Source organism: Syngnathus scovelli, chromosome 7 (genome assembly GCF_024217435.2).
Source record: "Syngnathus scovelli strain Florida chromosome 7, RoL_Ssco_1.2, whole genome shotgun sequence".
NCBI lineage: Eukaryota > Metazoa > Chordata > Actinopteri > Syngnathiformes > Syngnathidae > Syngnathus > Syngnathus scovelli.
In genome coordinates, this window is record NC_090853.1 from 19,311,685 (window position 1) to 19,377,988 (window position 66,304).

General features: G+C 49.5%; 2 protein-coding genes and 1 long non-coding RNA gene across 3 annotated transcripts; all 3 read right to left on the reverse strand.

Annotated features, from left to right (window-relative positions):
- Positions 1 to 16,717: 16,717 nt before the first annotated feature.
- Positions 16,718 to 18,015, reverse strand: LOC137840480 (janus kinase and microtubule-interacting protein 3-like). Its single transcript, XM_068651475.1, has 4 exons — positions 17,820 to 18,015; positions 17,530 to 17,763; positions 17,325 to 17,450; positions 16,718 to 16,956 (listed from the first exon to the last, which is right to left on the reverse strand). Exons 1-3 carry the CDS (start codon positions 17,892 to 17,894, stop codon positions 17,334 to 17,336), a joined length of 426 nt encoding a protein of 141 aa, XP_068507576.1. The 5' UTR covers positions 17,895 to 18,015; the 3' UTR covers positions 16,718 to 16,956; positions 17,325 to 17,333.
- Positions 18,016 to 39,108: 21,093 nt separating this feature from the next.
- On the reverse strand, positions 39,109 to 40,272 carry LOC125971917 (janus kinase and microtubule-interacting protein 3-like). The gene is made up of 3 exons (XM_049725089.2): positions 39,909 to 40,272; positions 39,704 to 39,829; positions 39,109 to 39,334 (listed from the first exon to the last, which is right to left on the reverse strand). The coding sequence occupies exons 1-2, from the start codon at positions 40,119 to 40,121 to the stop codon at positions 39,713 to 39,715; spliced, it is 330 nt and encodes a 109-aa protein (XP_049581046.1). The 5' UTR covers positions 40,122 to 40,272; the 3' UTR covers positions 39,109 to 39,334; positions 39,704 to 39,712.
- Positions 40,273 to 54,599: 14,327 nt separating this feature from the next.
- Positions 54,600 to 56,589, reverse strand: LOC137840432 (uncharacterized). The gene is made up of 3 exons (XR_011087073.1): positions 56,446 to 56,589; positions 56,223 to 56,300; positions 54,600 to 54,691 (listed from the first exon to the last, which is right to left on the reverse strand). It is a non-coding gene; the product is annotated as an uncharacterized lncRNA (long non-coding RNA).
- Between the last annotated feature and the right edge of the window lie 9,715 nt (positions 56,590 to 66,304).

Genomic DNA, 66,304 nt, shown 5'->3' on the forward strand with positions numbered 1-66,304 from the left:
AGTGGAAAGGCGAAAATCCCGTGGCCGAGCTGGGAAGGGAATTGTGAGCATACTCTACCCAGGGAAGCTGTTGAACCCACCCGCGCTGGTCCCCGGCGGCCAGGCATCGGAGAGCCCTGGCCAGTTCCTGGTTCAGGCGCTCCGCTTGACCGTTGGACTGAGGGTGAAACCCCGAGGAGAGGCTGGCCGTGGCGCCGAGGAGTCGGCAGAACTCCATCCAGAAGGTGGACGCGAATTGAGGTCCTCGGTCTGACACGATGTCTTGTGGAAGACCGTGGTGACGAAACACCTCCCGCACCATGATGGACGCCGTCTGCTTCGCAGATGGGAGCTTAGGCAGAGGGATGAAATGCGTCATCTTGCTAAAACGGTCTACCACCGTGAGGACCACCGTGTTTCCCTCTGAGGGGGGGAGGCCTGTGACAAAGTCAATTGACAGGTGAGACCAGGGACGCTGGGGAACCGGCAAGGGTTGAAGCAGCCCGGCCGGAGGACGAGTAGACGTCTTGTAGCGGTTACAGATTGAGCAGGCTCTGACGTAATCGCTGGTGTCCACTTGCCAGGTGGGCCACCAGAAACGCTGTGCCACCACGTACCTCGTGCGTGCAGCGCCGGGATGACAGGCCAGGCGTGAGTCGTGCGCCCATTGCACCACGGCCGATCGCAGGCCTTCAGGGACGAACAGGCGACCCTCCGGGCAGTTGCTGGGGCCGGGTTGATCGCGTGATGCGGCTTCCACTTGGCGTTCGATCTCCCATGTGAGAGCCGCCACCCGAACCGAGCTCGGTAGGATAGTGGGAGGCGGACCCTGCCCCTCCTCCCCACCAGGAAACAAACGCGACAGGGCGTCCGCCTTCGCGTTACGGGAACCCGGTCTGTAGGAAAGAGAGAACTCAAACCGGTCAAAGAACAGAGCCCACCGTGCTTGTCTTGCGTTCAGTCTCTTGGCCGATCTCAGATACTCCAAGTTGCGGTGGTCGGTCCAGACAATGAACGGAGTGGTGGCGCCCTCCAGCCATTGTCGCCACTCCTCCAAAGCCAACTTGACGGCGAGGAGCTCCCGATTACCGATGTCATAGTTCCTTTCTGAGGCTGACAAACGGCGAGAAAAGAAGGCGCACGGATGGAGACGATCGTCTTGGCGGCTACGTTGAGACAACACCGCCCCGACACCCACGTCCGAGGCGTCCACTTCGACCACGAACTGTCTGTCGGGATCGGGAACTCTGAGGATGGGAGCGGATGTGAACCTCCTCTTAAGCTCCTGAAATGCCTGTTCCGCCCGTTCTGTTCATTTGTATGGGGAGGCGGGGCTGGTAAGGGCGGTGAGTGGCGCGGCCACCGTGCTGTATCCACGGATAAAACGTCGATAAAAGTTCGCGAAACCTAAGAATTGTTGCAGCCGCTTGCGTGTCTCGGGAACAGGCCATGACGTGACCGCCTCCACCTTCCCAGGGTCCATTTCGATGGATCCCTCACGCACCACGTAGCCGAGGAATTTGACAGAGGAGGCGTGGAACTCGCACTTCTCTGCCTTCACGTAGAGCGAATTCTCTAGGAGGCGTCGCAGCACCGCCCGAACATGCTTGATGTGCTCAGGAAGCGAGCGGGAGAAGATGAGGATGTCGTCCAAATAAACGAACACAAATTTGTCCAGCATGTCTCGTAACACGTCGTTTATCAGGGACTGGAAAACTGCTGGGGCGTTGGTGAGCCCAAACGGAACCACCAAGTACTCGTAGTGTCCGCTCGGGGTGTTGAAAGCCGTCTTCCACTCGTCTCCCTCCCGGATGCGGATCAGGTGGTAGGCGTTGCGAAGATCCAGCTTTGTGAAGATGGTGGCACCCTGAAGGCTCTCAAAGGCGGAAGAAAGAAGAGGCAGAGGGTATCGGTTCTTTACGGTGATCTCGTTTATTCCCCGGTAGTCGATACACGGGCGGAGCGTGCCCTCCTTCTTCTTCACGAAGAAAAACCCCGCTCCCGCAGGTGAAGAGGACGGCCGTATGATACCGGCTGCCAGGGACTCCCGGATGTATTCCTCCATAGCCCGGCGCGCAGGAGCGGACAGGGAGTAGACGCGTCCCTTGGGAGGGAAGGTGCCGGGCAACTGGTCGATGGCGCAATCGTAGGACCGGTGTGGAGGAAGAGAAGCGGCCCTGGCTTTACTAAAAACCTCCTTGAGTTCGTGATAAACTGCTGGGACATTGGAGATGTCGGGACTGTGTTGGGCGGGGCTCTGCCGAGTGGGCTGGTGGCCGCCTTCAGGCACACTCGATGGCAGCGTTCGCTCCACTGCCGTACCACCCCCACCTCCCAGTCCAGCACCGGGTTGTGCTGCCGCAACCAAGGGTGCCCCAGGATGAGCTGCTGTCCTGGGAGGGAAAGAAGAAAAAACTGGATGGTCTCGTGGTGATTGCCGGAGAGCATTACCTTAACCGGTTCCGTCACGAAAGCCACCTCGCCAATCAGACGGCCATCAATGGTACGCGCGGGAATGGACGGGCTCAGCGGGAGGAAGCCGACACCCCACTGACGTGCTAGGCTAATGTCCATGATGTTCCCCTCCGCGCCGGAATCCACCAAGGCCGCCACGTTCTGGTCGCCCGCCGCAAGCTGGACACGTGCCTGTAGCGTGAGCGTGCTGGCACCGGGAGAGCCGGTGCTGGTCGAGCTCAGGCGGATCCCCCCGACGCCGCGTGAGCTCCGGCCTTTTAACGGGCACCCCGCCACCCGATGGCCCCCCTCCCCACAGTAAAAACACAAGCCCAGCGAGAGGCGTCGACGGTGCTCCTCAGAGGGAACCCGAGCCCCTCCCAGATCCATGGGCTCGGCGGGTGGTGTGATTGACGGGTCCCCAGCAGACGGAGGAATGTGGCCACGCGGATTCCGCGGGGACCTCCTCTCCCAATCGCGCCGCCGCGTCTGGATCCGCCGGTCTACTCGGGCCGCCAAGTCCATCGCGCCCTTCAGGGTTCGCGGGCGATCGTAAGACACCAGTTCGTCTTTCATATACTCGGCGAGGCCGTTTAGGAATGTGCTAACAAGCGCTGGCGCGTTCCATCCGCTGCTGCCGGCCAACGTCTGGAACTTAAGGGCGTACTCCGCGACCGATCGGCTACCTTGACGCAGCGTCGCCAGTTCCTCGGCGGCATCTTCGGCGGCGGATCCCAGGTCGAACAGGCAGAGCAATTCCTCTGCGAAGGCGTCGAAGGAATCGCATGCCGGGGCCATGGATGATGTTACGGGCACGGGACATGCAGCGCTGAGATGAAATGTCATGAATGGAGGGAAGAGGAACCCCTATGATCCTCTCTGCTGTCCTCACCACTCTCCTCACGTTCTTCCAATCGGAGGCGGTGCAGCCTCCACACCACACAGAGAGACAGCTTGTCAGAATGCTCTCTATGGTGCTCCTGTAGAACGTCCTCATGATGGGTGGGGGCAGGTGGGCTCTCCTCATCCTCCGCAGGAAGTACAAGCGCTTCTGTGCCCTCTTGACCAGTGCCGTAGTGTTCATAGTCCAGGTGAGGTCTTCTGTGATGTGGACCCCCAGGAATTTGGTGCTGCTGACCACCTCCACAGCTGAGCTGTTGATGATCAGTGGAGCGTGGTGAGGCTGTTTTTTCCTGAAGTCGACGATGATCTCCTTCATCTTCTCCACATTCAGGATCAGGCTGTTGTCTCTGCACCAGCCCACCAGCTGCTCCACCTCCTCTCTGTATTCCAGGTCGTTGTTGTCTCTGATGAGCCCCACCACCGTTGTGTCGTCTGCGAACTTCACGATGTGATTGGTGGTGAACCTGGGGACGCAGTCGTGTGTCATCAGGGTGAACAGCAGGGGGCTCAGGACGCAGCCCTGAGGGGAGCCTGTGCTGAGGGTGATGACATCAGAGGTGTTCTGTCCGACCCGGACTGACTGAGGTCTGTTGGTGAGGAAGTCTAGCAGCCCAGTTGCGAAGGGGGGTGTTGAAGCCCAGGTGTTCCAATTTTCCTACCAGATGCTGTGGGATGATGGTGTTAAACGCTGAGCTGAAGTCCAGGAACAGCATCCGCACATGGGTGTTCTTCTCCTCCAGGTGAGCCAGGCTCAGGTGAAGAACGGAGGAGATGGCGTCCTGAGTGGAGCGGTTTTGCCGGTCGGCAAACTGGAACGGGTCAAATAATGGGGGGAGTCTGGAAACGATGTGACCTTTAAGCAGCCTTTCGAAGCACTTCATCATGACCGGAGTCAGTGCAACAGGTCGGTAATCATTAAATGAGGTGATTTGAGGTTTCTTCGGCACCGGAATGATGGAGGCAGTCTTAAAGCACGCTGGCACTGTGGCTTGGCCCAGCGAGGTGTTAAAAATGTCTGTGATGACCCCAGCCAGCTGACTTGCACATTCCCTGAACACACGCCCAGGAATGTTGTCGGGGCCAGGGGCCTTACGGGGGTTGACTCTCCTCAGGGTCTTACACATCAGCGGAGTCAAGGCAGAGTACTTCCTCTTCCTGATGGGGGACAGTTTTAACTGCTGGAGTGCCGTTTAATGCCTCGAACCTCCCAAAGAAGTTATTTAGACCATTTAGAAAGTCAGCATCAACTTCACCCACCGAGGGGGTTGGGGGGGAAGGGGTGATTTGTAGTCTGTAATCGCCCGTATGCCTTGCCACATACTCCTGTTGTTGTTGGCATCGTGGAAACGATCCTGAATTTTTCGACTGCGGTCTCGCTTCGCTACCCTGATGGCACGGTTCAAGTTGGCTCTCGCTGTCCTCAGTGTCTCCTTGTCGCCAGACTTGAAGGCAGAGTTCCGCGCTCGTAGCGTTTGACGTACCTCCTCAGTCATCCAGGGTCGTTGGTTGCCCCGGGTGATGATATTCTTAGTGGTGCTGACGTCCTCGGTGCATTTGTTGATGTAGGCTGACACAGTCATGGCGCTCGTAGCGTTTGACATACCTCCTCAGTCATCCAGGGTCGTTGGTTGCCCCGGGTGATGATATTCTTAGTGGTGCTGACGTCCTCGCTGCATTTGTTGATGTAGGCTGACACAGTCATGGCACACGCATGTCAAATCTACATCGGGAAAACTGGGAGGGAGGGAGGGAGGGAGGGAGGGAGGCAGGCAGGCAGGCAGGCAGGCAGGCAGGGAGGCAGGCAGGCAGGCAGGCAGGCAGGCAGGCAGGCAGGCAGGCAGGCAGGCAGGCAGGCAGGCAGGCAGGCAGGCAGGCAGGCAGGCAGGCAGGCAGGCAGGCAGGGAGGCAGGCAGTGTCTGTCTGTTGAGGTTTTCACCTTGTTCTTCTCCTGCTGAAGTTCTAACTGGACGTCCATCAGTTTGGCTCTCAGCTCGTCATTGGCGGCCTGAAGGGCGCCCGTTCACTCCGCCTTGGCCCGCCCTGCCGGAGCTCGTTTGGACATCTCTTACTCGAGTCTCGCCCGGTCGTCAGTCAGAGATCACAACATTTGTACCTGGAGAGCACAAACGCAGTGCTGTTTTCCACTGGCTTCGGACTCAACTTCAATCGGTACTGTAACTTACAACATCATAAACATAGATCTAGCTTGACTTATTCATTGAATAAATGCATTTAGTTCTTCAAAACTGCATCACGCAACATAGCGTGACCGAGACGGCCGTTATCCACCTGCGTGAAGTTATTTGGTGAAATGAATGAGATGTTTAAGACACCATCGTTCTGTCTCTATGTAGATGAAGGGAAATAATCAATTGCTGAAGGTCCAAAGGTGTTGTGATAAACAAATAAACATTTTAGTGATTAGTGACATATTTGTGATAAACATATTAGGCAGGATAATCACATATGTTAACTTGACTGCCCACACTGTATTTATTTATGGTTATTTGTTAAATCGAGTACTGTTAGACATGAAATAGGAAGTGTTTCACATAAATGGACGACGAAAGGGGTACTCACCATTGTAGCTCCTGCTGGTCAATGATATGAGCCTCTTCTTGCAGTGGAAAACATACAGCCAACAAACACCGTGGAACCTAAAGGAATGAAATTAAACATTAACATTTAGCCTCAACCAACATTCACAAACGTAAATCTTTTTAAACACAATGAGTTGTACTTACCGTGTACGCTCTAGACGGTCCACTTGCAAGCAGAAAATAAAGATATTTCTGTTGATAATCGTCGTGTTTGTATCCGTTGTCTCGCTCAAGGCCATTGCACCCACAGATTTGAATTTTGGCGAGAGTTCAGCCTATTGACGTCATTTCCGCGGTGTAATACCCGCATATCTGAAACGGCAAAGTTAAGAGTAGAGTTAAAGTTTTTAATCAACGCAATAATTTACAACCGTTGACCAGTCGAAATAATCGTCGAAATTTGTCGTCTGTGGCTGGAAGCAGACGCCGAGTTCGACGTTCCTCCCAAACGCCACACTCCCTCGCTTTTCAGGGCTACACAAAAAAAAAACATATTTTTCAAAACAACGAGTTGTAATTACCTTGTACGCTCTAGACGGTCAAGTTGCAAGCTGAAAACAAAAATATTTGTCTTGTTAGTCGTCGTGTTACTAACCGCTGTGTCTTGTTTGCCAGCATTGCCGCTTTCCTACTTCCTGTTGCAAGTCACGCCAACGGATTATAATTTTGCCGTGAGTTCCGCCTATTGACATCATGTCCGCGTCACATGACTGCGACATAATATTATCTAAAACTGTTTGTGCGGTATTGTGTTGTTTTGTGCGGTATTGTGTTATTCTGTGCGGCGTCGTGTTGTTCTGTGCGGCGTCGTGTTGTTCAGTGCGGCGTCGTGTTGTTCAGTACGGCATGGTGTAGTTCAGTGCGGCATGGTGTTGTTCAGTGCGGCATGGTGTTGTTCAGTGCGGCATGGTGTTGTTCAGTGCAGCATGGTGTTGTTAAGTGCGGCATGGTGTTGTTCAGTGCGGCATGGTGTAGTTCAGTGCGGCATGGTGTCGTTCAGTGCAGCATGGTGCGTTCAGTGCGGCATGGTGTTGTTCAGTGCGGCATGGTGTTGTTCATTGCGGGATGGTGTTGTTCAGTGCGGCATGGTGTTGTTCTGTGCGGCATGGTGTTGTTCAGTGCGGCATGGTGTTGTTCAGTGCGGCATGGTGTTGTTCAGTGCAGCATGGTGTTGTTCAGTGCGGCATGGTGTTGTTCAGTGCAGGATGGTGTTGTTCAGTGTGGCATGGTGTTGTTCAGTGCAGCATGGTGTTGTTCAGTGCGGCATGGTGTTGTTCAGTGCGGCATGGTGTTGTTCAGTGCGGCATGATGTTGTTCAGTGTGGCATAATGTTGTTCAGTGCGGCATGGTGTTCAGTGCAGGATGGTGTTGTTCAGTGCGGGATGGTGTTGTTCAGTGCAGGATGGTGTTCTTCAGTGCGGCATGGTGTTGTTCAAAGCGGCATGGTGTTGTTCAGTGCGGGATGGTGTTGTTCAGTGCGGCATAATGTTGCTCAGTGCGGCATAATGTTGTTCAGTGCGGCATGGTGTTGTTCAGTGCGGCATGGTGTTGTTCAGTGCGGCATAATAATGTTCAGTGCGGCATAATGTTGTTCAGTGCGGCATAATGTTGTTCAGTGCGGCATGGTGTTGTTCAGTGCGGCATGGTGTTGTTCAGTGGGGCATGGTGTTGTTCAATGCGTCATAGTGTTGTTCAGTGCGGCATAATGTTGTTCAGTGCGGCATGGTGTTGTTCAGTGCGGCATGGTGTTGTTCATTGCGGCAAGGTGTTGTTCAGTGCGGCATGGTGTTGTTCAGTGCGGCATGGTGTTGTTCAGTGCGGCATGGTGTTGTTCAGTGCGGCATGGTGTTGTTCAGTGGGGCATGGTGTTGTTCAATGCGTCATAGTGTTTTTTAGTGCGGGATGGTGTTGTTCAGTGCGGCATGATGTTTTTCAGTGCAGCATGGTGTTGTACAGTGCAGGATGGTGTTGTTCAGTGCGGCATGGTGTTGTTCAGTGCAGCATGGTGTTGTGCAGTGCGGCATGGTGTTGTTCAGTGTGGCATGGCGTTGTTCAGTGCGGCATGGTGTTGTTCAGTGCGGGATGGTGTTGTTCAGTGCGGCATGGTGCTGTTCAATGCGGCATGGTGTTGTTCAGTGCGGGATGGTGTCGTTTAGTGCGGCATGGTGTTTTTCAGTGCGGCATAATGTTGTTTAGTGCGGCATGGTGTTGTTCAGTGCGGCATGGTGTTGTTCAGTGCGGCATAATGTTGTTCAGTGCGGCATAATGTTGTTCAGTGCGGGATGATGTTGTTCAGTGCAGGATGGTGTTGTTCAGTGCAGCATGGTGTTGTTCAGTGCGGGATGGTGTCTTTCAGTGCGGCATGGTGTCGTTCAGTGCGGCATGGTGTCGTTCAGTGCGGCATGGTGTGGTTCAGTGCAGCATGGTGCGTTCAGTGCGGCATGGTGTTGTTCAGTGCGGCATGGTGTTGTTCATTGCGGGATGGTGTTGTTCAGTGCGGCATGGTGTTGTTCAGTGCGGCATGGTGTTGTTCAGTGCGGCATGGTGTTGTTCACTGCGGCATGGTGTTGTTCAGTGCGGCATGGTGTTGTTCAGTGCGGCATGATGTTGTTCAGTGCAGGATGGTGTTGTTCAGTGTGGCATGGTGTTGTTCAGTGCAGCATGGTGTTGTTCAGTGCGGCATGGTGTTGTTCAGTGCGGCATGGTGTTGTTCAGTGCGGCATGATGTTGTTCAGTGTGGCATAATGTTGTTCAGTGCGGCATGGTGTTCAGTGCAGGATGGTGTTGTTCAGTGCGGGATGGTGTTGTTCAGTGCAGGATGGTGTTGTTCAGTGCGGCATGGTGTTGTCCAAAGCGGCATGGTGTTGTTCAGTGCGGGATGGTGTTGTTCAGTGCGGCATAATGTTGCTCAGTGCGGCATAATGTTGTTCAGTGCGGCATGGTGTTGTTCAGTGCGGCATGGTGTTGTTCAGTGCGGCATAATAATGTTCAGTGCGGCATAATGTTGTTCAGTGCGGCATAATGTTTTTCAGTGCGGCATGGTGTTGTTCAGTGCGGCATGGTGTTGTTCAGTACGGGATGGCGTTGTGCAGTGCGGCATGGTGTTGTTCAGTGTGGCATGGCGTTGTTCAGTGCGGCATGGTGTTGTTCAGAGCGGGATGGTGTTGTTCAGTGCGGCATGGTGTTGTTCAGTGCGGCATGGTGTTGTTCAGTGCGGCATGGTGTTGTTCAGTGCGGCATGGTGTTGTTCAGTGCGGCATAATGTTGTTCAGTGCAGCATGGTGTTGTTCAGTGCGGCATGGTTTTGTTCAGTGCGGCATGGTGTTGTTCAGTGCGGCATGGTGTTGTTCAGTGTGGCATAATGTTGTTCAGTGCGGCATGGTGTTCAGTGCAGGATGGTGTTGTTCAATGCGGGATGGTGTTGTTCAGTGCAGGATGGTGTTGTTCAGTGCGGCATGGTGTTGTTCAAAGCGGCATGGTGTTGTTCAGTGCGGGATGGTGTTGTTCAGTGCGGCATAATGTTGCTCAGTGCGGCATAATGTTGTTCAGTGCGGCATGGTGTTGTTCAGTGCTGCATGGTGTTGTTCATTGCGGGATGGTGTTCAGTGCGGCATGGTGTTGTTCGTGCGGCATGGTGTTGTTCAGTGCGGCATGGTGTTGTTCATTGCGGCATGGTGTTGTTCAGTGCGGCATGGTGTTGTTCAGTGCGGCATGGTGTTGTTCAGTGCGGCATGGTGTTGTTCAGTGCGGCATGGTGTTGTTCAGTGGGGCATGGTGTTGTTCAGTGCGTCATAGTGTTGTTTAGTGCGGGATGGTGTTGTTCAGTGCGGCATGGTGTTTTTCAGTGCGGCATGGTGTTGTACAGTGCGGAATGGTGTTGTTCAGTGCGGCATAATGTTGTTCAGTGCTGCATAATGTTGTTCAGTGCGGCATGGTGTTGTTCAGTGCGGGATGGTTTTGTTCAGTGCAGGATGGTGTTGTTCAGTGCGGCATGGTGTTGTTCAATGCGGCATGGTGTTGTTCAGTGCGGGATGGTGTCGTTTAGTGCGGCATGGTGTTTTTCAGTGCGGCATAATGTTGTTCAGTGCGGCATGGTGTTGTTCAGTGCGGCATGGTGTTGTTCAGTGCGGCATAATGTTGTTCAGTGCGGCATAATGTTGTTCAGTGCGGGATGGTGTTGTTCAGTGCAGGATGGTGTTGTTCAGTGCGGCATGGTGTTGTTCAGTGCGGGATGGTGTCGTTCAGTGCGGCATGGTGTCGTTCAGTGCGGCATGGTGTCGTTCAGTGCGGCATGGTGTCGTTCAGTGCAGCATGGTGTCGTTCAGTGCGGCATGGTGTTGTTCAGTGCGGCATGGTGTTGTTCATTGCGGGATGGTGTTGTTCAGTGCGGCATGGTGTTGTTCAGTGCGGCATGGTGTTGTTCAGTGCGGTATCGTGTTGTTCAGTGCGGTATCATGTTGTTCAGTGCGGTATCGTGTTGTTCAGTGCTGTATCGTTGTGTTGTCCGTATTGTGTTGTGTTGTTAGTAATGTGTTGTGTTTTTCGTATTGTGTTGTTCGTATTGTGTTGTGTTGTTCATATTGTGTTGTTCGTATTGTGTTGAGTTGTTCGTATTGTGTTGTGTTGTTCCTATTGTGTTGCCTTTAACACTTAGCCTCTAACACTTAGCCTCTAACACTTAGCCTCTAGCACCTAGAAGGTAAATAAATAGGAAGGAAGGACTCACCGGTGACGTCTTTGCCCACGTCCAAGCGTACTTTGTATTTTCATCCTTCTGACAGTGGAAAACATATAGCCAACAAACACCGTGGAACCTAAACGAATGAAAGAAAACTATCATTTGGCCACAACCAACATTCACAGATACAACACAATGTGACGTGCGGTGGTAGAGGTTAAAGGTTGAGTGAAGGGCCCTCGTTTTAAACAACTTTTTTGAAAAGGATTGGGAATAAGTAAGACGTATTTAATTTATTTAATGGGAAGTAGTAAGAGCTATTGAATTTAATCTATGTATTATATTCTATTGTATTGTATTCTGTTGTATTCTTTTGGATTGTATTCACACTAACCCCACTAAAACTTCAGCCCACAAAAACTCGCCTCTGGCGCCTAGCCTCTGGCACTTAGCCTCTAACACTTAGCCTTTAACATTTAGCCTTTAACACTTAGCCTAGAAGGTGAATAAATAGGGTTAAAGGTTGAGTGAAGGGCCCTCGTTTTAAACTACTTTTTTGAAAAGGAGTGGGAACAAGTAAGACGTATTTAATTTATTTAATGGGAAGTAGTAAGACTTATTAAATTTATTTAATCTACTTTTCTTCCCAGGCAAAATTTGATGTGCTGCAATTCCAAATTTCCAAAGTGAATGAAGGAATGAAATCCTTTAAATTATGATTTTGTATAAATACTAGGCATAAACACAAAATCTACGGCACAAAATGGGCAGACTTTACTTGTTTGAAAATGACTGGTTACAAGACAGACTTCTTTAATTTATTCAATGGGAAGAAGACTTATTTAGTTTAATTGATCTATTTTTGTTCCCTGGCAAAATTCGATTTGCTGCAATTCCAAATTTCCAAAGTGAATGAAGGAATGAAGTCGTTTAAATTATGATTTTGTATAAATACTAGGCATAGACACAAAATCCACGGCACAAAATGGGCAGACTTTACTTGTTTGAAGAGGACTGGTTACAAGAAAGACTTTTTGTCACGTCTCGTCCCCAACTGCTCCATTATGTGTCTGTTGTCTTGGTTTCTGTCTGTGTGCCCGCCCCTCCCCTCCTGTGTGCCCATGATCAGTGTGATTGTTCCCACCTGCCTCTCGTTACCTGTCGTGTATAAAAGTCCTGTTTGCCCCTCTCGCCCTGTCGGATCATTGGTATTGGTTGGTTTTGGTTTTGGTTGCTGTCGTTCGGTGTTGGCGTACTGTCTTGATGCCGTCATGTCCTGCTGTCTTCTTGTTTCACGTCCCGGTCAGTCAAGTTATTGTTTAAGTCATGTCAGTTTACCGAGTCTGTATTTTGAGTTGCTTCAATAAACCCTGGTCCAAGCTGCACTTGGTCGTCCTGCTCCATGCTACAACCGACCCTGACAGAATGATCCGACCATCACAGCGGCCAGCGCTTGGACCACCCTTCACCACCAGCTCCCGCTGCGACGCCCGATCCACATCCGAGCATGTTCCAGCGCCATGGGCTTGCAGCCGCCATCGGATCTTGCTCCAGCGACGCCGGACTCACGGCCGCCATCGGAATTCCCCCCCGGCGCCATCAGCTCTGCGACCGTCGTCGGACTTCGCTGCCGCGACGCCGGACCCGCGGCCGCTATCGGAGTGCCCCCCCGGCGTCATCAGACTCACGGCCGCCATCGGGCTCCACCCCAGCGTCGCGGGACCCGCGAGCGTCGCCAGACATCCAAGCCAGCTGCGTCGGACCCGCGATCATCCCTGGCTCCACTCCCACTGCTGCGGCGCGTGATGGCTCTTGCCGCCGCGCACAGCCCCGCCTTCCGAATGTCGCCGATCACTGTACGGACTTTGTGAGTGGCCGCCGATCGCGGTACAGACTTCCCAAGTCGCCGCCCCAGTGCGGTTGTGTTTCCCCGAGTTTCCGCGGAGTGCGGTTCTGTTTCCCCAAGTCGCCGCCCGTGTGCGGTTGTGTTCCCCAAGTCGCTGCCCGAGCGCGGTTCTGTTCCCCAAAGTCGCCGCCCGAGTGCGGATCTGTCCCCGCAGTCGCCGCCCGAGTGCGGTTCTGTCCCCGAAGTCACCGCCAGAGTGCGGTTCTGTCCCCTAGGTCACCGCCGGAGTGCGGATCTGTCCCCGCAGTCGCCGCCCGAGTGCGGTTCTGTCCCCGAAGTCGCCGCCCTAGTGCGGTTCTGTCCCCGAAGTCGCCGCCGGAGTGCGGTTCTGTCCCCTAGGTCGCCGCCCGAGCGCGGTTCTGTTCCCCGAAGTCACCGCCAGAGTGCGGATCTGTCCCCGCAGTCGCCGCCCGAGTGCGGATCTGTCCCCGAAGTCACCGCCAGAGTGCGGATCTGTCCCCGCAGTCGCCGCCCGAGTGCGGTTCTGTCCCCGAAGTCGCCGCCCGAGTGCGGTTCTGTCCCCGAAGTCGCCGCCGGAGGGCGGTTCGGTTCCCCAAGTCGCCGCCCGAGTGCGGTTCAGTTCCCCAAGTCGCCGCCCGAGTGCGGTTCGGTTCCCCAAGTCGCCGCCCGAGTGCGGTTCGGTTCCCCAAGTCGACGGTTCGGTTCCCCAAGTCGCCGCCCGAGTGCGGTTCGGTTCCCCAAGTCGCCGCCCGAGTGCGGTGCGGTTCGGTTCCCCAAGTCGCCGCCCGAGTGCGGTGCGGTTCGGTTCCCCAAGTCGCCGCCCGAGTGCGGTGCGGTTCGGTTCCCCAAGTCGCCGCCCGAGTGCGGTGCGGTTCGGTTCCCCAAGTCGCCGCCCGAGTGCGGTGCGGTTCGGTTCCCCAAGTCGCCGTCCGAGTGCGGTGCGGTTCGGTTCCCTAAGTCGCCGCCCGAGTGCGGTGCGGTTCGATTCCCCTAGTTTTTTGGGTTTTTTTGGGACGTCGGGAGACGTCCCTTGTGGGGGGGGTTCTGTCACGTCTCGTCCCCAACTGCTCCATTATGTGTCTGTTGTCTTGGTTTCTGTCTGTGTGCCCGCCCCTCCCCTCCTGTGTGCCCATGATCAGTGTGATTGTTCCCACCTGCCTCTCGTTACCTGTCGTGTATAAAAGTCCTGTTTGCCCCTCTCGCCCTGTCGGATCATTGGTATTGGTTGGTTTTGGTTTTGGTTGCTGTCGTTCGGTGTTGGCGTACTGTCTTGATGCCGTCATGTCCTGCTGTCTTCTTGTTTCACGTCCCGGTCAGTCAAGTTATTGTTTAAGTCATGTCAGTTTACCGAGTCTGTATTTTGAGTTGCTTCAATAAACCCTGGTCCAAGCTGCACTTGGTCGCCCTGCTCCATGCCACCCCCGACCGTGACACTTTTCTGATTTATTTAATGGGAAGAAGACTTATTTAGTTTATTTAATCTATTTTTGTTCCCTGGCAAAATTGGATTTGCTGAAATTGTATTTTGCCAAATCTTGAATTGAGACCTGATAGGAAGTATTAAACGCTTAGTTAAATCGATACAAGTTGGTAATAAGAGCGAGTAATGTTGGTTGGACCGATGAATGAAGGTTGAAAGCAATTTAAATTATGACTTTGTATAAATACTAGATATTAACAGAACATCTACTGCGCAAAATGGGCAGAGTTTACTTGTTTGAGAAGGAGTGGCTTATTCAAAACTAAGATTTATTTAATCTGTTTGTTCCCAGGCAAAATTGGATGTGATGCAATTCCAAATTTCACCACATGATGGTGCCCAATTTTGACTTCATAGGACATATTAAACACTTAGCTTGTTATTATGTTCAAGGTAATCAGATTTGTTTATTATTCTAATGGCCTTTTCAAAACTATTCTGGATTACTACTTTGGATCTATTCTACATTACTCTGCAACAACATACTCTGTAACAGATTAGGCAGTATAATCACATATGTTAACTTGAGAGTGCCCACACTCAATCTACTTATCGTGATGTGTTAAATCAATTACTGTTAGACATTATTTGTCTGATAATCTACCAAATCTTTGAATTGAAGAATTTGTGATTTAATTAATAGCTTGCTATTATGTTCAGGGTAATCAGACTTGTATATAATTCTAATGGCCTTCTTTTGAAAACTATTCTGAATTACAACTTTGGATCTTATATTACTTTGCAAAAATATACTCGGTGACAGATTAGGCAGTATAATCACATATGTTAACTTCAGTGCCCACACTGTATTTATTTATGGTTATTTGTTAAATCAAGTACTGTTAGACATGAAATAGGAAGTGTTTAAGATAAATGTTATGGCTACTCACAATTGTAGCTCGCTCCTGGTCAATGATACTTGTAGCTCGCTCCTGGTCAATGATACGAGCCTCTTCTTGCAGTGGAAAACTTACAGCCAACAAACACCGTGGAACCTAAAGGAAGGAAATTAAACATTAACATTTAGCCTCAACCAACATTCACAGATGTAACGCAACGCAAACTACACAAACGTAAATCTTTTTAAACCTAATGAGTTGTACTTACCGTGTACGCTCTAGACGGTCCACTTGCAAACAGAAAATAAAGATATTTCTGTTGATAGTCGTCGTGTTTGTATCCGTTGTCTCGCTCAAGGCCATTGCGCCCACAGATTTGAATTTTGGCGACAGTTCAGCCTATTGACGTCATTTCCGCGGTGTAATACCCGCATATCTGAAACGGCAAAGTTAAGAGTAGAGTTAAATAAAGTTTTTAATCAACGCAATCATTTACAACCGTTGACCAGTCGAAATAATCGTCGAAATTCGACGTTCCCCCCCAAACGCCACACTCACTCGCTTTTCAGGGCAACAAAAGTACTTCTTTTTAAAAACGATGAGTTGTACTTACCGTGTACGCTCTGGACGGTCCAGTTGCAAGCAGAAAATAAAAATATTTCTCTCGTTAGTTGTATGTTACCATCCGCTGTGTCTTTGTCAACATCGCCATTTTCCTACTTCCTGTTGCGAGCCACGCCCACGGATTTAAATTCTGGCGGAAGAGCCCGCCCATTGGCGTCGTTTTCGCGTATAGCAAATCCGATTGGTTGGGAAGGGGGCGCGGTTATGCAGCCAAGGGGTCCTGTGATCGGTGGGATGTAAAGTAGGCGTCGACGTCACGTCCGCGTCACGTGACCACGACGTGGCAGACGTCATATAGCAACCGCTGTTTTGTTTAGTAGACTTACAGTTGTTATGCATTGACATAATGGCGCACACTCCAAATGGATTTGAATAAATTAAATAATTCTTCTGCCCACTCCCTTTTAAACAAGTTAACTCTCCCCGCGGATTTGAATTCCGGCGGAAGTTTCGCCCATCGACGTCACGTCTGTCACGTGACCACAACGTGGCAGATGTCATATAGCAACCGCTGTTTTGTTTAGTAGATTTACAGTTGTTATGCATTGGCATAATGGTGTGCACTCAAAATAGATTTAAATAAATTAAATATTTCTTCTGCCCACTCCCTTTTAAACAAGTTAACTCTGCCCACGGATTCTAATTTCGGAGGAAGGTCCGTCCATTGATGTTTTGTCTGCGTCACTTGACCACGACGTAGCGACGTCATATAGTAACCGCTGTTTTGATCAGTAGACTTAGTTATTATGCGTTGACATAATGGCGCACTGGTTAGCATGTCCACCTCTTAAGCATGATGTTGCGGGTTCGACGCCTGATCAATGTTAGCCATGGAGTGAGCTGAAGTGCATGGCGCTGAAGATTTGAATCTTTGAAATGCGCTGAGGTCTGACATATCAGGCAGAATGGTTTGCCATCACGTTCAACAAAAAATCGAAACTTTCCCTCTCTGATAAAAACGTCCTGTGTTCATCTACATATTTCCATTTTGCTGTGCATCTTTTTCCTGCCATTTCGAGAGCCCAATTGACACTAATAGTTTACTGGAATGTGTTTGCCTATCCTACTTTGTGGAATTTCACCACATGCGCTTTTGACCAAAATACCAAATTGAACTCAAGTGAAGCCAACACGCACAACACCCCCCCCCACACACACACACACACACACACAAATGTTGATATGAACATAAAAGGGCCGCATGAATCCAAGCAAAGAGCCGCATGCGGTTCAGGAATTGCGGCTTGGCCAAACCTGTGCTATACAACTTTATTTGTATAAAATTTTCACAACAGCTGTCACACAAACAAAGCGGGAAAAAACGAAGACGTGCGTGTTCCGCCCACGCTGGATTTATTTGCACCTTTGAAAAGACACCGTATTGCCACAGATGTGGCAAAGAGTACTTTTGGGCATCTGAGACGGAAGGATGTCCAAAGCATCACGTCACCTGCTCTGGTCGGCATGGTGGTGGGACGTTGAGGTCAACCGCTTTGGGGTTGGCTGAATCTTTGGTCGCGGGATGCCACACACTTGAAGACAGAAGCAGAAAAGCAGAGCTAAATGCAAAATGTACTCACCGGTGACTCCAATTTTTTCCCCCCTGAAGAAATGGATGGACGGGTGGCCCCGGCTGGCCGGTGGGACTCTTGTTATTCTGACCCTTTTTAGTGCGCGTTTGGGGCAACAACCGTTTTTTGTGGCGCTCTCTTCTGGTTCAAGAGTGCCCTGCATGTGAATTTGCCTTTCCTGCCTTCTGATTGGATGAGCGCCGGTGTGACGCGGTGCCTCTGTCACCGTGGCGGGGGGTATACGTCGGCATCGGAGCGTCTGCCAACGTCTGAGACCGGCTGGCAGTGTATCGGAGGTGTCGAGTGCGGTGCCGCTGGAGCTCACTCACCAGCTGGTGTTAGGGCCACAGAATGAAGGCCAAGGAGAAGAATAGAAAGAGAAACAGAAACTTCTCCTCCAATTGTTTGATTTGTCTCTTCTGAGCTTCGATGAATTCTTTCAGCTCTTTGTTCCTCTAGGACGGACAAATGGAAAGTGGCCTTCAAAAGCCAGTAAGCGTGCAAGTAAGTGCCGGGCTGGCTTTGGGCCCTTACCTGTTGCGCGCTGTGCAGCAGATCCATTCTCTCTTGGAGGATGCAAGCGTCGCGCTCCCTCAACTTGCACATCAGGGCTCGCTTCCATTGGTCCACGGCGCTCCTAAGCTCTTCTCTCTGATCCGCCGTCAGCACGTCATTCACGCCAGCGTGGCTGGCTTTTTCGCCGTCCGTGGCGGGGCAGTCCCGCTGCGGTAGCGCCTCGTACAACATGGCCTCCAGCTCCAGGATCCTCTGGGCTGCAATCCTCGTCCATCAGTGGTCCGGCGGGAGATTTGAGGGCGGCTTACCTTATGAGCCTGGTCCATGGAACGCTTCCTGAAGTCCAACTCTTCATCCAGGTAGCCCTTCTGGTTACAGAACATATCCTAGCACAGCTCAAGGTCAGAATTGTTGGGGCACATTGCCGGAGTTCCCCTTGGCTGATGTCGCGAGTCTGTCTACCTTTTCACTTTCAATGTCCAACATCTACTGTTGAAGTGCTGACTTGGTCACTTTGATGTATTCTAACCACTGAGGAAAGAATCGTGGCATTGGCTCCCAATAAAAGACATCTACCAGGCAACCGACTCGCCGCGCCGCTCAACTAATAAGCAAGCGCAATGGGTGCCTCGCTGGATGGCGCGCATCAAACGTAGCGCAAACCTTCAAGCGTGCCGTCAATAAATTACCAGTTCATCGCGCTCTTCAGAAAGCAGGGCGTTTCGATCCTCCAGTTTCCTGATGACTGCGCTGAGCTCAGCGATTTTCAGATGAAACCGTCGCGTGTCCCGATCCTCCTGAGACTGAAAACGCCCCGCAACACACACACACAACCACTCGTTCAAAGTTCAAAACTGTTTTTGTGCTACCTTCCTCCAGCAACGAACTAAGTCATGCGTACTGCAAGTGTGTGATGAGGTGGCTTACGCTATAAAGAGGATTGCTAGTAGCGGCGTTGACCCCACTTCCAGGGTAGTTTAGGCCCGCCCTTTGGGAATCCCTCAGGGCAGCGATCTGCTGCTCGGCAGCCTGAGTCTGCAGCTGAAGGCGGTGGACGTGGCCGGCCCCAGGGCTTTATCCAAAACACTAACCGCTCTGTCTTTCAGCTTGATCTCATCCATCTGGATGTACAAACGGGGAGCGTTCAGGCAGGCGGGCAAACTCATTTGCCAGAATTGTGACAAAAACAAAGAGAGCAACCGGCCAATTTTTTTCTTGAATCGACTAGAGCACCTTTGCTGTGACAAAAGCGAAGCGAGCAACCGGACATTTTCTTCTTGTGAAATAGAATAGAATGCCTTAGGTGTCATTGCACTGCAGGTATACGACGAAATTGGGAACATAGCCACGCACCGCGCATCTGATCAGTCCTACCAGTCAGCGGATCTCCCTCTCGCAGTCTCTCTTGGTTCGGCTCAGCTCCTCCCGATGCTGGTGATGAGCCGATCGGAGATCGTCCGCTCGGGACTGCCAGGCCTGCTGGGCCGCTGCCAGGGTTTCTTCCGCGCTCCTGGTGGAGGCGACACCGCTCGGTCTCCCAACACCGCCGCGTCTCCTCCACCTAATAATGCATATAATATAATAATGTTCAGTGCGGCATAATGTTGTTCAGTGCGGCATAATGTTGTTCAGTGCGGGATGGTGTTGTGCAGTGCGGCATGGCGTTGTGCAGTGCGGCATGGCGTTGTTCAGTGCGGCATGGCGTTGTTCAGTGCGGCATGGTGTTGTTCAGTGCAGGATGGTGTTGTTCAGTGCGGCATGGTGTTGTTCAGTGCGGCATGGTGTTGTTCAGTGCGGCATGGTGTTGTTCAGTGCGGCATGGTGTTGTTCAGTGCGGCATGGTGTTGTTCAGTGCGGCATAATTTTGTTCAGTGCGGCATGGTGTTGTTCAGTGCGGGATGGTGTTGTTCAGTGCGGGATGGTGTTGTTCAGTGCAGGATGGTGTTGTTCAGTGCGGCATAATGTTGTTCAGTGCGGAATGGTGTTGTTCAGTGCGGCATGGTGTTGTTCAGTGCGGCATAATGTTGTTCAGTGCGGCATAATGTTGTTCAGTGCGGCATGGTGTTGTTCAGTGCGGCATGGTGTTGTTCATTGCGGCATGGTGTTGTTCAGTGCGGCATGGTGTTGTTCAGTGCGGCATGGTGTTGTTCAGTGCGGCATGGTGTTGTTCAGTGCGGCATGGTGTTGTTCAGTGGGGCATGGTGTTGTTCAGTGCGTCATAGTGTTGTTTAGTGCGGGATGGTGTTGTTCAGTGCGGCATGATGTTTTTCAGTGCGGCATGGTGTTATACAGTGCAGGATGGTGTTGTTCAGTGTGGCATGGTGTTGTTCAGTGCAGCATGGTGTTGTGCAGTGCGGCATGGTGTTGTTCAGTGTGGCATGGCGTTGTTCAGTGCGGCATGGTGTTGTTCAGTGCGGGATGGTGTTGTTCAGTGCGGCATGGTGTTGTTCAATGCGGCATGGTGTTGTTCAGTGCGGGATGGTGTCGTTTAGTGCGGCATGGTGTTTTTCAGTGCGGCATAATGTTGTTTAGTGCGGCATGGTGTTGTTCAGTGCGGCATAGTATTGTTCAGTGCGGCATAATGTTGTTCAGTGCGGCATAATGTTGTTCAGTGCGGGATGGTGTTGTTCAGTGCAGGATGGTGTTGTTCAGTGCAGCATGGTGTTGTTCAGTGCGGGATGGTGTCTTTTAGTGCGGCATGGTGTCGTTCAGTGCGGCATGGCGTCGTTCAGTGCGGCATGGTGTCGTTCAGTGCAGCATGGTGTCGTTCAGTGCAGCATGGTGCGTTCAGTGCGGCATGGTGTTGTTCATTGCGGGATGGTGTTGTTCAGTGCGGCATGGTGTTGTTCAGTGTGGCATGGTGTTGTTCAGTGCGGCATGGTGTTGTTCAGTGCGGCATGGTGTTGTTCAGTGCGGCATGGTGTTGTTCAGTGTGGCATGGTGTTGTTCAGTGCGGCATGGTTTTGTTCAGTGCAGGATGGTGTTGTTCAGTGTGGCATGGTGTTGTTCAGTGCAGCATGGTGTTGTTCAGTGTGGCATGGTGTTGTTCAGTGCGGCATGGTGTTGTTCAGTGCGGCATGGTGTTGTTCAGTGTGGCATAATGTTGTTCAGTGCGGCATGGTGTTCAGTGCAGGATGGTGTTGTTCAGTGCGGGATGGTGTTGTTCAGTGCAGGATGGTGTTGTTCAGTGCGGCATGGTGTTGTTCAAAGCGGCATGGTGTTGTTCAGTGCGGGATGGTGTTGTTCAGTGCGGCATAATGTTGCTCAGTGCGGCATAATGTTGTTCAGTGCGGCATGGTGTTGTTCAGTGCGGCATGGTGTTGTTCAGTGCGGCATAATAATGTTCAGTGCGGCATAATGTTGTTCAGTGCGGCATAATGTTGTTCAGTGCGGCATAATGTTGTTCAGTGCGGCATGGTGTTGTTCATTGCGGCATGGTGTTGTTCAGTGCGGCATGGTGTTGTTCAGTGCGGCATGGTGTTGTTCAGTGCGGCATGGTGTTGTTCAGTGGGGCATGGTGTTGTTCAGTGCGTCATAGTGTTGTTTAGTGCGGGATGGTGTTGTTCAGTGCGGCATGGTGTTTTTCAGTGCGGCATGGTGTTGTACAGTGCGGAATGGTGTTGTTCAGTGCGGCATGGTGTTGTTCAGTGCGGGATGGTGTTGTTCAGTGCGGCATGGTGTTGTTCAGTGCGGCATGGTGTTCTTCAGTGCGGCATGGTGTTCAGTGCGGGATGGTGTTGTTTAGTGCGGGATCGTGTTGTTCAGTGCGGCATGGTGTTGTTCAGTGCGGCATGGTGTTGTTCAGTGCGGCATGGTGTTATTCAGTGCGGCATGGTGTTGTTCAGTGCGGCATAATGTATTTCAGTGCGGCATAATGTTGTTCAGTGCGGCATAATGTTGTTCAGTGCGGCATGGTGTTGTTCAGTGCGGGATGGTTTTGTTCAGTGCAGGATGGTGTTGTTCAGTGCGGCATGGTGTTGTTCAGTGCGGCATGGTGTTGTTCAGTGCGGCATAATAATGTTCAGTGCGGCATAATGGTGTTCAGTGCGGCATAATGTTGTTCAGTGCGGCATGGTGTTGTTCAGTGCGGCATGGTGTTGTTCAGTGCGGGATGGTGTTGTGCAGTGCGGCATGGTGTTGTTCAGTGTGGCATGGCGTTGTTCAGTGCGGCATGGTGTTGTTCAGTGCGGGATGGTGTTGTTCAGTGCGGCATAATGTTGTTCAGTGCGGCATGGTGTTGTTCAGTGCGGCATGGTGTTTTTCAGTGCGGCATAATGTTGTTTAGTGCGGCATGGTGTTGTTCAGTGCGGCATGGTGTTGTTCAGTGCGGCATGGTGTTGTTCAGTGCGGCATGGTGTTGTTCAGTGCGGCATGGTGTTGTTCAGTGCGGCATAATGTTGTTCAGTGCGGCATAATGTTGTTCAGTGCGGCATGGTGTTGTTCAGTGCGGCATGGTGTTGTTCATTGCGGCATGGTGTTGTTCAGTGCGGCATGGTGTTTTTCAGTGCGGCATAATGTTGTTTAGTGCGGCATGGTGTTGTTCAGTGCGGCATGGTGTTGTTCAGTGCGGCATAATGTTGTTCAGTGCGGCATAATGTTGTTCACTGCGGGATGGTGTTGTTCAGTGCGGCATGGTGTTGTTCAATGCGGCATGGTGTTGTTCAGTGCGGGATGGTGTCGTTTAGTGCGGCATGGTGTTTTTCAGTGCGGCATAATGTTGTTTAGTGCGGCATGGTGTTGTTCAGTGCGGCATGGTGTTGTTCAGTGCGGCATAATGTTGTTCAGTGCGGCATGGTGTCGTTCAGTGCAGCATGGTGTCGTTCAGTGCGGCATGGTGTTGTTCAGTGCGGCATGGTGTTGTTCATTGCGGGATGGTGTTGTTCAGTGCGGCATGGTGTTGTTCAGTGCGGCATGGTGTTGTTCAGTGCGGTATCGTGTTGTTCAGTGCGGTATCATGTTGTTCAGTGCGGTATCGTGTTGTTCAGTGCTGTATCGTTGTGTTGTCCGTATTGTGTTGTGTTGTTAGTAATGTGTTGTGTTTTTCGTATTGTGTTGTGTTGTTCGTATTGTGTTGTGTTGTTCATATTGTGTTGTTCGTATTGTGTTGAGTTGTTCGTATTGTGTTGTGTTGTTCGTATTGTGTTGCCTTTAACACTTAGCCTCTAACACTTAGCCTCTAACACTTAGCCTCTAGCACCTAGAAGGTAAATAAATAGGAAGGAAGGACTCACCGGTGACGTCTTTGCCCACGTCCAAGCGTACTTTGTATTTTCATCCTTCTGACAGTGGAAAACATATAGCCAACAAACACCGTGGAACCTAAACGAATGAAAGAAAACTATCATTTGGCCACAACCAACATTCACAGATACAACACAATGTGACGTGCGGTGGTAGAGGTTAAAGGTTGAGTGAAGGGCCCTCGTTTTAAACAACTTTTTTGAAAAGGATTGGGAATAAGTAAGACATATTTAATTTATTTAATGGGAAGTAGTAAGAGCTATTGAATTTAATCTATGTATTATATTCTATTGTATTGTATTCTGTTGTATTCTTTTGGATTGTATTCACACTAACCCCACTAAAACTTCAGCCCACAAAAACTCACCTCTGGCGCCTAGCCTCTGGCACTTAGCCTCTAACACTTAGCTTTTAACATTTAGCCTTTAACACTTAGCCTAGAAGGTGAATAAATAGGGTTAAAGGTTGAGTGAAGGGCCCTCGTTTTAAACTACTTTTTTGAAAAGGAGTGGGAACAAGTAAGACGTATTTAATTTATTTAATGGGAAGTAGTAAGACTTATTAAATTTATTTAATCTACTTTTCTTCCCAGGCAAAATTTGATGTGCTGCAATTCCAAATTTCCAAAGTGAATGAAGGAATGAAATCCTTTAAATTATGATTTTGTATAAATACTAGGCATAAACACAAAATCTACGGCACAAAATGGGCAGACTTTACTTGTTTGAAAATGACTGGTTACAAGACAGACTTCTTTAATTTATTCAATGGGAAGAAGACTTATTTAGTTTAATTGATCTATTTTTGTTCCCTGGCAAAATTCGATTTGCTGCAATTCCAAATTTCCAAAGTGAATGAAGGAATGAAGTCGTTTAAATTATGATTTTGTATAAATACTAGGCATAGACACAAAATCCACGGCACAAAATGGGCAGACTTTACTTGTTTGAAGAGGACTGGTTACAAGAAAGACTTTTTGTCACGTCTCGTCCCCAACTGCTCCATTATGTGTCTGTTGTCTTGGTTTCTGTCTGTGTGCCCGCCCCTCCCCTCCTGTGTGCCCATGATCAGTGTGATTGTTCCCACCTGCCTCTCGTTACCTGTCGTGTATAAAAGTCCTGTTTGCCCCTCTCGCCCTGTCGGATCATTGGTATTGGTTGGTTTTGGTTTTGGTTGCTGTCGTTCGGTGTTGGCGTACTGTCTTGATGCCGTCATGTCCTGCTGTCTTCTTGTTTCACGTCCCGGTCAGTCAAGTTATTGTTTAAGTCATGTCAGTTTACCGAGTCTGTATTTTGAGTTGCTTCAATAAACCCTGGTCCAAGCTGCACTTGGTCGTCCTGCTCCATGCTACAACCGACCCTGACAGAATGATCCGACCATCACAGCGGCCAGCGCTTGGACCACCCTTCACCACCAGCTCCCGCTGCGACGCCCGATCCACATCCGAGCATGTTCCAGCGCCATGGGCTTGCAGCCGCCATCGGATCTTGCTCCAGCGACGCCGGACTCACGGCCGCCATCGGAATTCCCCCCCGGCGCCATCAGCTCTGCGACCGTCGTCGGACTTCGCTGCCGCGACGCCGGACCCGCGGCCGCTATCGGAGTGCCCCCCCGGCGTCATCAGACTCACGGCCGCCATCGGGCTCCACCCCAGCGTCGCGGGACCCGCGAGCGTCGCCAGACATCCAAGCCAGCTGCGTCGGACCCGCGATCATCCCTGGCTCCACTCCCACTGCTGCGGCGCGTGATGGCTCTTGCCGCCGCGCACAGCCCCGCCTTCCGAATGTCGCCGATCACTGTACGGACTTTGTGAGTGGCCGCCGATCGCGGTACAGACTTCCCAAGTCGCCGCCCCAGTGCGGTTGTGTTTCCCCGAGTTTCCGCGGAGTGCGGTTCTGTTTCCCCAAGTCGCCGCCCGTGTGCGGTTGTGTTCCCCAAGTCGCTGCCCGAGCGCGGTTCTGTTCCCCAAAGTCGCCGCCCGAGTGCGGATCTGTCCCCGCAGTCGCCGCCCGAGTGCGGTTCTGTCCCCGAAGTCACCGCCAGAGTGCGGTTCTGTCCCCTAGGTCACCGCCGGAGTGCGGATCTGTCCCCGCAGTCGCCGCCCGAGTGCGGTTCTGTCCCCGAAGTCGCCGCCCTAGTGCGGTTCTGTCCCCGAAGTCGCCGCCGGAGTGCGGTTCTGTCCCCTAGGTCGCCGCCCGAGCGCGGTTCTGTTCCCCGAAGTCACCGCCAGAGTGCGGATCTGTCCCCGCAGTCGCCGCCCGAGTGCGGATCTGTCCCCGAAGTCACCGCCAGAGTGCGGATCTGTCCCCGCAGTCGCCGCCCGAGTGCGGTTCTGTCCCCGAAGTCGCCGCCCGAGTGCGGTTCTGTCCCCGAAGTCGCCGCCGGAGGGCGGTTCGGTTCCCCAAGTCGCCGCCCGAGTGCGGTTCGGTTCCCCAAGTCGCCGCCCGAGTGCGGTTCGGTTCCCCAAGTCGCCGCCCGAGTGCGGTTCGGTTCCCCAAGTCGACGGTTCGGTTCCCCAAGTCGCCGCCCGAGTGCGGTTCGGTTCCCCAAGTCGCCGCCCGAGTGCGGTGCGGTTCGGTTCCCCAAGTCGCCGCCCGAGTGCGGTGCGGTTCGGTTCCCCAAGTCGCCGCCCGAGTGCGGTGCGGTTCGGTTCCCCAAGTCGCCACCCGAGTGCGGTGCGGTTCGGTTCCCCAAGTCGCCGCCCGAGTGCGGTGCGGTTCGGTTCCCCAAGTCGCCGTCCGAGTGCGGTGCGGTTCGGTTCCCTAAGTCGCCGCCCGAGTGCGGTGCGGTTCGATTCCCCTAGTTTTTTTTTTTTTTTTGGGACGTCGGGAGACGTCCCTTGTGGGGGGGGTTCTGTCACGTCTCGTCCCCAACTGCTCCATTATGTGTCTGTTGTCTTGGTTTCTGTCTGTGTGCCCGCCCCTCCCCTCCTGTGTGCCCATGATCAGTGTGATTGTTCCCACCTGCCTCTCGTTACCTGTCGTGTATAAAAGTCCTGTTTGCCCCTCTCGCCCTGTCGGATCATTGGTATTGGTTGGTTTTGGTTTTGGTTGCTGTCGTTCGGTGTTGGCGTACTGTCTTGATGCCGTCATGTCCTGCTGTCTTCTTGTTTCACGTCCCGGTCAGTCAAGTTATTGTTTAAGTCATGTCAGTTTACCGAGTCTGTATTTTGAGTTGCTTCAATAAACCCTGGTCCAAGCTGCACTTGGTCGCCCTGCTCCATGCCACCCCCGACCGTGACACTTTTCTGATTTATTTAATGGGAAGAAGACTTATTTAGTTTATTTAATCTATTTTTGTTCCCTGGCAAAATTGGATTTGCTGAAATTGTATTTTGCCAAATCTTGAATTGAGACCTGATAGGAAGTATTAAACGCTTAGTTAAATCGATACAAGTTGGTAATAAGAGCGAGTAATGTTGGTTGGACCGATGAATGAAGGTTGAAAGCAATTTAAATTATGACTTTGTATAAATACTAGATATTAACAGAACATCTACTGCGCAAAATGGGCAGAGTTTACTTGTTTGAGAAGGAGTGGCTTATTCAAAACTAAGATTTATTTAATCTGTTTGTTCCCAGGCAAAATTGGATGTGATGCAATTCCAAATTTCACCACATGATGGTGCCCAATTTTGACTTCATAGGACATATTAAACACTTAGCTTGTTATTATGTTCAAGGTAATCAGATTTGTTTATTATTCTAATGGCCTTTTCAAAACTATTCTGGATTACTACTTTGGATCTATTCTACATTACTCTGCAACAACATACTCTGTAACAGATTAGGCAGTATAATCACATATGTTAACTTGAGAGTGCCCACACTCAATCTACTTATCGTGATGTGTTAAATCAATTACTGTTAGACATTATTTGTCTGATAATCTACCAAATCTTTGAATTGAAGAATTTGTGATTTAATTAATAGCTTGCTATTATGTTCAGGGTAATCAGACTTGTATATAATTCTAATGGCCTTCTTTTGAAAACTATTCTGAATTACAACTTTGGATCTTATATTACTTTGCAACAATATTCTCGGTGACAGATTAGGCAGTATAATCACATATGTTAACTTCAGTGCCCACACTGTATTTATTTATGGTTATTTGTTAAATCAAGTACTGTTAGACATGAAATAGGAAGTGTTTAAGATAAATGTTATGGCTACTCACAATTGTAGCTCGCTCCTGGTTGTTAGGGTTTTCCAGGTTATCTTTATCGTAGGATTATGTTGGAGTGCAACAGGTAATAAATACCTTACCTTGTCCTCCTTATCACAAGGTCATAAAACATCCCCTGACATGTTTAGACTAGAGGGCAAGGGCTTTAGCCAGCCTACCCATACCCCCACTCTGTTCCTCCTAATAAATATGCCCTTGCAGGAAGGAGACTTTTCAGATTTCATTCCTGTAGCGAGTGATCTCTCCACCTGCAGGTGTCTAAAAGAACTTGCCTTGTCTCTGTGTGGTTCTTGCAAAATAAGTTGGAGTGAGCAAATCTCTAACATTTTGGTGCCGAAACCCGGGACCCTCATACCCATCATCTGGCTGACGGAGGACAACGCGCTGTACACCGTCGACGGGCCAGCGTCCACTAGCCGGACCTGGTAAAGAAAGACCTGGGAAGGAAATTCTTCGCTGGGCCAGCATCTTAGGTCTGCCTTCGTCTGACAGAGGTGGATTGACGGGACCCGGCAGTGCAACGAACCAGGGGACAAGTAAGTTAAAGGCTTGAAATTGTGTTGTGTTGTTAAACGCGTAACACATAGAGGTGCACGGGAGACAGCTTGGGTTCAAGTCCCAGTGGAAGAAACAGGCTAAGAAAGGCAGAGCTTCTTTTTCGTTCATCGAAGAAGTGTGTAGACTCTTCTTTGTCTGTTTTTCCGAGCTGAGGGATCTGGCTTGGGTTAAAGTCCCAGTGGAAGGAACGTGCTAAGAAACACGGAGCTTCTTTTTTGTTAATCAAAGAAGGGCGTAGATTTTTCTTTGTATGTTTTTCCAAGCCAAAGAATAGCTTGGGTTCAAGTCCCAGTGGAAGAAACGGGCTAAGAAAAACAGAGCTTCTTTTTCTTAATTGAAGAAGGGCGTAGATTTTTTCTTTTGTCCGTTTTTCCAAAGCTGTTTGGGAGGGTTTTACACCCATCCCTGGATAGGCCTAAAAAAGCACTGGAGTTTGTGTGATTGAGTGTGTGACTGGTAGGATAAATTGACTAAATAACAGTTCTAGCATTGATCCACGGCAATAATACAGGCTAGTAATTTGTTGAAAGGTCAATTTAAACCTGCATTGAGGATCCTCAAAGACATAGTTAAATAAATAAATAGTAATAAATAGTAATACTAATAATAATAATAATAATATTTTTGAGAAAAAGAAATTGTATAACCTAGAACTACTAGAATTAAGATGGGAAATAAAAACGGTAAATCTCTACCTCTTGACGGAGATGAGAAGTACATGGCGAGTAGATTTCTTAATTGTATGCAATATATGCCGAAGTGGAAGAAAAAGTATGGAGTAGAAGGGAAGCTGAGAGTTGAAGTGTGGAAGATAGTAGTTGATGTTTTAGAAGAGAGTGTGGATAAAAAGAAAAATGGACTGAAAAAGAAAAGAAAAGAAAGAGAATTGGATTGTGCTAAAGTGTGGTTGAAAGCTTCACAAGAGAGAAAAGAACAAATCCAAAAGACAAAAGATAGAAAGATGAAAGGTGATGAGGCTGAGACTATGTTTGTCAGGCCGGAAGACAATGAGGCCGGAGTGCGCAGGCGCACTGCCGCGGCCACGGCTCCCGCCGACGCTGAAGGCGCAGCTCGAGCAGAGGAGCAAGAGGGGCCTTCCGCTCGTACACAAAACTTGTATCCAAGCTTAACAAACCTGCAGCCCCCCCCCCCCATATAACAGCAAAAGAAGTCAGGGTCACATTACTAGAAGTCCTGTACAAACAAGAAGTTTGACCACTGCTGCTAGATTTTCTCAAAATTTAGACAAGGTTGATGTGTGCCCAATGATACAGGTGCCAAACCCTAATGTAGGGGAAGGCCAACCCCCACATACATATGTTTTCCAGCCATGGACATTGGAAGAGGCAAGAAAAGCTGTTGAAGGGGTTACCCCTGTTGCTGAAGACCCAGCTATATGGGCAGAGGACATGGCTGGAATTATACATTCCTATAGACTGAATGGACATGAGGCAGGAGAAGCTGCAATGTCCTCCTTGGGAAAAGACTGGGCAAAGGTTAGAGGAAATTATACAGGTAGAAATAATCAAGGGCCTTTTCCCTATCCCGTTGAGGGAAATCAATTGGGAGAGGAGTATGCAGCACAATGGAATGGTCTTGTGCAAAGAGTGCGAACTATATTTCAAAGACGAGCGAATTATGGTCATTTGGCAGGAATAAAACAGAAGCCTGGCGAAGATACTGATGATTTTCGTTTGAGATTTGAAAAAGAATTCAGAGTGCATAGTGGCATCCCATTCAATGATACAGCTGAGAGTGCTTATCAACAACAGCTTAAAAATGCGCTCCTCACTAATTTCCGCCCTGAAATAGGCAACTGGGTGAGGAAACATTTGGTGGAAGTGGATGTTGCAAGTGTGACAACAACTATGCAATGGGCCAGACATGCTGAAAAAGTGATCAAAAAAGGCAAGAGTTCTGATGTATTTCATCTAGATAATGATGATGATGAACTAGATGAAGATACAACAGTCTTCTTCCAAGGGTCCCAGCAAGGCAGAGGAGGAGGTAGAGGCCAACAAGGTCACAGGCCGCCATATAAATCAAAACCCCCATCAGATACAAACTGTTGGAACTGTGGGAAACGAGGACACTTTGCAAGGGAGTGTCGTTCTGCAAAACAATATCAATCAAAGGGTGCAGGGAGGGGCAGAGGAAAGGCCAAATTCTCAGCATGACTAGACCCCCCCCCCCCCCCCCCCCTTTGACCCCTGGTGCTCCTATAGAGGAAGAAATAGTAGATGTCCATACAGCGTGGGACATTCTGAGTACATTAAAAGAAAAACCATATGTTACTCTAAACATTGGAGGCAGTGATGTCAAGTTTTTGTGTGATACTGGGGCTTGTAAAACCGTGATAAAAACTAAAGTCCCAAATCTAAAGGCCTCCCAAAATACTATTTGGGTGAAATCTGCTGATGGGCAGGTACACAAGGAGAGTATCTCCAATCCAGTTGAAGTGAGAGATAAGGAAACTGGAAGCATGGCTTCAGTTTCGATTGTCCTATCTCCAAAATGTCCCATAAACCTGCTGGGACGAGATCTGATGACTCGGTTGGGAATTGCAATAATTCCAGTAAAGGATGGCATGCGAGCATGTAGAGTGAGAGATGTGGACTCATATGCTGCACAAGCAGGTGAACAGATCTGCTGCTCCTATGCCATCCCTCCTGAACGAAATCCTAAACTCCCAAGCAGATTGCTGGGTGAAGCTCGAAAACAATTGTCCCAACCTGAATCAGAAATGACTTGTACTGAATTACATGTCACCATGAATATTCTCACTGATCCACAAGATGGCTATATTGGAAGTTTTCTCAGCGACACAGAAGTAACTTTAACAATCACTGCTCTGCACACTGATCGCAGGTCATTTGCGGCTGCCGCTGTACTCCTGCCCGCTCCTCAGAAAGATAGATACAAATTGTCGGCTGTACCCCACATCTCATTGTTTAAACCTCACAGTATGACGTGGGCAGATGTGGGTTCCCGAATTAAACTTGCTGGATCTGTGACTGATTATGAGGACAAAGGTGATGGGTGGAGCTACAGTACCAGTTGTGACGTGTGGAAGCAAACAGTGTGTGAAGTGGCTGTAGGCAGAGCAGGCACTTGTGCGCTTCCCTGACTAGTTGACATTTGTTTGAGTGAAAAGGAGGAGGGGGAATTGGCTGGGCTTCCTGAAAAACTGTGGACCAAGGCCCCATCTGATGTAGGTCTTTTACGATCCATTTCCCCAGTACAGATCAAACCAAGATCAGAGTGGCGTCCGAGAGTTAAGCAATATCCTTTAAAACAGGAGGCAATAAATGGGATTGCCCCTGTTATAAATGATCTTTTGGCAGGAGGAATCATTAGGGAATGCCCGGATTTTCCTTGCAACACTCCCATTTTCCCAGTCCAAAAGGCCGACAAAATTAATTGGCGAATGATACAAGATTTACGAGCAGTGAATGATGCAGTGCAAACAAGAGCACCCAATGTGCCTGACCCACACACACTTCTGAACACTTTGAAACCTAATCAGAAGTATTTCACAGTAATTGATCTCAGCAATGCATTTTTCTCAGTGCCAATTCACCCAGACTCACAGTTTTGGTTCGCTTTTACCTTTAAAGGACAAAGCTATACATACACCAGATTGCCACAAGGATTTGCTGATAGTCCAACTATTTTCGTTCAAGCTATCATGTCCTGTTTGGCTGATTTTCAGATGTCAAACAAAAGCCAACTTCTAGTTTATGTAGATGATCTCCTGGTAGCCTCTGAAACTGAAGCTGCTTGCAAGGCAGACTCCTTAGCATTGTTACACTATCTCTGCAAAACAGGGAATAAAGTGAACAAAAATAAGTTACAATGGGTCAGACAGGAAGTGAACTATTTAGGTCACACTTTGTCAGCTTCTGGAAGACAGATACAAAGAACCAGAAAGCAGATTATTTCAGATACACCGAAACCTAAAACAAAAAAACAAATGATGTCATTTTTGGGGCTCTGCAATTACTGCAGAGCATGGATCCCATATTATGCGGAAAAAACACAACCGCTGCTGGATATTGTGCATGGAGTTCCCATGACAATGACAGAAAAAATCTTGTGGACACCAGCAGCGGATGATGCTTTTGTAGTGCTGAAACAGGCTCTGATAGAAACCACAACTCTTATCTTGCCAGACTACAATAAAACCTTTGTGCAAACAGCAGACTGCAGGAATGGTTTTATGACCTCAGTGTTACTGCAGAGTCATGGCAGCAAACTAAGACCAATTGCATTTTATTCAAAAAAACTGGATCCAGTGGCTCTGTCTTTGCCAGACTGTGTCCAAGCAGTGTGCGCGGCGGCGCTTGCAGTGAGACAATCTGCAGATGTGGTGCTCTTTCACAAAATGGAGCTGCTGGTTCCACATGCTGTAGATGTGTTGCTGCTGCAAAGCAAAATGAACTTTTTGTCACCAGCCAGACATCTGTCCTACACTGCTATACTTCTGTCACAACCACACATTGTGATAAAGAGGTGCACAATCCTTAACCCAGCAACGTTGATCCCGTTGCCAGGGGATGGAACACCACATAACTGTTTGGATGCTACAGAACATCTACAGCTGCCCAGAGGAGATTTAAGTGACACGCCACTTGACAAGGGGGAAAAGTGGTTTGTGGATGGATCATGTTCAAAGGATCCTAAAGGAAACAATCAAAGTGGTTATTCAATTGTGAAATTGCCAAACCAGATTGTTGAAGCAGAGAAGCTTCCATACACCAGGTCAGCACAGGCTGCTGAGCTGATTGCTCTAACAAGAGCTTGTCAATTAGCGGAAGATAAGGAAGTCACTGTATACACAGACAGTCAGTATGCGTTTTCTACTCTGTTCTATTTTGCGAAACAATGGGAGCGCAGAGGGATGACAACATCAACCGGTAAGCCGGTTACCCATGCCTCCTTGTTAAAAGACTTGTTGCAGGCCATTCTTTTACCTGCTAAACTAGCTGTGTGTAAATGTGCTGCTCACACCACTGGCAGAGATGAAGTCTCAAATGGAAACAGATTAGCAGACAAGATTGCAAAAGAAGCAGCTGCAGGGAGACATGGCCATGAATTTTTTTTAATGGGTTCAGAGGACACACAACTCATAGATAAGACTGTACTGACAGATATGCAGGGCAATGCTCCAATGGTGGAAAAACGAATGTGGACGACAAAAGGTGCAATAGTGGATACAGATAATATCCACCGCATCAATGACAAACCTGTTTTACCAAAATCACTTTTTAAGGCAGCAGCGCTTGCGACACATGGGCCTTGCCATGTGTCGACAGGAGGGATGAAGTCCATCATAGATCAACAATTCACTACCTTTGGTTTAGATGCTTACTTAAAAAAATTTTGTAAAGCATGTCCTGTTTGTGTGAAACATAATCCACAAGGAAACATGAGACCTAAGAGAGGCTCATTTCCAAAACCCTCTTATCCATTTCAAAGCATGCATATGGATTTTATTGAACTCACACAAAGTGGACCTTACAAATACTGCCTAGTGATGATTGATGCATTTTCAAAATGGGTGGAAGTAGTTCCATCTAAACGCGCAGATGCCTTAACAGTGGCAAAAGCTATCTGCAAAACCATCATACCAACTCATGGCATCCCCCAAACCATTTACAGTGACAATGGTCCACACTTTGTGAACCAAGTTGTGCAGAACATGGCTGTACACCTTGGAATAACGTTAAAAAACCACTGTGCTTGGCATCCTTCGAGCGCAGGCCTGGTTGAACGGGCAAACTTTACCATCAAAAGCAGGTTGAAAAAATGCATGGAAACAACAGGCAGACCTTGGCCAGAGTGCCTCGACTTAGTGAAGCTCTATATGAGAATTACTCCCACTTCAGAAGGACTAACACCTTTTGAAATCATACATGGGAGACCATATAGACTACCAGTGTTCCCTGCAGATTTGCAAAAAGCAGATGAAGAACAGACCTTGGCAGATTATCTAATCAGGACGCTCAAACTGAAAGATGTGTCAAATGCAAATTTACTGCCGCCTGATCTCTCTCCCTCACAGGTGGACAACACCATCAATCCAGGAGACTGGGTCTACATCAAGGTCATCAAAAGAAAGAACTGGGCCAGCCCGCGGTGGGAGGGACCGTTCCAAGTTTTGCTTGCTACTCCCACGGCGGTAAAAATCTCTCAACGGCCCAGCTGGATTCACCTCAGCCACTGCAAGTTGCAGAGAGTGCTGGACCCCTAATTCGGAGTGGTGGGGAAGGCTGACTACAAAGGGGCCCCGTCGTTTAGGGCGAGGCGTCTCAATGTTGGTGAAGAATTCATCGATCCCCACTCCGCTAGGCGAGGGGATGTCCCAGTGTCTCTGCCATCCTAGTAGCAACGGGGCTCCATATGCCAGATGGATCCTCTGCTGCGTTGTGGTTGGAGCGTGCTATGGTCTATTGACTCATCTGAACAGACCAAATGACAATGTTGCCCGTGGTAAACGATGGTCACATGATGAGAACTATGAAGACTGGTCATGGGACCCCAGAAACCCATACGAAACCAACACTTGGTACCGGTATGTCAGGTTCACTGTGAGAGCTCACACATAGGAGGGATGCTATGTGTGTTCGAAACTCCCCCCTTCCTCCACGCAAGTTCGCTTGGAGGCCAGAGCAATGAATGTCACTGAAGCAAAATGTATGGCATCCATGGGAGGAGTTGGATATCAGCACCGTGCCGTCGCAGTCAAAGATGCCGACCCTTACCGCCCTGGACTTGCTGACGGTGCCTGTGATCAGCTGTTCTGGACAAATCTCAATGTGACTGTTAAAAGACGAACAATACCACAAGTGGCCTACACAGAAAGACCAGCTGGAGTGAATTACACATGTTACATCCAAGGCAACAAGACCCACGTCTGCATTAACGACGACTGCTCTCCAGGAGGAAACTGGATGGGAGCTCTGGACATCACCGATGAGTGTCAAGATAAGAGAGCCATTTCAGGTGGGGAGGGCTCTCCAACCAACATGGCTACACCATCGAACGGAACATACTTCATACAGAATGGCTGGTGGCTTTGTGGTCACAAGGTTTATCCGATGCTGCCCGCCAACTGGACAGGAGTGTGTGCACCAGTGTGGGTGACAGACCACACCTACAGGATACGACACCATTTGTTGACAGGAGCACGTAACTCTACTGGACGTCGACGCAGAGCAGTTGCAACCTTTGACCCTCATGACCCTGTCTGGGGTGCGAACGTTCCAGAGGACCATAAAGTATGGTCTGCCGGAGACAAAGTTGTCCTTGCGCTCTTCCCTCAGATTGGGGTTGGGAAACTATCGCTCTTCATCGAGACACTGAACTATCGTTTTCAATCCTTTGTGAATCTCTCACTGCAAGTCAACGATGGACAAAATAGAGAGATTCAGGCTATTAGACTGATGGTCTTGCAAAACAGGATGGTTCTGGACTTGTTGACGGCAGCACAAGGTGGTGTGTGCCACATCATTGGGACTTCCTGTTGCACATACATACCAGGAGAAAATAACACCCACATAAACGACGCCATGAATTCGCTGAAGAACTTACAGCAGGCCATGTCTAAAGACAAGGTCCCACATCAGTTTGATTTCTTTTCATGGCTATTCTCTGGCAACTGGTGGCAACTGCTGTTGAAATTGCTGTCTCCTGTGCTTGTTGTGCTGATGGTGTTGTGCTTGTTTACGACCTGCGTTATCCCATGTTTGAAGTCTGCTGTGTCAAAGTTTGTGTCCTCTACTGTAGCCCAGGTTCATATACAACTCCTTAGAGATGACGGATGTGATGACGATGATGAAACATGGATTGCGTAGATGCTGTTCTGTTGAGCATGTTTTACAGAAACTTGATGATTTGACCATCGAAAATGCTTCGCAAGTGATGGATACAATGATGTACTGTTTCTGTGTTTTTCTTTTTATTTTTTATTATTCATAGCATTCTGGTCGCCTGTGGCAACGGGGCCGTGTAAGAATTTTCCTGCTAATAACATCTGGCCAGCAGGTTTTTCGCTTACACAATAGGTTTGAGGTAATGCCTCATCTTCACTGGAATGTGTTGCTATCATTGTTTGTTGTTTTTATTTTTACCATTCTACTTTCTTCATTATACGTATATATGTTTTTTTCCTTGCTTGTCTTTGTTGTTTGGGGTGGCATAATCATATGATAAATCAGGAGGGAGATGTTAGGGTTTTCCAGGTTATCTTTATCGTAGGATTATGTTGGAGTGCAACAGGTAATAAATACCTTACCTTGTCCTCCTTATCACAAGGTCATAAAACATCCCCTGACATGTTTAAACTAGAGGGCAAGGGCTTTAGCCAGCCTACCCATACCCCCACTCTGTTCCTCCTAATAAATATGCCCTTGCAGGAAGGAGACTTTTCAGATTTCATTCCTGTAGCGAGTGATCTCTCCACCTGCAGGTGTCTAAAAGAACTTGCCTTGTCTCTGTGTGGTTCTTGCAAAATAAGTTGGAGTGAGCAAATCTCTAACACTGGTCAATGATACTTGTAGCTCGCTCCTGGTCAATGATACGAGCCTCTTCTTGCAGTGGAAAACTTACAGCCAACAAACACCGTGGAACCTAAAGGAAGGAAATTAAACATTAACATTTAGCCTCAACCAACATTCACAGATGTAACGCAATGCAAACTACACAAACGTAAATCTTTTTAAACCTAATGAGTTGTACTTACCGTGTACGCTCTAGACCAGGGGTCACCAACCTTTCTTAAACCGAGAGCTACTTCCTGGGTACTGATTAAGGCAAAGGGCTACCAGTTTGACACACAGTTCTGAAATAGCCAATTTGCTCAATTTGGCTTTCACTATGTGTTATTATTGTCATTTCCAGTTCACATATAAGTGTGATTTTAACAAGAATAGCAAAAATACAGTCAAACCTTGGTTTTCGAGAAGCGAATCGGTCGAATTCCGAATCTATTTTTACAAATAATGGAAAAAATGTAATCCGTTTCAAGACAACCCCCCCCCCCACACACCTTTTTAAAGCATTTTTTCATTTGCGCATATTTGTCTGATCACGCAACTGCAGCGCACCACCGAACGCTCAACCGTGGAGCGTCGCCCACCGCGCAACTGCACCGCGCTGGTCGCATTATTGTGACAGAGCCGTCGCTGAAATTTAGAAAATATTTGTAAAGTCCTGATGTACTTTCCAAAATTTAAGTAGATCTAAGTGCGCAGGGAGCTTCATTTTGTTCGCTCGCGCAACTGCAGCGCACCGCCGAACGCGCAAACGTAGCGCGTCGCCAACCGTGCAAATGCACCGTGCTGATCGCATTATTGCAACAGAGCCGTCGCTAAAATTTAGAAAATATTTTTAAAGTACTGATGTATTTTCCAAAATTTAAGTGGACCTCAGTGCGCAGGGAGCTTAATTTTGTTCGATCGCGCAACCGCAGCGAGCCGGGCGCTCACTGTCGCATTGCTTTAAGAGCGTCTTTGTGTTTTAGGATGGCTTTACTGCTCCCACTTGCTTTCTTTGGGGCATGGTTAAGGCTTACAATCCTCAAAGTAACGTAAATACAATAACGACGGAGTCAGCCGGCATCCGGGCCGCGCTGTCGGGTTTTTTCGGCTTCTCCCGGCTCATCTCGCGAGGTTCGACCTCCGAATTTTGTTCGGCAACCGAAGCAAAAAAATCTCGAATTTTTTGTTCGAATTCCGATTTGTTCGAGAACCAGGACGTTCGAAAACCGAGGTTTGACTGTAAAATAAATAGATGCAGCTCACTGACAAGTGCCGCTATTTGAGCAAATTTCAGAACAGTCCTGTGGGCGACTCATGCGGTCCTCACGGGCGACCTGGTGCCCGCGGGCACCGTGTTGGTGACCCCTGCTCTAGACGGTCCACTTGCAAACAGAAAATAAAGATATTTCTGTTGATAGTCGTCGTGTTTGTATCCGTTGTCTCGCTCAAGGCCATTGCGCCCACAGATTTGAATTTTGGCGACAGTTCAGCCTATTGACGTCATTTCCGCGGTGTAATACCCGCATATCTGAAACGGCAAAGTTAAGAGTAGAGTTAAATAAAGTTTTTAATCAACGCAATCATTTACAACCGTTGACCAGTCGAAATAATCGTCGAAATTCGACGTTCCCCCCAAACGCCACACTCACTCGCTTTTCAGGGCAACAAAAGTACTTCTTTTTAAAAACGATGAGTTGTACTTACCGTGTACGCTCTGGACGGTCCAGTTGCGAGCAGAAAATAAAAATATTTCTCTCGTTAGTCGTATGTAACCATCCGCTGTGTCTTTGTCAACATCGCCATTTTCCTACTTCCTGTTGCGAGCCACGCCCACGGATTTAAATTCTGGCGGAAGAGCCCGCCCATTGGCGTCGTTTTCGCGTATAGCAAATCCGATTGGTTGGGAAGGGGGCGCGGTTATGCAGCCAAGGGGTCCTGTGATCGGTGGGATGTAAAGTAGGCGTCGACGTCACGTCCGCGTCACGTGACCACGACGTGGCAGACGTCATATAGCAACCGCTGTTTTGTTTAGTAGACTTACAGTTGTTATGCATTGACATAATGGCGCACACTCCAAATGGATTTGAATAAATTAAATAATTCTTCTGCCCACTCCCTTTTAAACAAGTTAACTCTCCCCGCGGATTTGAATTCCGGCGGAAGTTTCGCCCATCGACGTCACGTCTGTCACGTGACCACAACGTGGCAGATGTCATATAGCAACCGCTGTTTTGTTTAGTAGATTTACAGTTGTTATGCATTGGCATAATGGTGTGCACTCAAAATAGATTTAAATAAATTAAATATTTCTTCTGCCCACTCCCTTTTAAACAAGTTAACTCTGCCCACGGATTCTAATTTCGGAGGAAGGTCCGTCCATTGATGTCTTGTCTGCGTCACTTGACCACGACGTAGCGACGTCATATAGTAACCGCTGTTTTGATCAGTAGACTTAGTTATTATGCGTTGACATAATGGCGCACTGGTTAGCATGTCCACCTCTTAAGCATGATGTTGCGGGTTCGACGCCTGATCAATGTTAGCCATGGAGTGAGCTGAAGTGCATGGCGCTGAAGATTTGAATCTTTGAAATGCGCTGAGGTCTGACATATCAGGCAGAATGGTTTGCCATCACGTTCAACAAAAAATCGAAACTTTCCTTCTCTGATAAAAACGTCCTGTGTTCATCTACATATTTCCGTTTTGCTGTGCATCTTTTTCCTGCCATTTCGAGAGCCCGATTGACACTAATAGTTTACTGGAATGTGTTTGCCTATCCTACTTTGTGGAATTTCACCACATGCGCTTTTGACCAAAATACCAAATTGAACTCAAGTGAAGCCAACACGCACAACACCCCCCCCCCCCCCCCCACACACACACACACAAATGTTGATATGAACATAAAAGGGCCGCATGAATCCAAGCAAAGAGCCGCATGCGGTTCAGGAATTGCGGCTTGGCCAAACCTGTACTATACAACTTTATTTGTATAAAATTTATATAAAATATATAAATTTATTTTATATAATATATATTATATAAAATTTTCACAACAGCTGTCACACAAACAAAGCGGGAAAAAACGAAGACGTGCGTGTTCCGCCCACGCTGGATTTATTTGCACCTTTGAAAAGACACCGTATTGCTGCAGATGTGGCAAAGAGTACTTTTGGGCATCTGAGACGGAAGGATGTCCAAAGCATCACGTCACCTGCTCTGGTCGGCATGGTGGTGGGACGTTGAGGTCAACCGCTTTGGGGTTGGCTGAATCTTTGGTCGCAGGATGCCACACACTTGAAGACAGAAGCAGAAAAGCAGAGCTAAATGCAAAATGTACTCACCGGTGACTCCAATTTTTTTCCCCCCTGAAGAAATGGATGGACAGGTGGCCCCGGCTGGCCGGTGGGACTCTTGTTATTCTGACCCTTTTTAGTGCGCGTTTGGGGCAACAACCGTTTTTTGTGGCGCTCTCTTCTGGTTCAAGAGTGCCCTGCATGTGAATTTGCCTTTCCTGCCTTCTGATTGGATGAGCGCCGGTGTGACGCGGTGCCTCTGTCACCGTGGCGGGGGGTATACGTCGGCATCGGAGCGTCTGCCAACGTCTGAGACCGGCTGGCAGTGTATCGGAGGTGTCGAGTGCGGTGCCGCTGGAGCTCACTCACCAGCTGGTGTTAGGGCCACAGAATGAAGGCCAAGGAGAAGAATAGAAAGAGAAACAGAAACTTCTCCTCCAATTGTTTGATTTGTCTCTTCTGAGCTTCGATGAATTCTTTCAGCTCTTTGTTCCTCTAGGACGGACAAATGGAAAGTGGCCTTCAAAAGCCAGTAAGCGTGCAAGTAAGTGCCGGGCTGGCTTTGGGCCCTTACCTGTTGCGCGCTGTGCAGCAGATCCATTCTCTCTTGGAGGATGCAAGCGTCGCGCTCCCTCAACTCGCACATCAGGGCTCGCTTCCATTGGTCCACGGCGCTCCTAAGCTCTTCTCTCTGATCCGCCGTCAGCACGTCATTCACGCCAGCGTGGCTGGCTTTTTCGCCGTCCGTGGCGGGGCAGTCCCGCTGCGGTAGCGCCTCGTACAACATGGCCTCCAGCTCCAGGATCCTCTGGGCCGCAATCCTCGTCCATCAGTGGTCCGGCGGGAGATTTGAGGGCGGCTTACCTTATGAGCCTGGTCCTTGGAACGCTTCCTGAAGTCCAACTCTTCATCCAGGTAGCCCTTCTGGTTACAGAACATATCCTAGCACAGCTCAAGGTCAGAATTGTTGGGGCACATTGCCGGAGTCCCCCTTGGCTGATGTCGCGCGTCTGTCTACCTTCTCACTTTCAATGTCCAACATCTACTGTTGAAGTGCTGACTTGGTCACTTTGATGTATTCTAACCACTGAGGAAAGGCTGCTGTCACATAAGCAGAATGCGAGAGCGTGCGAGAGCGTGCGTGGACGTGCGCGTTACCTTCTCGGCTAGGGTGAGAAGGGTCCTGGCGTGAATCACGACCACCTGCTCCTCGTTGGTGAGATTCTGCAAGAGCCCAAAGGCACAGCGTCAACAAGCTTCTTTCAGCGCAAAGCCTTCCAAAAGTCACATTTGAGCCGCCGAGTCTCGTGGAGTGCGAACATAAGGAGTTCGACATACACGTACGGCGTTATCGCCCAGGATGTCCAGCTTCTTCATCAGATCACTGATGACGATGTCCGGGGGAAAGGCGCAAGGAGCAATGTAAGGTGTTCTGGGACCTCGGGTTAAGGTTAGGGTTGCGAGGGACGCCTTACGTACGCTCACGCCCTCGGCCTCGCAGTAGATCTGCAAAGGGCTGAGGCCGTCTGGGAAACGGACTTGCAGAAACTTCAAGACGGGGGAGCGCCACTCCCTCTCCTGAAAGGCAGAGGCATGCATCCGTCCGTCCGTCCGTCTGTCACATCTCTGGCCTCAACACGCTTGTGCGAGTCTTCCCACCTCCAGCTCCAGGATGCGGAACTCAAGCAGTTCGTTTTGGTCTCGGATATTCTGGATGTGCTCTTTCAGACGCGCTTCTTCCGCCTCCATCCGCCTGACCTGAAAAGACAGTCAGACCTCATCTGTGGGGCTTCCCGACGGGTGTGACGCCAAGCGACTCCGCCCAGCGCCTTTCTTTCCGTCACCTTTTCGGCCAACTGCTGATTGCTCTGACGCAGCAGCTGCTTCTCCTCCACCCACTTGACATTCTAGAAGAGACAAACGCGTGGACAGCTTTGGAATGTTGTGCCATTTTCATCCACAAATTCTTTGGTTGACTGGAAAATGACATTTGCTTTTCTCCGCATTTTACCAGCCACGTTCAGGGGGGGGGGTTGGTCCAGTAATGGCAGACGAATGAGTGACTGAAGAATGTAGCTATTTTGTCTGAGAAAAAGGTGTGCTCATTGATGAGCTTACCTGTCCTTGTTGCTTCAGCGCTGACTCCAGATCTGCTACTCTGCTTTGATAGTGACCCATTTCTACCATCAGCTTTTCTCTGGTCTGAAAGGAGGAGGAGGGAGGCTCCTCCTCCTCCTTTCAGACCAGAGAACACCCGAGGCTGGGTGAGAACGGGGAGGCTGCGACCCGGCCGGGGGTTGCGGGAAGGGGCGCCACCTTGATCTCCTTCTCGGTGTCGTAGTCCCCTCCGCTGGTCTGGGCTAGCAGAGCGTAGGCTCGTTGCAGCGCTTGATATTTTTGTGTCAGCTGGCGGTAGCGAAGCTCCGCCTCCTCATGCACACACCAATGCAACACAGCACTAGTACCAGAATCAGTCAGACCGGCGACAAAGCACCCGCGACGCAAAGACGAGTCCGATTCCAGGCTGAAGAGGAATGTTTGGCGCCAATACGCTGGCAGAAATGGCGGGCTACCTCTTCGGGTTCCGTGTCGGGGGTTCTGTCGGTGTGAAAAGACAAGGACGATCCGTCCGAGTCCACCAACACGTCTTCGTCGTAGCCGTAAAATGTTTCGATGACCTGCGGGCGCGGAAGCAAACATCTCTCTGAACAAACTGAAGCGACACCTCACGATGAATCGACGAGAGGAACGATAGCGAGAAAAAGGCCATTTCATCTTGCGCAACACCAAGCAGCCGCAAACAAACAGACTCACCTTGCAGGACCTCACGCTTCGTTCCTCCTCAGAGATTCTCGACGTCGGTATCGTAGCAGCAAATCTCTCTCCTGTCGACACAAATAATCCGCCTTTGAGATTCTTTGGATGGAAAGGGAACGAACGGCTCCGGCGCAGAAACAAACGCGACTCACGATGACATTTCTGACATGAGCTCCTGTGTCCAGAGCCTGAAAAACCCGTCACCGGCGATGATTGGAGGGACGCTCGTCTTTTCCAAAAGTGACAACTACAGGGTGTGTCAGGGTTTTCCAGATTATCTTTATCGTATGATTATGTTGCTTTGACTTTGACTGCAACCTGTAATAAATAATATTATTTATCCCTTATTTATCCCTATCGCTTATCCCTTCCTACACAAAGTCGTAAAACATCCCTTGCTATGTTTTGACTAGAGGTCAAGGGCTTTCTCTATTCAATCCACTCTTACACCCACCCTGTTTCTCTTAATAAAAATGCTCGTGCAGGAGCCGAGAGTCAGACTTCATTCGTACAACGGATGGACTCTCCACCTGCAAGTGTCCAAAAGAACTTACTTGTCTCCCGTGTGGTTCTTGCAAAATAAGAGCGCAACTCTAACAGGGTGCATTTTGCCACTAGCTGCCTACGGACAATGACGTCGCGCTCGCGGCTCATGGTTGACGGGCTGAGCAGCCGGGCGAGTCCGTCGTTTTCAGCGCACAGCGAGTGGCAAAGGCGCTGACAAAACGGGAGCTTTGAGCTGCTGAAAACGGCAAAACAAGTCTAAAGCGTGTTCAAACGCGTGCGCACAATGCTCCTGCTTGAAAGGTCGGAATTTAAGGGGCCAATTTTTTGGATGGCGGCCACCGGCCAAGCTTTGGACGGAAAAGGTTTCCTGGCGACAGCGAGCGAGCGCGGCGCTGCCGTACGTGCACCGAGTCGCCTGCCTGAAGACCTTGGACAAGTCGTCGATGATGTGCCGCTGCTCCACAACTTCAAGGAACTCCATTTCACCGTCCTGCTGGCCGCAACCGCGCTCCAGGTCATTGAGCGAACTAGGCCTTCTCTGTGGAACACAAATGCAGTGGACTCTGTTGGCACGCCGCCGTTGTCCGCGTCGACTTACCAAGCTTGCCATCTCCTCATTCTCCTGGGTGACAAAGCGCACTTTGTTTTGAAGGCGACACAGCACCAGCGAGAGTTCTTCATTCTTCCTACTCAGGCGTTTGTTTTTGTACAGGAGTGGCAGAAACTAGCTTTCTGTTTCTCTCAGTCGCTTAAGCTGCAAACATGAAGTGCGGGATGCGAAAGACGCACAACACGCGGGCCAGAACGTATCCATTCCTTTTGCATCGGTTTGAACGGAATCGTGGCTTTGGCTCCCAATAAAAGACATCTACCAGGCAACCGACTCGCCGCGCCGCTCAACTAATAAGCAAGCGCAATGCGTGCCTCGCTGGATGGCGCGCATCAAACGTACCGCAAACCTTCAAGCGTGCCGTCAATAAATTACCAGTTCATTGCGCTCTTCAGAAAGCAGGGCGTTTCGATCCTCCAGTTTCCTGATGACTGCGCTGAGCTCAGCGATTTTCAGATGAAACCTTCGCGTGTCCCGATCCTCCTGAGACTGAAAACGCCCCGCAACACACACACACAACCACTCGTTCAAAGTTCAAAACTGTTTTTGTGCTACCTTCCTCCAGCAACGAACTAAGTCATGCGTACTGCAAGTGTGTGATGAGGTGGCTTACGCTATGAAGAGGATTGCTAGTAGCGCCGTTGACCCCACTTCCAGGGTAGTTTAGGCCCGCCCTTTGGGAATCCCTCAGGGCAGCGATCTGCTGCTCGGCAGCCTGAGTCTGCAGCTGAAGGCGGTGGACGTGGCCGGCCCCAGGGATTTATCCAAAACACTAACTGCTCTGTCTTTCAGCTTGATCTCATCCATCTGGATGTACAAACGGGGAGCGCTCAGGCAGGCGGGCAAACTCATTTGCCAGAATTGTGACAAAAACAAAGAGAGCAACCGGCCAATTTTTATCTTGAATCGACTAGAACACCATTGCTGTGACAAAAGCGAAGCGAGCAACCGGACGTTTTCTTCTTGTGAAATAGAATAGAATAGAATGCCTTAGGTGTCATTGCACTGCAGGTATACAACGAAATTGGGAACATAGCCACGCACCGCGCATCTGATCAGTCCTACCAGTCGGCGGATCTCCCTCTCGCAGTCTCTCTTGGTTCGGCTCAGCTCCTCCCGATGCTGGTGATGAGCCGATCGGAGCTCGGCCGCTCGGGACTGCCAGGCCTGCTGGGCCGCTGCCAGGGCTTCTTCCGCGCTCCTGGTGGAGGCGACACCGCTCGGTCTCCCGACACCGCCGCGTCTCCTCCACTTCCGCCAGCAAAGCGCCCCCGCTCCTCACCTGAGCAGACATTGCGCCACATCGGGCCGTTGAGACCGCAACGGAGCGCCGCGACGCTTACTGGGGACAAGCTACACAATACGGTAGCGGCCGCATCGGAGCCCGACGTGGCGTGCGGATAGTCAGACACGGATTGAGCGGATCACCTTGTCCATGGAGCCGTCCCTCAGGCTGAGGACCAAGGCATTCAGTCGCTGGATCTCTCCATCTTTGATTTTGATCACTCTCATCAGCTCCATTTCATGCTGCCGCAGTAATGTCTCCCTGGTAACGGCTAACTCTTTCTGCTTCTCCTCATGGAGTTTGCTTTTGAGTTCCGTCATGGCGGCGGTGGCACGGTGGTGCTCCGCCCGCAGGTCCTGACTTCTCTCTCTCTCCAGACAGCTGACCTGACATGACTTAGACTTAGACAAACTTTATTGTCATCTTGTCTGCACATGGTGCATACAAAACGAAATTTCGTTGCACACGGCTTACAACAAAGTAGTGATATTGCAGTTGAATAGAAGTAACATATCCTATGAAAATATATATATACATATACTGTATATATATATATTACAAATAAGTATAAAGTGCAGCAGTGCTAATTATGCAATAGTGCAAGTAGGCAAAACAGTATTCAAGAGTGTGCAGAGGAATGCTAAACCATGTATTAAACTTCTATTTAAAGGGTTTACACAAGTTCAGTAAAGTTGGTAGTGCGAGATAGTGCAAGATAGAGGTCCGTAGTGTCATAAAGTACAGTTCTGTGAATGTGTGATGCAGAGTTCAGTTTAGAGCTCAACAGTTCTAATGTTCAACAGTCTGATGACAGCAGGGAAAAAGCTGTTGCAGAACCTGGTGGACCTGCAGCGGATTGTTCGAAACCTCTTCCCAGAGGGCAGCAGGGAGAACAGTCCATGGTGGGGGTGTGATGGGTCATTGATGATGTTACGGGCACGGGACATGCAGCGCTGAGATGAAATGTCCTGAATGGAGGGAAGAGGAGCCCCTATGATCCTCTCTGCTGTCCTCACCACTCTCCTCACGTTCTTCCAATCGGAGGCGGTGCAGCCTCCACACCACACAGAGAGTCAGCTTGTCAGAATGCTCTCTATGGTGCTCCTGTAGAACGTCCTCATGATGGGTGGGGGCAGGTGGGCTCTCCTCATCCTCCGCAGGAAGTACAAGCGCTTCTGTGCCCTCTTGACCAGTGCCGTAGTGTTCATAGTCCAGGTGAGGTCTTCTGTGATGTGGACCCCCAGGAATTTGGTGCTGCTGACCACCTCCACAGCTGAGCTGTTGATGATCAGTGGAGCGTGGTGAGGCTGGTTTTTCCTGAAGTCGACGATGATCTCCTTCATCTTCTCCACATTCAGGATCAGGCTGTTGTCTCTGCACCAGCCCACCAGCTGCTCCACCTCCTCTCTGTAGTCCAGGTCGTTGTTGTCTCTGATGAGCCCCACCACCGTTGTGTCGTCTGCGAACTTCACGATGTGATTGGTGGTGAACCTGGGGACGCAGTCGTGTGTCATCAGGGTGAACAGCAGGGGGCTCAGGACGCAGCCCTGAGGGGAGCCTGTGCTGAGGGTGATGACATCAGAGGTGTTCTGTCCGACCCGGACTGACTGAGGTCTGTTGGTGAGGAAGTCTAGCAGCCAGTTGCGAAGGGGGGTGTTGAAGCCCAGGTGTTCCAATTTTCCTACTAGATGCTGTGGGATGATGGTGTTAAACGCTGAGCTGAAGTCCAGGAACAGCATCCGAACATGGGTGTTCTTCTCCTCCAGGTGAGCCAGGCTCAGGTGAAGAACGGAGGAGATGGCGTCCTGAGTGGAGCGGTTTTGCCGGTCGGCAAACTGGAACGGGTCAAATAATGGGGGGATTCTGGAAACGATGTGATCTTTAAGCAGCCTTTCGAAGCACTTCATCTTGACCGGAGTCAGTGCAACAGGCCGGTAATCATTAAATGAGGTGATTTGAGGTTTCTTCGGCACCGGAATGATGGAGGCAGTCTTAAAGCACGCTGGCACTGTGGCTTGGCCCAGCGAGGTGTTAAAAATGTCTGTGATGACCCCAGCCAGCTGACTTGCACATTCCCTGAACACACGCCCAGGAATGTTGTCGGGGCCAGGGGCCTTACGGGGGTTGACTCTCCTCAAAGTCTTCAACACATCGGCGGAGTCAAGGCAGAGTACCTCCTCTTCCTGATGGGGGACAGTTTTAACTGCTGGAGTGCCGTTTAGTGCCTCGAACCTCCCAAAGAAGTTATTTAGACCATTTAGAAAGTCAGCATCAACTTCACCCACCGGGGGGGGGAGGGTGAGTTGTAGTCTGTAATCGCCCGTATGCCTTGCCACATACTCCTGGTGTTGTTGGCGTCGTGGAAACGATCCTGAATTTTTCGACTGTGGTCTCGCTTCGCTACCCTGATGGCACGGTTCAAGTTGGCTCTCGCTGTCCTCAGTGTCTCCTTGTCGCCAGACTTGAAGGCAGAGTTCCGCGCTCGTAGCGTTTGACGTACCTCCTCAGTCATCCAGGGTCGTTGGTTGCCCCGGGTGATGATATTCTTAGTGGTGCTGACGTCCTCCGTGCATTTGTTGACGTAGGCTGACACAGTCATGGCACACGCATGTCAAATCTACATCGGGGAAACTGGGAGGGAGGGAGGGAGGCAAGCAGGGAGGCAGGCAGGCAGGGAGGCAGGCAGGGAGGCAGGCAGGGAAGCAGGCAGGGAGGAAGGCAGTGTCTGTCTGTTGAGGTTTTCACCTTGTTCTTCTCCTGCTGAAGTTCTAACTGGACGTCCATCAGTTTGGCTCTCAGCTCGTCATTGGCGGCCTGAAAGGCGTCCGTTCGCTCCGCCTTGACCCGCCCTGCCGGAGCTCGTTTGGACATCTCTTACTCGAATCTCGCCCGGTCGTCAGTCAGAGATCACAACATTTGTACCTGGAGAGCACAAACGCAGCGCTGTTTTCCACTGGCTTCGGACTCAACTTCAATCGGTACCGTAACGTACAACATCATAAACATAGATCTAGCTTGACTTATTCATTGAATAAATGCATTTGGTTCTTCAAAACTGCATCACGCAACATAGCGTGACCGAGACGGCCGTTATCCACCTGCGTGAAGTTATTTGGTGAAATGAATGAGATGTTTAAGACACCATCGTTCTGTCTCTATGTAGATGAAGGGAAATAATCGATTGCTGAAGGTCCAAAGGTGTTGTGATAAACAAATAAACACATTAGTGATTAGTGACATATTTGTGATAAACATATTAGGCAGGATAATCACATATGTTAACTTGACTGCCCACACTGTATTTATTTATGGTTATTTGTTAAATCGAGTACTGTTAGACATGAAATAGGAAGTGTTTAACATGAATGGACGACGAAAGGGGTACTCACCATTGTAGCTCCTGCTGGTCAATGATACGAGCCTCTTCTTGCAGTGGAAAACATACAGCCAACAAACACCGTGGAACCTAAAGGAAGGAAATTAAACATTAACATTTAGCCTCAACCAACATTCACAGATACAACGCAACGCAAACTACACAAACGTAAATCTTTTTAAACACAATGAGTTGTACTTACCGTGTACGCTCTAGACGGTCCACTTGCAAGCAGAAAATAAAGATATTTCTGTTGATAATCGTCGTGTTTGTATCCGTTGTCTCGCTCAAGGCCATTGCGCCCACAGATTTGAATTTTGGCGAGAGTTCAGCCTATTGACGTCATTTCCGCGGTGTAATACTGTTGGAATAATTTTAAGTGAAGCTTTGGCCTGCCAGACCTGGAGGCCTCGCCTTTACGAGTTTATCTTTCCTTTTATCTAGGTTCTTCAGTTTTAGTGATAGGGATGTCTTTTGATCCCTGTCAGCCATTTGTATCCTTCCTGTCCTTATGTTGTCTGTGTGTTTTGGTTCCCGTAAGAGGCCTTCACTAACAATGAGCAGGGCTTATTTGCATAGGTGACATGTTCTTTGTTTGATTTACAGGAACTTCATTCCTTTTATATTTAGATGTAGGTTTGGTTCATAGATTGTAGTTTATCAGACCTATTCTTCTTTGTTAAGGGTTACATACAGTTAGAAGTAGTTGCATAAAAGTTATCCCATATTTACTCAATGTTTGTTTAAGGAACTGCATACCGGTTACCTCACGTTTGCTTAATGTGTGTTGAACGGTTTAGGACAAGTTACTTATTACTATTGTGTGTTAATTACCAAGTAGATAAAGTTAGCAAAGGTCTAGTTGCATTTGTTCCACAGCAAAGCGGCAATCAACGTGCTTCAGGGTATTTGACCCGGGTCGAGGACAAGTCAGCCAACTGGGAAGGAAGACAGCTGCGGACGGCCTCTGCGGGGGGTCACGAGCCAACAACGAAGTGCTAATTCACACCACACTACATTCTTTAACTTATCAGCGTTGCTACAGACACAATCCCCCCTCCCTTTAGTGTAGCAACGCCTCTGTAACCAGGGCAACCATAACATTAAAAAGAGGGGCACGTGGAGGAAGGACTCAGAACTGATGGAGGTTGTAACTGAGATTGCTTGCTCTATCGTTCTCCTCGCGAGTAAACCTGTTCTGGTTGTCTTCTCCTCTTCATTCCAGCGAGTGATTTAATGTCTAATCGTATTTAGACCCAACAAATACCCGCATATCTGAAACGGCAAAGTTAAGAGTAGAGTTAAATAAAGTTTTTAATCAACGCAATAATTTACAAACGTTGACCAGTCGAAATAATCGTCGAAATTTGGCGTCTGTGGCTGGAAGCAGACGCCGAGTTCGACGTTCCTCCCAAATGCCACACTCCCTCGCTTTTCAGGGCTACAAAAAAACATATTTTTCAAAACAATGAGTTGTAATTACCTTGTACGCTCTAGACGGTCAAGTTGCAAGCTGAAAACAAAAATATTTGTCTTGTTAGTCGTCGTGTTACTAACCGCTGTGTCTTGTTTGCCAGCATTGCCGCTTTCCTACTTCCTGTTGCAAGCCACGCCCACGGATTATAATTTTGCCGTGAGTTCCGCCTATTGACGTCATGTCCGCGTCGCATGACTGCGACGTAATATTATCTAAAACTGTTTGTGCGGCATGGTGTTGTTCTGTGCGGTATTGTGTTATTCTGTGCGGCGTCGTGTTGTTCTGTGCGGCGTCGTGTTGTTCAGTGCGGCATGTTGTTGTTCAGTGCGGCATGGTGTTGTTCAGTGCGGCATGGTGTTGTTCAGTGCGGCATGGTGTTGTTCAGTGCGGCATGGTGTTGTTCAGTGCGGGATGGTGTTGTTCAGTGTGGCATGGTGTTGTTCAGTGCGGCATGGTGTTGTTCAGTGCGGCATAGTGTTGTTCAGTGCGGCATGGTGTTGTTCAGTGCGGCATGGTGTTGTTCAGTGCGGCATAATATTGTTGAGTGCGGCGTAATGTTGTTCAGTGGGGCATGGTGTTGTTCAGTGCGGCATGGTGTTGTTCAGTGCGGCATGGTGTTGTTCAGTGCGACATGATGTTGTTCAGTGCGGCATAATGTTGTTCAGTGCGGCATAATGTTGTTCAGTGCGGCATAATGTTGTTCAGTGCGGCATAATGTTGTTCAGTGCGGCATAATGTTGTTCAGTGCGGCATGGTGTTGTTTAGTGCGGGATGGTGTTGTTCAGTGCGGCATGGTGTTGTTCAGTGCGGCATGGTGTTGTTCAGTGCGGCATGGTGTTGTTCAGTGCGGCATGGTGTTGTTCAGTGCGGGATGGTGTTGTTCAGTGCGGCATGGTGTAGTTCAGTGCGGCATGGTGTTGTTCAGTGCGGCGTAATGTTGTTCAGTGGGGCATGGTGTTGTTCAATGCGGCATGGTGTTGTTCAGTGTGGCATGGTGTTGTTCAGTGCGGCATGGTGTTGTTCAGTGCGGCATGGTGCTGTTCAGTGCAGCATGGTGTTGTTCAGTGCGGCATGGTGTTGTTCAGTGCGGCATGGTGTTGTTCAGTGCGGCATGGTGTTGTTCAGTGCGGCATGGTGTTGTTCAGTGCGGCATGGTGTTGTTCAGTGCGGCATGGTGTTGTTCAGTGCGGCATGGTGTTTTTCAGTGCGGCATAATGTTGTTCAGTGCGGCATGGTGTTGTTCAGTGCGGCATGGTGTTGTTCAGTGCGGCATGGTGTTGTTATGTGCGGCATGGTGTTGTTCAGTGCGGCATGGTGTTCAGTGCGGCATAATGTTGTTCAGTGCGGCATAATGTTGTTCAGTGCGGCATGGTGTTGTTCAGTGCGGCATGGTGTTGTTCAGTGCGGCATGGTGTTGTTCAGTGCGGCATGGTGTTGTTCAGTGCGGCATGGTGTTGTTCAGTGCGGCATGGTGTTGTTCAGTGCGGCATGGTGTTGTTCAGTGCGGCATGGTGTTGTTCAGTGTGGCGTGGTGTTGTTCAGTGCGGCATGGTGTTGTTCAGTGCGGCATGGTGTAGTTCAGTGCGGCATGGTGTTGTTCAGTGCGGGATGGTGTTTTTCAGTGCGGGATGGTGTTGTTCAGTGCGGGATGGTGTTATTCAGTGCGGCATGGTTTTGTTCAGTGCGGCATGGTTTTGTTCAGTGCGGCATGGTGTTGTTCAGTGCGGCATGGTGTTGTTCAGTGCGGCATGGTGTTGTTCAGTGCGGCATGGTGTTGTTCAGTGCGGCATGGTGTTGTTCGGTGCGGGATGGTGTTGTTCGGTGCGGGATGGTGTTGTTCAGTGCGGCATGGTGTTGTTCATCCATCCATCCATCCATCCATCCATCCATCCATCCATCTTCTTCCGCTTATCCGGGGTCGGGTCGCGGGGGCAACAGCTTCAGGAGGGACTCCCAGACTTCCCTCTCCCCAGCCACTTCATCCAGCTCATCCCGGGGGATCCCAAGGCGTTCCCAGGCCAGCTGAGAGACATAGTCTCTCCAGCGCGTCCTGGGTCGTCCCCGGGGTCTCCTACCGGTGGGACATGCCCGGAACACCTCCCCAGGGAGGCGTCCAGGAGGCATCCTGATAAGATGCCCGAGCCACCTCATCTGGCTCCTCTCAACGTGGAGGAGTAGCGACTCTACTCCGAGTCTCTCCCGGATGACCGAGCTTCTCACCCTATCTCTAAGGGAGAGCCCGGACATCCTGCGGAGAAAACTCATTTCGGCCGCTTGTATCCGAGATCTCGTTCTTTCGGTCACGACCCATAGCTCGTGACCATAGGTGAGGGTAGGAGCGTAAATCGACCGGTAAATTGAGAGCTTTGCCTTTTGGCTCAGCTCTCTCTTCACCACCACGGACCGGTACAGGGTCCGCATTACTGCCGACGCTGCACCGATCCGCCTGTCGATCTCACGCTCCATCCTCCCCTCACTCGTGAACAAGACTCCAAGATACTTGAACTCCTCCACTTGGGGCAGGATCTCATCCCCGATCCGGAGAGGGCATTCCACCCTTTTCCGATCGAGGACCATGGACTCGGATTTGGAGGTGCTGACCCTCATCCCGACCGCTTCACACTCGGCTGCGAACCGTTCCAGCGAGAGCTGGAGATCACGGCCTGAAGAAGCCAACAGCACCACGTCATCTGCAAAAAGCAGAGACGCGATGCTGAGGTCCCCAAACCGGACCCCCTCAACGCCTCGGCTGCGCCTAGAAATTCTGTCCATAAAAATTATGAACAGAATCGGTGACAAAGGGCAGCCTTGGCGGAGTCCAACCCTCACTGGGAACGAATCCGACTTACTGCCGGAAATGCGGACCAGGCTCTGGCATCGGTGATACAGGGACCGAGCCGCCCTTATCAGTTGGCTCGGCACCCCGTACTCCCGAAGCACCCTCCACAGAACCTCCCGAGGGACACGGTCGAACGCCTTCTCCAAGTCCACAAAACACATGTGGACTGGTTGGGCAAACTCCCATGCACCCTCGAGGATCCTGCCGAGGGTGTAGAGCTGGTCCACTGTTCCACGGCCAGGACGAAAGCCACACTGCTCCTCCTGAATCCGAGGTTCGACCTCCCGACGGACCCTCCTCTCCAGCACCCCTGAATAGACCTTACCAGGGAGGCTGAGGAGTGTGATTCCCCTGTAATTGGAACACACCCTCCGGTCCCCCTTCTTAAAGAGGGGAACCACCACCCCAGTCTGCCAATCCAGAGGCACTGTCCCCGATGTCCACGCAACGTTGTAGAGGCGTGTCAGCCATGACAGCCCCACAACATCCAGAGTCTTTAAGAACTCCGGGCGGATCTCATCCACCCCCGGGGCCTTGCCACCGAGGAGTTTTTTAACTACCTCAGTGACTTCGACCCCAGAGATTGGAGAATCCGCCTCAGAGTCTCTAGGCCCTGCTTCCTCAATGGAAGGCGTGTAGGTGGAATTGAGGAGGTCTTCGAAGTATTCTCCCCACCGACTCACGACGTCCCGAGTCGAGGTCAGCAGCACGCCATCCCCACTGTAAACAGTGTTGACGTTGCACTGCTTCCCCCTCCTGAGACGCCGGATGGTGGACCAGAATTTCCTCGAAGCCGTCCGAAAGTCATTCTCCATGGCCTCACCGAACTCCTCCCACGCACGGGTTTTTGCCTCAGCAACCGCCGAAGCCGCGTTCCGCTTGGCCATCCGGTACCCGTCAGCTGCCTCCGGAGTCCCGCAGGCCAAAACGGCCCGATAGGACTCCTTCTTCAGCTTGACGGCATCCCTTACCGCCGGTGTCCACCAGCGGGTTCGGGGGTTGCCGCCACGACAGGCACCAACGACCTTACGGCCACAGCTCCGGTCGGCCGCCTCAACAATGGAGGCGCGGAACATGGTCCACTCAGACTCAATGTCCCCCGCCTCCCCCGGGACGTGGGAAAAGCTCTGCCGGAGGTGGGAGTTGAAGCTTTTCCTGACAGGAGATTCTGCCAGACGTTCCCAGCAGACCCTCACAGAGCATTTGGGTCTGCCAGGTCGGACCGGCATCTTCCCCCACCATCGGAGCCAACCCACCACCAGGTGGTGATCAGTTGACAGCTCCGCCCCTCTCTTCACCCGAGTGTCCAAAACATGCGGCCGCAAATCCGATGACACGACTACAAAGTCGATCATCGAACTGCGAGTCGTCACCCCCTCCGCGAGTCGTCACCTTATCGTGGTGGAGGGGTTTGCGTGCCCCTATGATCCTAGGAGCCATGTTGTCGGGGGCTTCATGCCCCTGGTAGGGTCACCCATGGCAAACGGGTCCTAGGTGAGGGGCCAGACAAAGCACGGCTCACAAGCCCCTTATGATGAGTAATATAAATGGACTTAGTTTTCCCTCGCCCGGACGCGGGTCACCGGGGCCTCCCTCTGGAGCCAGGCCTGGAGGCGGGGCTCGAAGGCGAGCGTCTGGTGGCCGGGCCTTCGCCCATGGGGCCCGGCCGGGCATAGCCCGAAATGGAAACGTGGGTCCCCCTTCCCATGGGCTCACCACCTGTGGGAGGGGCCGAAGGGGTCGGGTGCAATGTGAGCTGGGCGGCAGCCAAAGGCGGGGACCTTGGCGGTCTGATCCCCGGCTGCAGAAGCTGGTGTTGTTCAGTGCGGCATAATGTTGTTCAGTGCGGCATGGTGTTGTTCAGTGCGGCATGGTGTTGTTCAGTGCGGCATGGTGTTGTTCAGTGCGGCATGGTGTTGTTCAGTGCGGCATGGTGTTGTTCAGTGCGGCATGGTGTTGTTCGGTGCGGCATGGTGTTGTTCGGTGCGGCATGGTGTTGTTCAGTGCGGTATCGTGTTGTTCAGTGCGGTATCGTGTTGTTCAGTGCGGTATCGTGTTGTTCAGTGCGGTATCGTGTTGTTCAGTGGGGTATCGTGTTGTTCAGTGCGGTATCGTTGTGTTGTTCGTATTGTGTTGTGTTGTTCGTAATGTGTTGTGTTGTTCGTATTGTGTTGTTGGTATTGTGTTGTGTTGTTTGTATTTTGTTGTGTTGTTCATATTGTGTTGAGTTGTTCATATTGTGTTGAGTTGTTCGTATTGTGTTGTGTTGTTCGTATTGTGTTGCCTCTAACACTTAGCTTCTAACACTTAGCCTCTAGCACCTAGAAGGTAAATAAATAGGAAGGAAGGACTCACCGGTGACGTCGTCGCCCACGTCCAAGCGTTGTACTTTGTATTTTCATCCTTCTGACAGTGGAAAACATATAGCCAACAAACACCGTGGAACCTAAACGAATGAAAGAAAACTATCATTTGGCCACAACCAACATTCACAGATACAATACAATGTGACGTGCGGGGTTGAGGTTAAAGGTTGAGTGAAGGGCCCTCGTTTTAAACTACTTTTTTGAAAAGGAGTGGGAACAAGTAAGACGTATTTAATTTATTTATTGGGAAGTAGTAAGACTTATTAAATTTATTTAATCTACTTTTCTTCCCAGGCAAAATTTGATGTGCTGCAATTCCAAATTTCCAAAGTGAATGAAGGAATGAAATCCTTTAAATTATGATTTTGTATAAATACTAGGCATAAACACAAAATCTACGGCACAAAATGGGCAGACTTTACTTGTTTGAAAAGGACTGGTTACAAGACAGACTGTTTTAATTTATTTAATGGGAAGAAGACTTATTTAGTTTAATTGATCTATTTTTGTTCCCTGGCAAAATTCGATTTGCTGCAATTCCAAATTTCCAAAGTGAATGAAGGAATGAAGTCGTTTAAATTATGATTTTGTATAAATACTAGGCATAGACACAAAATCTACGGCACAAAACGGGCAGACTTTACTTGTTTGAAGAGGAATGGTTACAAGACAGACTTTTCTGATTTATTTAATGGAAAGAAGACTTATTTAGTTTATTTAATCTCTTTTTGTTGCCTGGCAAAATTGGATTTGCTGAAATTGTATTTTGCCAAATTTTGACTTGAGACCTGATAGGAAGTATTAAACGCTCAGTTAAATCGATACAAGTTGGTAATAAGAGCGAGTAATGTTGGTTGAAGCGATTAATTAAGGTTGAAAGCAATTTAAATTATGACTTTGTATAAATACTAGATATTAACAGAACATCTACTGCGCAAAATGGGCAGAGTTTACTTGTTTGAGAAGGAGTGGCTTATTTAAGACTAAGATTTATTTAATCTGTTTGTTCCCAGGCAAAATTGGATGTGATGCAATTCCAAATTTCACCACATGATGGTGCCAAATTTTGACTTCATAGGACATATTCAACACTTAGCTTGTTATTATGTTCAAGGTAATCAGATTTGTTTATTATTCTAATGGCCTTTTCAAAACTATTCTGGATTACTACTTTGGATCTATTCTACATTACTTGGCAACAACATACTCTGTAACAGATTAGGCAGTATAATCACATATGTTAACTTGAGAGTGCCCACACTCAATCTACTTATCGTGATGTGTTAAATCAATTACTGTTAGACATTATTTGTCTGATAATCTACCAAATCTTTGAATTGAAGAATTTGTGATTTAATTAATAGCTTGTTGTTATGTTCAGGGTAATCAGACTTGTATATAATTCTAATGGCCTTCTTTTGAAAACTATTCTGAATTACAACTTTGGATCTTATATTACTTTGCAACAATATACTCGGTGACAGATTAGGCAATATAATCACATATGTTAACTTCAGTGCCCACACTGTATTTATGTATGGTTATTTGTTAAATCAAGTACTGTTAGACATGAAATAGGAAGTGTTTAACATAAATGTTATGGCTACTCACCATTGTAGCTCGCTCCTGGTCAATGATACGAGCCTCTTCTTGCAGTGGAAAACTTGCAGCCATCAAACACCGTGGAACCTAAAGGGATGAAATTAAACATTAACATTTCGCCTGGACCAATATTCACACGTACAGCGCAACGCGGCTACACTTCTGCTAGCGCCTCAGCTACACGTTGCTATTACAAACGTAAATCTCTTTAAACACAATGAGTGTTACTTACCGTGTACGCTGTAGACGGTCCAGTTGCAAGCAGAAAATAAAGATGTTTCTGTTGATATTCGTCGTTGCTCAGTAGCTCACGGCCATCGCGCCAACAGATTTGAATTTTGGTGGAAGTTCCGCCAATTACGTCATATCCGCGGCACATGACTGCGACGTAATAACCGCTTATCTGAAACGGCAGTTAAAAGTAGAGTTACATCAAGTTTTCTTGGAACCTAAACGAATGAAAGAAAACTATCATTTGGCCACAACCAACATTCACAGATACAACACAATGTGACGTGCGGGGTTTAGGTTAAAGGTTGAGTGAAGGGCCCTCGTTTTAAACTACTTTTTTGAAAAGGAGTGGGAACAAGTAAGACGTATTTAATTTATTTATTGGGAAGTAGTAAGACTTATTAAATTTATTTAATCTACTTTTCTTCCCAGGCAAAATTTGATGTGCTGCAATTCCAAATTTCCAAAGTGAATGAAGGAATGAAATCCTTTAAATTATGATTTTGTATAAATACTAGGCATAAACACAAAATCTACGGCACAAAATGGGCAGACTTTACTTGTTTGAAAAGGACTGGTTACAAGACAGACTGTTTTAATTTATTTAATGGGAAGAAGACTTATTTAGTTTAATTGATCTATTTTGTTCCCTGGCAAAATTCGATTTGCTGCAATTCCAAACGAATAAAAATGTCTTACTCTATTTAGATTTGCCCAGTAATTAATTTGGAAGGCAAGTCTATTTTTCGATCGTGTCCTGTTTAACTTTTGACGCGGCCCGACAAAATTAAGAACTGGGCCGCGCCCGACGGACAATCGAAATACTTTTATCCTTCACCAACTCAAATAATCTATTTTAACCATCGTCGTTATTTTATTTAGAGGAAGTAAATTTTCAAACGAATTTACTTTTGACGAAATTCACTTTTCCCTTAAATATCTACGAAAGTTATTTAATTCTCTAACATGTTCGGAGTTACTTTTTACGCGGCCCGTCAAAAGGGGAAACGGGCCTGCGCCCTTCAAATAATTAAATTACTTTCAGTTCTACACCAAACCAATAATCCGATTCAAACACTTCCGTTAATTTATTCAGACGAAGCAAACTTTCAAACGGATTGAAATTCACTCGTGTCTCAAATAACTACGAAAGTTATTCAATTCTCTAAATTGTTAGAGATGTTACTTTTATTTATTACCGTCCTATGTTATACCATAATAACCCCCCCCCCACATTAATCAAATTGTCAAATCAACCCCGAACCATCGATTGTACATTCAGTACAAATCAGCGCACAACAAAGTAGATGAATATACACAACACATTTATTGAAGAAACATGAAATAGAATTACAAATCTTAATCACTCCAGAAACCGAACAATTTCACCCACTGATACCCGTGGTAATAAAATCATTCAATCCCAGAACAATTCGATTGCAAAACACAGTTCATGAAAGAGGGAATCAATTTTTAGCCAAGCAAAGAAATCAAGAAGTAAAAATCACATTTGTGCTTCTCCAAACAATTTATGTCACGGCACTATTCTCATAGTGACGGGTCCCTTGATCGAATTGACTAACAATATTGCTTTAAGCTGTTACAGAATACATTTTTAGCCAAGCAAAGAAATCAAAAAGTAAAAATCACATTTGTGCGTCCATGCGTGACTCACAATCCGACACCGTGTTCCTGTTTTATTTCTATTTTAACTTGCTTAGCTTATTTTGGCCCCTTTTTTGGTCTCATGTTTTGGTCTGGCGCCATCTTTTGGACAAATTTGGAATTTCAGCTCTGCCAATTTATTCCTGTGAACAATCCATATTTTACCATTTGCACCATCTCTTCCCCCCATGTTACATGACAGTAGAAATGGGTCACTATCAAAGCAGAGTAGCAGATCTGGAGTCAGCGCTGAAGCAACAAGGACAGGTAAGCTTATCAATGAGCACACCTTTTTCTCAGACAAAATAGCTACATTCTTCAGTCACTCATTCGTCTGGCATTACTGGACCAACCCCCCCCCCCCCCCCCCCCCGAACGTGGCTGGGAAAATGCGGAGAAAAGCAAATGTCATTTTGCAGTCAACCAAAGAATTTGTGGATGAAAATGACACAACATTCCAAAGCTGTCCACGCGTTTGTCTCTTCTAGAATGTCAAGTGGGGAAGCAGCTGCTGCGTCAGAGCAATCAGCAGTTGGCCGAAAAGGTGACGGAAAGAAAGGCGCTGGGCGGAGTCGCTTGGCGTCACACCCGTCCGGAAGCCCCGCAGATGAGGTCTGACTGTCTTTTCAGGTAAGGCGGATGGAGGCGGAAGAAGCGCGTCTGAAAGAGCACATCCAGGATATCCGAGACCAAAACGAACTGCTTGAGTTCCGCATCCTGGAGCTGGAGGTGGGAAGACTCGCACAAAATCATAATTTAAAAGATTTCATTCCTTCATTCACTTTGGAAATTTGGAATTGCAGCACATCAAATTTTGCCTGGGAAGAAAAGTAGATTAAATAAATTTAATAAGTCTTACTACTTCCCAATAAATAAATTAAATACGTCTTACTTGTTCCCACTCCTTTTCAAAAAAGTAGTTTAAAACGAGGGCCCTTCACTCAACCTTTAACCTCAACCCCGCACGTCACATTGTGTTGTATCTGTGAATGTTGGTTGTGGCCAAATGATAGTTTTCTTTCATTCGTTTAGGTTCCACGGTGTTTGTTGGCTATATGTTTTCCACTGTCAGAAGGATGAAAATACAAAGTACAACGCTTGGACGTGGGCGACGACGTCACCGGTGAGTCCTTCCTTCCTATTTATTTACCTTCTAGGTGCTAGAGGCTAAGTGTTAGAAGCTAAGTGTTAGAGGCAACACAATACGAACAACACAACACAATACGAAACACTCAACACAATATGAACAACACAACAAAATACAAACAACACAACACAATACCAACAACACAATACCAACAACACAACACATTACGAACAACACAACACAATACGAACAACACAACGATACCGCACTGAACAACACGATACCGCACTGAACAACACGATACCGCACTGAACAACACGATACCGCACTGAACAACACGATACCGCACTGAACAACACGATACCGCACTGAACAACACGATACCGCACTGAACAACACCATGCCGCACTGAACAACACCATGCCGCACCGAACAACACCATGCCGCACCGAACAACACCATGCCGCACCGAACAACACCATGCCGCACTGAACAACACCATGCCGCACTGAACAACACCATGCCGCACTGAACAACACCATGCCGCACTGAACAACATTATGCCGCACTGAACAACACCATGCCGCACCGAACAACACCATCCCGCACCGAACAACACCATCCCGCACTGAACAACACCATGCCGCACTGAACAACACCATGCCGCACTGAACAACACCATGCCGCACTGAACAACACCATGCCGCACTGAACAACACCATGCCGCACTGAACAACACCATGCCGCACTGAACAACACCATGCCGCACTGAACAACACCATCCCGCACTGAACAACACCATCCCGCACTGAACAACACCATGCCGCACTGAACAACACCATGCCGCACTGAACAACACCATGCCGCACTGAACTACACCATGCCGCACTGAACAACACCATGCCGCACTGAACAACACCATGCCGCACTGAACAACACCATGCCACACTGAACAACACAATGCCGCACTGAACAACACCATGCCGCACTGAACAACACCATGCCGCACTGAAGAACACCATGCCGCACTGAACAACACCATGCCGCACTGAACAACACCATGCCGCACTGAACAACACCATCCCGCACTGAACAACACCATGCAGCACTGAACAACATTATGCCGCACTGAACAACATTATACCGCACTGAACAACATTATGCCGCACTGAACAACATTATGCCGCACTGAACAACACCATGCCGCACTGAACAACATTATGCCGCACTGAACAACATTATGCCGCACTGAACACCATGCCGCACTGAACAACACCATCCCGCACTGAACAACACCATCCCGCACTGAACAACACCATGCCGCACTGAACAACACCATGCCGCACTGAACAACACCATGCCGCACTGAACAACACCATGCCGCACTGAACAACACCATGCCGCACTGAACAACACCATGCCGCACTGAACAACACCATCCCGCACTGAACAACATTATGCCGCACTGAACAACATTATGCCGCACTGAACAACATTATGCCGCACTGAACAACATTATGCCGCACTGAACAACATTATGCCGCACTGAAAAACACCATGCCGCACTGTACAACACCATGCCGCACTGAACAAGACCATGCCGCACTGAACAACACCATGCCGCACTGAACAACACCATGCCGCACTGAACACCATGCCGCACTGAACAACACCATGCCGCACTGAACAACACCATGCCGCACTGAACAACACCATGCCGCACTGAACAACACCATGCCGCACTGAACAACATTATGCCGCACTGAAAAACACCATGCCGCACTGAACAACACCATCCCGCACGGAACACCATGCCGCATTGAACAACACCATGCCGCACTGAACAACACCATCCTGCACTGAACAAAACCATCCCGCACTGAACAACACCATGCCGCACTGAACAACATTATGCCGCACTGAACAACATTATGCCGCACTGAACAACACCATTCCGCACTGAACAACACCATTCCGCACTGTACAACACCATGCCGCACTGAAAAACACCATGCCGCACTGAACAACACCATCCCGCACTAAACAACACTATGACGCACTGAACAACACCATGCCCCACTGAACAACACCATGCCGCACTGAACAACACCATGCCGCACTGAACAACACCATGCCGCACTGAACAACACCATGCCGCAATGAACAACACCATGCCGCACTGAACAACACCATGCCGCACGAACAACACCATGCCGCACTGAAAAACACCATCCCGCAGTGAACAACACCATGCCGCACTGAACAACACCATGCCGCACTGAACAACATTATGCCGCACTGAGCAACATTATGCCGCACTGAACAACACCATCCCGCACTGAACAACACCATGCCGCTTTGAACAACACCATGCCGCACTGAACAACACCATCCTGCACTGAACAACACCATCCCGCACTGAACAACACCATCCTGCACTGAACACCATGCCGCACTGAACAACATTATGCCACACTGAACAACACCATGCCGCACTGAACAACACCATGCCGCACTGAACAACACCATGCCGCACTGAACAACACCATGCCGCACTGAACAACACCATGCCGCACTGAACAACACCATGCCGCACTGAACAACATTATGCCGCACTGAACAACACCATGCCGCACTGAACAACACCATGCCGCACTGAACAACACCATGCCGCACTGAACAACACCATGCCGCACTGAACAACACCATCCCGCACTGAAAAACACCATGCCGCACTGAACAACGCCATGCCACACTGAACAACACCATGCCGCACTGCACAACACCATCCCGCACTGAACAACATTATGCCGCACTGAGCAACATTATGCCGCACTGAACAACACCATCCCGCACTGAACAACACCATGCCGCTTTGAACAACACCATGCCGCACTGAACAACACCATCCCGCACTGAACAACACCATCCCGCACTGAACAACACCATCCTGCACTGAACACCATGCCGCACTGAACAACATTATGCCACACTGAACAACATCATGCCGCACTGAACAACACCATGCCGCACTGAACAACACCATGCCGCACTGAACAACACCATGCTGCACTGAACAACACCATGCCACACTCAACAACACCATCCTGCACTGAACAACACCATGCCGCACTGAACAACACCATGCCGCACTGAACAACACCATGCCGCACTGAACAACACCATGCCGCACTGAACAACACCATGCCGCACTGAACAACACCATGCCGCACTGAACAACACCATCCCGCAATGAACAACACCATGCCGCACTGAACAACACCATGCCGCACTGAACGCACCATGCTGCACTGAACGACACCATGCCGCACTGAACGACACCATGCCGCACTGAACGACACCATGCCGCACTGAAAGACACCATCCCGCACTGAACAACACCATGATGCACTGAACAACACCATCCTGCACTGAACAACACCATCCCGCACTGAACAACATTATGCCGCACTGAACAACATTATGCCGCACTGAACAACACCATGCCGCACTGAACAACACCATGCCGCACTAAACAACATTATGCCGCACTGAAAAACACCATGCCGCACTAAACGACACCATCCCGCACTGAACAACACCATGCCGCATTGAACAACACCATGCCGCACTGAACAACACCATCCCGCACTGAACAACACCATGCCGCACTGAACAACGCCATGCCGCACTGAACAACACCATGCCGCACTGCACAACACCATGCTGCACTGAACAACACCATGCCACACTGAACAACACCATCCTGCACTGTACAACACCATGCCGCACTGAAAAACATCATGCCGCACTGAACACCATCCCGCACTAAACAACACTATGACGCACTGAACAACACCATGCCCCACTGAACAACACCATGCCGCACTGAACAACACCATGCCGCACTGAACAACACCATGCCGCACTGAACAACACCATGCTGCACTGAACAACACCATGCCGCAATGAACAACACCATGCCGCACTGAACAACACCATGCCGCACTGAACAACATTATGCCGCACTGAACAACATTATGCCGCACTGAACAACACCATGCCGCACTGAACAACACCATGCCGCACTGAACAACACCATGCCGCACTAAACAACATTATGCCGCACTGAAAAACACCATGCCGCACTAAACGACACCATCCCGCACTGAACAACACCATGCCGCATTGAACAACACCATGCCGCACTGAACAACACCATGCCGCACTGAACAACGCCATGCCGCACTGAACAACACCATGCCGCACTGCACAACACCATGCTGCACTGAACAACACCATGCCACACTGAACAACACCATGCCACACTGAACAACACCATGCCGCACTGAACAACATTATGCTGCACTGAACAACACCATCCTGCACTGAACAACACCATCCCGCACTGAACAACACCATCCTGCACTGAACGACACCATGCCGCACTGAACGACACCATGCCGCACTGAACGACACCATGCCGCACTGAAAGACACCATCCCGCACTGAACAACACCATGCTGCACTGAACAACACCATCCTGCACTGAACAACACCATCCCGCACTGAACAACATTATGCCGCACTGAACAACATTATGCCGCACTGAACAACACCATTCCGCACTGAACAACACCATTCCGCACTGTACAACACCATGCCACACTGAAAAACACCATGCCGCACTGAACAACACCATCCCGCACTAAACAACACTATGACGCACTGAACAACACCATGCCCCACTGAACAACACCATGCCGCACTGAACAACACCATGCCGCACTGAACAACACCATGCCGCACTGAACAACACCATGCCGCAATGAACAACACCATGCCGCACTGAACAACACCATGCAGCACGAACAACACCATGCCGCACTGAAAAACACCATCCCGCAGTGAACAACACCATGCCGCACTGAACAACACCATGCCGCACTGAACAACATTATGCCGCACTGAGCAACATTATGCCGCACTGAACAACACCATCCCGCACTGAACAACACCATGCCGCTTTGAACAACACCATGCCGCACTGAACAACACCATCCTGCACTGAACAACACCATCCCGCACTGAACAACACCATCCTGCACTGAACACCATGCCGCACTGAACAACATTATGCCACACTGAACAACACCATGCCGCACTGAACAACACCATGCCGCATTGAACAACACCATGCCGCACTGAACAACACCATGCCACACTGAACAACACCATGTCGCACTGAACAACACCATGCCGCACTGAACAACATTATGCCGCACTGAACAACACCATGCCGCACTGAACAACACCATGCCGCACTGAACAACACCATGCCGCACTGAACAACACCATGCCGCACTGAACAACACCATCCCGCACTGAACAACACCATGCCGCACTGAACAACGCCATGCCACACTGAACAACACCATGCCGCACTGCACAACACCATCCCGCACTGAACAACACCATGCCGCACTGAACAACACCATGCCGCACTGAACAACATTATGCCGCACTGAACAACATTATGCCGCACTGAACATTATTATGCCGCACTGAACAACACCATGCCGCACTGAACAACACCATGCCGCACTGAACAACAGTATGCCGCACTGAGCAACATTATGCCGCACTGAACAACACCATCCCGCACTGAACAACACCATGCCGCTTTGAACAACACCATGCCGCACTGAACAACACCATCCCGCACTGAACAACACCATCCCGCACTGAACAACACCATCCTGCACTGAACACCATGCCGCACTGAACAACATTATGCCACACTGAACAACATCATGCCGCACTGAACAACACCATGCCGCACTGAACAACACCATGCCGCACTGAACAACACCATGCTGCACTGAACAACACCATGCCACACTGAACAACACCATCCTGCACTGAACAACACCATGCCGCACTGAACAACACCATGCCGCACTGAACAACACCATGCCGCACTGAACAACACCATGCCGCACTGAACAACACCATGCCGCACTGAACAACACCATCCCGCAATGAACAACACCATGCCGCACTGAACAACACTATGCCGCACTGAACGCACCATGCTGCACTGAACGACACCATGCCGCACTGAACGACACCATGCCGCACTGAACGACACCATGCCGCACTGAAAGACACCATCCCGCACTGAACAACACCATGCTGCACTGAACAACACCATCCTGCACTGAACAACACCATCCCGCACTTAACAACATTATGCCGCACTGAACAACATTATGCCGCACTGAACAACACCATGCCGCACTGAACAACACCATGCCGCACTAAACAACATTATGCCGCACTGAAAAACACCATGCCGCACTAAACGACACCATCCCGCACTGAACAACACCATGCCGCATTGAACAACACCATGCCGCACTGAACAACACCATCCCGCACTGAACAACACCATGCCGCACTGAACAACGCCATGCCGCACTGAACAACACCATGCCGCACTGCACAACACCATGCTGCACTGAACAACACCATGCCACACTGAACAACACCATCCTGCACTGTACAACACCATGCCGCACTGAAAAACATCATGCCGCACTGAACACCATCCCGCACTAAACAACACTATGACGCACTGAACAACACCATGCCCCACTGAACAACACCATGCCGCACTGAACAACACCATGCCGCACTGAACAACACCATGCCGCACTGAACAACACCATGCCGCACTGAACAACACCATGCCGCAATGAACAACACCATGCCGCACTGAACAACACCATGCCGCACTGAACAACATTATGCCGCACTGAACAACATTATGCCGCACTGAACAACACCATGCCGCACTGAACAACACCATGCCGCACTGAACAACATTATGCCGCACTGAACAACACCATCCTGCACTGAACAACACCATCCCGCACTGAACAACACCATCCCACACTGAACAACACCATGCCGCACTGAACAACATTATGCCGCACTGAACAACACCATGCCGCACTGAACAACACCATGCCGCACTGAACAACACCATGCCGCACTGAACAACACCATGCCGCACTGAACAACACCATCCCGCACTGAACAACAC

What these genes read in the sequence shown, in the direction of transcription:
- LOC137840480 (XM_068651475.1), bottom strand. Translation starts at nt 17,894, where the DNA reads ATGTTCTGTAACCAGAAGGGCTACCTGGATGAAGAGTTGGACTTCAGG. An exon ending in CCATGGACCAGGCTCATAAG is followed by an intron (nt 17,764 to 17,819) that starts GTAAGCCGCCCT and finishes ATTGCAGCCCAG; the next exon opens with AGGATCCTGGAGCTGGAGGC. An exon ending in TGCTGCACAGCGCGCAACAG is followed by an intron (nt 17,451 to 17,529) that starts GTAAGGGCCCAA and finishes TGTCCGTCCTAG; the next exon opens with AGGAACAAAGAGCTGAAAGA.
- LOC125971917 (XM_049725089.2), bottom strand. Translation starts at nt 40,121, where the DNA reads ATGTTGTACGAGGCGCTACCGCAGCGGGACTGCCCCGCCACGGACGGC. An exon ending in TGCTGCACAGCGCGCAACAG is followed by an intron (nt 39,830 to 39,908) that starts GTAAGGGCCCAA and finishes TGTCCGTCCTAG; the next exon opens with AGGAACAAAGAGCTGAAAGA.